Source organism: Palaemon carinicauda, unplaced genomic scaffold (genome assembly GCF_036898095.1).
Source record: "Palaemon carinicauda isolate YSFRI2023 unplaced genomic scaffold, ASM3689809v2 scaffold140, whole genome shotgun sequence".
Taxonomy (NCBI): domain Eukaryota; kingdom Metazoa; phylum Arthropoda; class Malacostraca; order Decapoda; family Palaemonidae; genus Palaemon; species Palaemon carinicauda.
The window spans coordinates 30,681-97,500 of record NW_027168927.1 but is presented as its reverse complement, the minus strand read 5'-3'; the positions used below and the strand labels follow the sequence as shown (position 1 = coordinate 97,500).

The following is a 66,820-nucleotide window of genomic DNA, read 5'->3' as shown; positions in this document are numbered from 1 at the left end:
GGGTTTGTCTATCACCATGATCAGCAAAGGAGTACTAGTCAAGGTCACTCATACTAGGTTGGTTTGCTTTAAAGGATCAGACAAAAGTCTCCCACATCACCAATTTGCAAATAAGTGTGGATAGAAACTGGCCAAACCCCAGACATGTCTGAGGCCTTTTTCCTGCAGTGGTTTTTAGAAAGGGCTGTAAAGTTGTTGTATTTATTTATGTGTGTGTGTGTATATTATATATCATCAAGTGTCACTAGTCCACTGCAGAACAAAGGCCTCAGATATGTTATTATCTCCTGAATTATTTTTCCCTCTGGAGCCCTTGGGTTTATAGCATTCTGCTTTTCCCTCTCTCTCTCTCTCTCTCTCTCTCTCTCTCTCTCTCTCTCTCTCTCTCTCTCTCTCTCTCTCTCTCTCTCTCTCTTAATTGTCTCGTCATCTGATCAATTAGGCTGTTTATTTATTCTTTTTAAAATGATCAATTACGTATTTTGTTGGGAATTATGGTATTCATGTCGTCTATAATTGGCGAGTCCATTATTAGTTTAGGGGAAAATTTAAGTCAGGATGACTTTAAAAGTCATGGATTTTATCATATCTATCATAATATGTAGATACAATAAAACCGAGATAGAAATAAAACATAATGGCAAGTAGTGAAGTTTTAAAAAGTGATCTCACGAGAAAAGGACAGAAAAGACAATTGTCTAAGACCCTTCCTCCCCTTCAGTTAGAAATCAATTTGTATAGATTCCTCCATTTTCAGTAATACCAGAACTTTGTTCCTGAATATACTTTAAACCTTTGAATAAGGTTCAAAATAATTCAGAATTTGTTTCTATTATTTGAAGAATTTCAACATAATATTAGAATGCTGATGCATATTTACCTATAGAATTTCTTTATTGTTTTTTGAGAGAAATATACCATAGTTTTTTCATTAAGTGACTTCTTATGTCCATCTAATCCATATATTCTTTCACACTCGAGAAATTGCTCTTATATAGTTTTTGAGAAAATAGCAACAATTGATCTTCATAATCATAAACATATCATTAGATTGTGAAATATACGTTGCATTGAATGGCCAACTTCAAAAGGAAAATACTACGTTCTAGATAGGAGATTTCTTACACATCAATATTCCCAACCTTAAAATGATAAGAAAAACGAAATGGTAACTCTTTCAATACTTTCAAATTGAACATAAAAATCTTAACTGAAGTATAATGTAAATTTATTAATGCTTATAACTACGATAATTTACAGCATAATTCCAGACACTAAAAATATTCTTGGCTATTCTGGTTCGTTTCCTTACGAATTTTACCCTTTTCGAATTGATATTCCAAACTTATTGGACTGCTAAATCATATGGAATCTAGGGAAAAGTAGATAAATGAAATACGGCATTGGGAGTAGGGCCAAAATTAATATCCTAATGATAATAATCCTTTCTGATATAGTGTCGTCTGGAGGTGGTTCCTTTTGGAATTTAGATTAAAGGATATGTGAAGAATTGTGTCTTGATTACTGCCTTTATCACTGTGCTGTCTTCATATGTACAAATAGAAAGTACCAGTAGTTAACTGATCGGACTATTTTGTTTGTAAATATTCTGTTGCTATATAAGTTAAACACTAAAAGAATCTAATTTTTATATCCTTGTCCACTCAGTGATAAGGGCTGCAAACCTTTCGACTTTGTAAGGAAAGCAATCAGGCTAAATATTTTATTCATGACCTCTTTAGCAGGACGATGATATTAAATTTGAAATATATATATTTTCCGCTTTCTATATTATCCAAGCGATTATTCACTTTCTCTAAATTAGAAATTTTATCCAATTAATTTGTTGGCAATTCTGGGCCCCTCCTGATGTGCTAAATAAATTTTGCCAAAACTGTATACGAGTATTTCTCTTTAAGATTATTTTATAAATGTCAAGATAATGTTTATCTAGACATTCTTATTGAATAAAATAATTTAATTTCATATCTTATTTATGCCTTATATGTAATGAATATTTTATATGTATTTTTAGATAAAAAATACGATAATTTTTCAGTTGATTTAGTGAACTTGCCATATTCCTGAAGGTCTCAACAGATGGCCTCAGTGAGGTCATTTTGGAAGTAAAATATTGTAAAGAAAATCCAGCCTTAAGGAACGAAATGGGAGTTACCCTCCAATGTCCTTAGCCAATAGAAACGCTCCATTCGGGCAATGGTAAGGAAATTAGCCAATAGGAACGCTCCTTTCGAGCAAAGGCAAAGAAACATAGTCTTTAGCCAATAGGAACACGCCATTCTGGCAAACAGTTAAGGAATAGTGGTTTGCTCTTTCAACTAGGTAAAAGAGCCAAACGCCAGTTCATGAACCATTGGAAAATTTCCATTTTTGTACTTTCTTTCGAATGAATATATAGAATAAAACCTTTAATATTATATATATCATATTATATTTCATTTATTGCACATATGGGTAATAAATCAGGCCCATATCATACTTATACCATACTTATATTTATACGGTACTCTTAATCAAAATCTCATCCTCTGGCTTAAAAATGCATTTTCCATATTGATCTAAAGTTTTGTTACCAGTTTTGTAAGAAAAGGCAAATCAACGTTATTTCTATATTGTCCTATTAATATATGATGCACTTTCAGTAGTGAATATGGTGATGAAATTCCTGTTTACTTTGATAGTTGATTAGGTAAATATTTCTAATAATTTCCCTGATCGAATTAATTTATTTTTAAAAATTGAAATCTTTCCTGAGAAATCAGTTACGTTGAAGGTATTTTTCACAGTTTATTTTTCAGATATTAGGAAAATAGGTACAGATACTAAAACATATCCTTTGCAATTGAGAGAGAGAGAGAGAGAGAGAGAGAGAGAGAGAGAGAGAGAGAGAGAGAGAGAGAGCATGTATATATCAATACAAATTAGTTCATTGTTAACCTTTGCTTCCCTGCATATATATATATATATATATATATATATATATATATATATATATATATATATATATATATATATATATATATATATATATATATATATATATATATATACTCGCAACGATAACAAGGGTAGCCATTTCTAATCCACTGCAGTACAAAGGCCTCAGACATGTCTTTATTCATGTTGGGTTTGGCCAGCTTTCATGGCCACGCTGGCCAATCTGGATTGGTGATGATGGGAACTTTCAATTGATCGCTTAGAGCAAACCAACCTAGTGCGGGTAGCCCTGGCAGATACAGCTTTGCTGATCATGGCGTTACACAAATGTGATATATATATATATATATATATATATATATATATATATATATATATATATATATATATATATATATATATATATATATATATGTGTGTGTGTGTGTGTGTGTGTGTGTGTGTGTAAATCAACGAAATAGTGGCTGCTTATATTTGCCTATATGCCTCCCTTCAGGTTCTCCTGATAAGAGATTTCATTGGGTCTTCTCTGAATTGCTGGGTCAGGGATGAACTGAAACCACAGTCATGGACGTCTTGGTTACTTGCTATGAATCAATTACATATGCAGTTATACATATTTCTCCTCTGCTTCAATGACATCTGCATCTGTCTGGATAAAGTCTTTTCCAGGTCCCTAAATGAAGGATATTTTTCAAGTTTCTAGAAGAAGGTTATTGTTAGCATACATTATTAGTTAATACCACCTGCAAAACATCATGTATGCATCATATTGGGCCCATTAGGTATAATTGGAGTTTTTTTAACTATTAGTAAGATGAGTAAGGGGAGATACCAAGGTTATAGGTGCAGTGGTATCCACTATGAATCCTGGCTCGTCCAATTACATGAATATGATCTGTCCTGTAGACTTCTACAGTTGTATGAAAATTCCTACACTTTGTTAATTCTTTTATTCAAATCCCAATTAATTGGTTATTACAAGCATCTATTTTTAGGTGATATTATCTACTTTGCTTGAGGTTGCTGATTTGAAAAACCATTGCCTGCCAATCTCTTGGACGAGAGTTCAAGATCCACTTGAGCTCAATAGCTTCTAGTAGTGTCTAACCTCACCATGCTTGTGAGGTAGGGATAAGGGATTCGGGGGCTAGCCTACAGGTCTACCTGCTGAGGCATCAGTAGCCTTTGCCTGGTCCTCCCTGCTCCTAGCTTAGTGGAGAGGTGACTTGGGGACTGATCTTAGAGTTCGTATTGAATCATTTAGGATGTTAAGGGAGGCAACATTGAGACTTGATCCGCCTCTTGCATCTTAGGTTGCACGGTCGCCCTTTTTAAAATATACTTAAACACTAAATAAATCTAATAAGTATTAATCTATACTTCGCCATATTTATAGCTTAGATAAGGTTTGCTATTAGAAAATACTTCTAAATGAATATTCCAGCATTCATGAGAAATGCACGAAGGAAAGAACATTGCAATGGGGAAGGTGGAGTTATTGTAAGCTTGGTGGGCTTCCAGAGTTGAGAGGAGACTTGACAGCTATGTAGAGTTGCAGCATTGCACGATACTGTTGAGGTGGTAGAAGGGATTCTCTCTCTCTCTCTCTCTCTCTCTCTCTCTCTCTCTCTCTCTCTCTCTCTAAAGAAGAGATTGGTGAGGTTATTAATTATCAAAATAATAATAATAATAATAATAATAATAATAATAATAATAATAATAATAACCATATGTATATATATATATATATATATATATATATATATATATATATATATATATATATATTATTATTATTATTATTATTAGTTAAGCTACAGCCGTAATTGTGAAAGCAGGATACTATAAACATAAGGGTGGCAACAGAGAAAATAGCCCAGTAAGGAAGGGAAATAAGAAAACAGATAGAATAATGTATCTGAATGTACCCTCAAGCATAATGAACAAAGTAATCACCATATGAATATTCCTTTTTGTTACAATATATACTCAATGGATTTTATGATTTCATAAACACATGTTTATTAAATCTTCAGTGAAATTAGCCTAAAATCCCCAAAATACTTTTCAAGTTCTTATTTAAAATACTGACCAACTTCTGCCTTTTCAAATACGCTGGGATGCATGCAATGGGATATCAACCTGGCATGTAATGTCAAAGGAGATAGGTGGAGTTTATTCATTATTATGTGGGTTTAATGTATGTTTCATGTAATTTTATTTTGCTGTAATTAAACTTATCAGTTTATATATATATATGTGTGTGTATATATATATATATATATATATATATATATATATATATATATATATATATATATATATATATATATATATATATATATATATATATATATATATGAATAAATAAATATATATTTCCTACCTACCCTATCATAACTATTGTTTCTTTTCCATACTTTATAGCAAACTAAGATGTATGAAAAAGAATATAAATATATATATATATAAAGGCAATTCCGAGTTACATATAAAAATCGAAATCACAATCCTACATTAAACTGAAATATCCAGATAGTTTTCATGATGATAGGAGACCTGCGTTAAGTTTATTAGAGAGAGAGAGAGAGAGAGAGAGAGAGAGAGAGAGAGAGAGAGAGAGAGAGAGAGAGAGAGAGAGAGAGAGAGAGAGAGAGTGATTATGACGCAGTTGGTTACAGACCTAGAACAGGGGGGGATAGAGGTGGGGGGAGTGTTAAGATAGCCTGGGTGGACTCGCAGGGGAGACGGTAGGGGACGGGGGAAGGGGGGAGTTGGTTGGTTGGCAGTTTCTAAAAATAGATTCTGAAAGACGGTGAAGGCAAAACCGAAACCCATCGAATAAACAGACTAAGGAAAGGGAATAAGATCCAGAGGAATAAGAGATATAATGGAATGAAAATGACTAGATGGTGTTAGTTATGATAAGAATAATTTAGATATTTGAAATAAGAGTGTCTGAGGAGGTATAGAGGGAATTCGTGATAAATATAGAGGAATGTCAAAGGATACAGTTAGTTTGCATTATAGGGTTTGTTAGTGGAAGTCAAATGAAGTGTGTGGATATGACAGGGGCCAGGAAATTGACATGAAGGTAAATGAAGTAAGGGAACGCATCAGAGAGAGAGGAAGAGAGAAAGGAGTTATTCTATGTTTATTAAATCTATTAAATAAATCTTAAGAGATTCTGTGTTTCTTTCAAATAGTTTTGTTCGTTGTCCTGTTATAAGGAAAATAGGAGAATGTGGTTAGAGGTTACGAAATATTGCAAATATTCACTTTATTATTATTATTATTATTATTATTATTATTATTATTATTATTATTATTATTATTATTATTATTATTAGCTAAACCACAACCCTAATTGGGAAAGCAGTATGCAGGAACAGTAAATTATTCGATCCAGTAGCAGGCATCTATTATTTGAGGAACTGCAGGTCATGGCAGAGAAAAACTTGTTATTCAAGTGAACTGAAAACCACATAGGAACACACCACAATATCTTGGAATTGTCCAGTTTAATGTTTAAAGTCCTCTCATGAATGGCAGAAGCAAGGAACGGTGGCATTGCCCTACCAAGCAGGACAGTGCCCTAGAGACAAACCATAATCATATGATCAGCGCCCAAGCCCCCTCACCTCCCAAGCTAGGGCCAGGGAGGAACAGGTAATGGCTGCTGATGACGCAGCAGATGGACCTATAAGCTCCCCCAAACCCTCCATCCTAAGCTCACAACGATGGTAAGGTTGCAGCGACCAAAGGAACTAACGAATCCCTGGTGAACACCAGGCAGAGACGTTACCAATAAGGTCACAACAACATAATCAAGTTTCACTGGATAATTCAAAAATGTTATATGTTTTGAGCATTGCTCTAAAATATTTCTTAATAATTTCAATCTGAAACACAAGATACTTTCTTCTTGGTTAGGGTAAAAGAGACTTGTTACTTATGGTAAACAGCTCTTCTAGAAAAGGACACTCCAAAATCAAACCATTGTTGTTTTGGGTAGTGCCATAGCCTCTGTCTTGGGTTCGAGTTCTCTTGCTTGAGGGTACACTCGGTCACACTGTCTTGTTTCTCTTCCTCTTGTTATTTTTTTTTTGAAGTTTTTTTATAGTTTATATATGACAGATCTAATTTATTGTTGTTACTGTTCTTAAATTGTTTTATTTTGATTGTTACTTTTCTTGTAGTTTCTTTATTTCCTTGTTTCACTTCCTCACTGGGCTATTTTTCCCTTGTAAAGCCCTTGGGCTTATAGCATCTTGCTTTTCAATTAGGGTTATAGCTTAGCTTGTAATTATAATTATGATAATACTAATGAAGTATTAATCCGATAATAACAATAGAAAACACCATTCCTCTGTCCAACCTTTCTCACAAGGAAATGGAAATAATTACAACTAATTCTAACAGACTGTGCCTTCTGCTAAAATATCCTAGGACTGTGCTTTCCAAACTGAATATAAATGCAAGGCAAATACAAAGAGGGTCACATAAATCAGGGCCCAAAGAAATCCCCAACGTAAGACATAAACACTAACAAACTCATAAATGTGAACTGGTTGGTCAAAAACCTTTCTTGAATGAAAAATCATGGTAAATTTTCTCTCTCTCTCTCTCTCTCTCTCTCTCTCTCTCTCTCTCTCTCTCTCTCTCTCTCTCTCTCTCTCCATGTTCCCTAGATTCACAAAAGCAGTGAATTACGTATCTGGTTGCATATAACAGAGAGAGAGAGAGAGAGAGAGAGAGAGAGAGAGAGAGAGAGGAGAGAGAGAGAGAGAGAGAGAGAGAGAGAGAGAGAGAGATACCCTAGATTCACAAAAGCAGTGAATTACGTATCTGGTTGCATATAACACACACACAGAGAGAGAGAGAGAGAGAGAGAGAGAGAGAGAGAGAGAGAGAGAGAGAGAGAGAGAGAGAGAGAGAGAGAGAGAGAGAGAGAGAGTTTGGTGTTTCTCAGCCGTTGCTAAACTAAAAACTTCAAAAGTCACACGCTTTGCTCTTTCCTCATTTCTATTCACCGTTATTCTAAAAGTTACAATTCTATAAAAAAAAAGGAAAAATAATATAATTTAATTGTTTTTATTGGCTGGTTTAGTCTCATTGTCCTGGTATCAGTTTCGGTCACTTTGCTGTTGGGGAAGACTTGAACATATTAAAGACTGTTTTTCTTTGTTTCCTTTCCTTTCCTCACTGGGCTATTTTGTTTTCCTGTTGGAGTCCCTGATTATATATTATTATTATTATTATTATTATTATAAATTGCTAAGCTATAACCCTGGTTGGAAAAGCAGGATGCTATAAGCCCAAGGGCTCCAATAGGGGAAAAATAGCCCATTGAGGAAATGAAAGAAGGAAATAAACAATATGAGAAAATATTAGCAATAAAACATTTTAAGAACAGTAACAACATCAAAACAGATATGTCATACATAAACTACAAGCAGACTTATGTCAGCCTGTATTTAGGCATTATGGTACTAGGGATGTTCTTTGAATCCTCCTTAACCTTCGCTTTTTTGGGGGGAATTTTTTTATCCTAGTACTATGATGACTTTTGCTTTTTCTTTATCGTTTATAATTTATGTTGTCTGTCCTCTTTGTTTTTTGCCAGTTAAGAGCTATACACTTCTATCGCTGACTGATGATCTTAAACCTTTTCTATTCTCTCTCTCTCTCTCTCTCTCTCTCTCTCTCTCTCTCTCTCTCTCTCTCTCTCTCTCTCTCTCTCTCTCTCTCTCTCTCTGCTTTGCTACTATGAATGGTCTTCCTGGGTCAAACGTTCAGCCTCATAAATCCTGTAGGATTCTGTTTGAAACTTGCTACCAACTGATTAGGTCAGTGATAGTTTTTCCATACTAAAATGCTCTTTCTCTATCTATCTTTATAATGGCTGTATCTGCTTGATCAAAACTTTTACATTAAATGGTTTTACTTTTTCTTATTCTCTTAGAATATTGAGGTGTATTGAAAATATCTACCTTAGTCTGGTTATTCGATAGGTGTTGTAGATATAACTTAAGAAACTATTTTTCGTCTACAATCGAATCTGTTTAGATACGCTGAAGAATGACAATCAGCTGTTTAGTAATCAGCTGTTTAGTACGCACCCACCTTGTTGCCACATGTACAGGATATTGTATCTTGGGTGAAGATTTAATGAATGAAATTAAGGAAAAGTGGCACTGGCGCATGCCATATGTACGATAATATTTGACCGTAGCCCAAATGCATTATACAATAGGCCTTGTTTGATGTAGATGCGTAAATTGTACTTTATAAATTCATAATACTTATTGTAGTCGACCGTGTTGAGTCCCAGGAAGAAAAGAAATTGAAATTATTCCGTCAAAACCGTAGGCTATCTGCATGATGGAAGGAAGTCGGCATTTTCGTTATATAAGCGGTAAGGCTGAATATTCCTTGTAATTATATTTTTGTTCCTATCTATAACTTTACCATATCATCAAATATGCTTTTTATAGAGGCAGAAATGTGTCAATTCAGGTTAAATACTTCAAATTGTTCTGTTTTGCTCCAGTTAATGGCGGTATCTAGCAACCCTAATGTACCGGGGATGGGGGGAGGATAGTGTGGCGGTAGGACATATCGCAGGTTTCGAAGTTTACCTTCGTTAATATGACAACGAAATGTCATTAGTTTAATGGTATGTATTTATTTACTTTTCTAGACCAATTTTATCAGTTTAGTTATCCGTACAGGTTGGCCTAATAGCCTTATATTTCATTATTCACACCAATATCAACCTAGCCAACTTACGATCGTTCTGGCCAGAGCAAAGAGCCGATCTATTCAACATTTCGGAAGAATATTTTAAGTTAAGTAAATACCTTTTCCTTAATGTTTACATTGTAAAATCAGTATATCAACAGCAGAAATTCATTTGAGTAGTCATAGTTACAAATCTTTCATCAGGCACATATTTTCTTGGCCAAATAACTAACCTAACCTAACATAACCCATGGGGTAACACTGAATAATAGGCCCAGACACTCATTGTAACACATTGCAGGTTTTACTTGTCAGAAAAAAACGTTTAAATATACAAGTGTATATCTATTTATATATATATATATATATATATATATATATATATATATATATACATACAGTGTACAGTATATATATATATATATATATATATATATATATATATATATATATATATATATATATATATATATATATATATATACATACACACACACATATATACATACACACAGTATACTGTATATATGTATATGTATATATATATATATATATATATATATATATATATATATATATATATATATATATATATATATATATATATATATATATATATATACACATACATACATATATACATAAACACAGTATATATATATATATATATATATATATATATATATATATATATAATGTTTACAGTATGTATATATGTGTTTGTAATAGAACACTGCAAGCTAAATAAAATGCAGAAGCTATTGTCAGAATTTGTGGAAAAAGGGGTTAGAGGAGGAACTATACCTTCAGGCTGAGAGAATACTATACAGTATGAGCATGAGAAACTCAAGGGAGTTCTGCTGGTCTACACATCTAACCATATTGTTAATTAGCCTCTTATGGACAGCAAAATCATGGGGTTCTAGGAGTTATAACCACCAAAAGGACTTTTATATCAGTCTTGGTCATTGCTGTGGCTTGACAGCTAAATGAAAATGTCATTTGAACCATTTATATAAGCTTGCTGGATGACTCCATATCTTGATAGTAGAATATTAAAGTCTGGCCACATTTCCTGTACAATTATGAGTAATGTCTTTATATTACCTAGATGTACTGTAGTTGTAGCACTAATCATGTTGCTCTTCATTTATACAACTTACCTAATTGATTCCTGCATTGTTTTAATGGGGGATTTACATTTGAAGGATGCCGAGAAACAAAATGACTTTTTTTCTTAAAAGAATTGTTCTTTTTTAAATTAAATTCATCACTTAATCTTTTAGATGATATTTAGCAACATATTACAGTAAAGAATCTTCTTTTGTACCTACGAACATAAAACCTATCATCCTTTAATTAGAGGGATTACTTTAGCTCGAACTGGTATTGGTGGTTGAACGGTGAGGGAGCACCCCATCACAGTTGGTTGTCTATTCAGTTTTGCTTCGACTTCTTTGCTGTTAGTATGTGTGTGTGTGGTATAACTCTAAAATTGTGGGTTCTTTTTTTGTTTTCGAGTTTGTGGGGGAAAGGTGAAGTGGGACATAGACCCACAGTCTGTGTTCTTCGTATCGGGCATGTCTATGCAGGCATCCCCTTGTGCCGGTGTGTTAATTGTGGCCTCCGGTGCAATGAAAGGCAAATGCTCTGAAGGGGAAGAAGTGCTCTAGGCCTTTGTTGGGGATGTCTTAGGGACCGCAAGTGTTTTTTGCTTCCCTGAGGAAGCTGAACAGATTGCTTTTGTGACTGTGCTTTGTTATTGACGGACTAACTTGGGTTTTTCTGTTAGGCCCTCTATGACTGCTTTGAGGGATTTGGATGGCAAGTCTGCCTCTCCCCCAGTAACCCCTGTGTAGCAGATGTGGAGGTTGTGGTGGTACCCATGGTTTTAGGGTATTCAGGGTCTGATAAGTCTGGTTAGGTAAAGGTAAAATTAAGTCCTAAGTTGAAATGTTTGACTCCCAGTCCCTGGTGTGACCCTAATCACTTTTCAAATACCAGCCCTCCCCTCTCCTCCCCATGTTCATTTCCCCCTCCCCATGTTCATTTCCCTAACCTTGTGCCAGGGGTTACAAGTCTATGTCCTCCCCCAGTGTGCCTTCCCCCTTCCCCATGTTCAGTGCACTCCAGTTTTGTGGTTCTTGCTGGAGCAATCCATGTAATTTGCAATCATGATTATTGACAATACTGGTGGTAGTATCTGCAAAACATAATGGTAGTTAAGAACTGACACTAGAGTAAATATGATTAATGATAGATTAATTTGACTTGATATTAGACAATGGTATACATAGGTCATGAGTAAGTATACATAAAGATAGGTTATAATTTTGATGTTATCCTTTGAATCATTAAGAGGATATAAAACATTGGTTCGCGGGCCTGAAATGTATACTGTACTGCGTGTGGATAACCGTACCCACGTGATATACACGCTCCGGTCATAAAATATGGAGAGCTGGATATATATATTAATGGATTTGGTATGATCCCTGATACCGTAATACTAATTTTACATAGTTCACTCTACCTGCCTAATGATTTAAGTGGGCAGTAGGTGAGAGATGAGCAGGAGTGAGGCTTGGCTTGGACTTCATGTAAACAATGCTTTCCCCACTCAGTCTTATCAGCTCCTTACCAATGCAGTGGTACCACATCATAACTCTTCATCTCCCCCAAAGCTTTTAATAGCAGTTACGAGCTTAGTTACTTCATTGACCCAGTCATCGCACACGTGCCAACATGGTTTCCTGGTTATGCAATGAGGCGTGAGGCAGGTGGTGGGCAGGGTAATGTAGGAATCCCATTGCACCCAGGTGACAAATCACTGGCTAAGGGTAGCACCAACGCATGGACCTTGATGGGGGTAGCTTCATTGGCATTTGGTTGGTTGATGGCATGCTCGAGGGTGATGTTTTACTTGTGAGGGGGTAATTAGAGGTGCGTTAACTGTAGTCCTTTATGTAGGGGTGGGCCCAGTTAAGTTTGCCATCCGCACATCCTGTGCATGAATATCTGGCCAGAACACAAAGCCCCATGCCCATTGTATAGCAGCGGTAAGTGCATATTCCATCTGGTCGCCAGTGCTTAAGGCATTTGTGTGGGCTGATGGCGAGGGAAGGCGGGATGTTGCGTCTGCAGCCAAATTTGATTTCCACGCTTAGTCATAATCCTGAAGTTTCATGGCAGTGTTCGTTGCTTCTGCCTAAAAAGTCTTGTGTTTGTGATTATGTCGAGGGTGCGGTCACAAAAAATCTTGACCACCCCACACATCTTTGACTAGAATAGAATGAAGCCTATCGTCACCCGCACATGGTGCCCAGCAGTGGGATTTCTATGGTAACCAACCATGGTGCAACAGACCCCAGTTTCTTATATTATTTTCTAGTCATAGAAAACAAAACTAGAAGTATAACCCTATTTAAATGACACTGGTTTGTATAGCTAGGAAAAATACAAATTGTTTGTGAAATATATAGTTTTGTATTTGTGTATCTAACTTCCATTAACCTTTCTTTCAATAATACTGTATTGTGCAGTTGTTTTTATGTGAATACAAACCTTCATAATTTGTTGGTTTACTCCTGATTTATTTAGTCATGACCAAAATTAAAAAGTTGTGGGATTCTGGTAAGATTGTATAGTAACCAACTATCCAACCCACACTGGAGAGGAGCGGCTGAGTTGGTGACAGAGCTTTACTTATATCCTGGCTGTCTGTGCGGGCAGACGTGTTTACTGTGCTTTATGCTTTTTTATTTTTCTCTGTGCGAGTGATCCATCCTTTTTGGAGTTTTCAGAGATGCCTGTGTCCAAAAATAAGTCGTGCTTTTTGAAGTACTGATGGGATTGATATTGCATTGCTTATGGGATACAGTGAACCAGAAATCACACACAGTGGTGCTCTATCCTCTGGCTTTGGCCGTTGTCCACCCAGATCATGAAACAGTGCAGGTATTCTTAGTTTCAGATTTTGACAATCTTAACAGATCCCTATCTCTTATGAGGGTGCTCAGTAAGGGAGGCCAGGTTTTTCTTTCGGATATTGTCAATCGGTGGGATTTTTAAGATTTACAGGTACTATCTCTGATGAGAATGTTCAAAATCTCGCCAAAGACACCACCTTGAACACTTATTCGAGTGGCAGTAGATAAACCTCTATCTTCAGTAACAGAATCAGCGTTGCTGAAGCGATTCTATTATTCGCCATTATGAGTTCGATTGATTGATTATGAGCTATCTGGCATCCTGACAATACGAGCTTGAATTGAGTCTGGCCTTACAGTATGGAAAAACACCAAATTAGAATCTTTTACTTAGAGAGAAACTAATATCATTCACATTGAATATCGTGTTGGCGTGATTTCGCTTTCGTGCTTATAGTTACTGTACTGTACTGTGTATCATTAAAGAAACCCTTATGTAGGTAAAAGACCTTTCTCATATATCATTTAATTCTTAAAATAAGTTTGCAACATAATACAATTAATATAATTGTTACTCCGGTCATGTAATCCTTTACTTGGGACTGACCTCTAGGCCTTGGCTATCTTACAAGTCGGTCTTAAGATGTAATTTTCTTTATCTGGGTTATGGGTTAAACGGACAAATGCCTGTTACAGGGGATTTTCTCTCACCTCAGGAAGACTCCCCATATAAATAGTGAGGGTTTGTATTTCATAGGAACATACCATAAATCTTCAAGATTTTTCCTGCCTATACAAACCCATGAATGGGAGGTAAATCAGTTGTTGTTTGCGGATGATACTGTACTGGTAGCAGACACAGAAGAGAAGCTTGACCGACTAGTGACAGAATTTGGAAGGGTGTGTGAGAGAAGGAAGTTGAGAGTTAATGTGGGTAAGAGTAAGGTTATGAGATGTACAAGAAGGGAAGGTGGTGCAAGGTTGAATGTCATGTTGAATGGAGAGTTACTTGAGGAGGTGGATCAGTTTAAGTACTTGGGGTCTGTTGTTGCAGCAAATGGTGGAGTGGAAGCAGATGTACGTCAGAGAGTGAATGAAGGTTGCAAAGTGTTGGGGGCAGTTAAGGGAGTAGTAAAAAATAGAGGGTTGGGGATGAATGTAAAGAGAGTTCTATATGAGAAAGTGATTGTACCAACTGTGATGTATGGATCGGAGTTGTGGGGAATGAAAGTGACGGAGAGACAGAAATTGAATGTGTTTGAGATGAAGTGTCTAAGGAGTATGGCTGGTGTATCTCGAGTAGATAGGGTTAGGAACGAAGTGGTGAGGGAGAGAACGGGTGTAAGAAATGAGTTAGCGGCTAGAGTGGATATGAATGTGTTGAGGTGGTTTGGCCATGTTGAGAGAATGGAAAATGGTTGTCTGCTAAAGAAGGTGATTAATGCAAGAGTTGATGGGAGAAGTACAAGAGGAAGGCCAAGGTTTGGGTGGATGGATGGTGTGAAGAAAGCTCTGGGTGATAGGAGGATAGATGTGAGAGAGGCAAGAGAGCGTGCTAGAAATAGGAATGAATGGAGAGCGATTGTGACGCAGTTCTAGTAGGCCCTGCTGCTTCCTCCGGTGCCTTAGATGACCGCGGAGGTAGCAGCAGTAGGGGACTCAGCATTATGAAGCTTCATCTGTGGTGGAAATGTGGGAGGTTGGGCTGTGGCACCCTAGCAGTACCAGCTGAACTCGGTTGAGTCCCTGGTTAGGCTGAAGGAACGTAGAGAGTAGAGGTCCCCTTTTTTGTTTTGTTTCATTGTTGGTGTCGGCTACCCCCCAAAATTGGGGGAAGTGCCTGGGTATATGTATGTATGTACAAACCCAAATCTATAATTTGATATCCCGCCTTATCCCTCCTGCAAGTCTTATTTCTCTTCCTCTTGTTATTTGAAATTTTTATAGTTTTTATGTGAAGGATCTAATTTAATGGTGTTACTGTTCTTGAAATATTTTATTTAGGTAGTTTATTCTTCTCTTGTAGATTGTTTATTTCCTGGTTTCCTCTCCTCACCGGGCCATTTTTCCCCGTTGGAGCCCTACGGCTTATAGCATCCTTCTTTCCCACCTAAGGTTATAGCCTAGCTTGTAATTATAATAGTAGTAATAAGTGAAGGTATGTTGTTCACTCGGTCGCTCCTCTCCAGCTTTGATGGGATAGTTGGTAACCATACAGTGTTAACCAGAATCCTTCAATGTTTTAATTCAGGTCGTAACTAAATATATCGGGTGTAAACCCATATAAATAATTCAGGTTTGTTTAGTTAGGAGATATACTTATTTGCAATTTACTTAAGGCTGAATTTTATAAGACTACTAATTTGTTTTCATTTTTCAGATTGAATGGAGAGAGAGGGAGAGAGAGACGTGACAAGCAAATTTGGTGGTGTTGAAGAGGCTGACATAAGTCTCTCTTCACATAACATATTTTATGTTTTAGCTTATAGCTTTCTGGTTTTCTAACTAGGTTTGTAGCTTAGTTAGTAATAGTAATAATGAATAATAATAATAATAATAATAATGATAATAATAGTAATAATAATAATAATAATGATGATAATGATAATAATAATATATATATGTATACAGTATACTGTATACATATGTGTGTATGATGATAATGAAAATAATAATAATAATGATAATAATAATAATAATAATGATATCATCATCATCCATATATATGTATATATCTATTTATCTCTTATATACTGTTTATATATATATATATATATATATATGATAATAATAATAGTAATAATAATAATACCATCCATATATATTTGTATATATATGGATTTAGCTTAGCTAAATGTATAAAAATGCTCATTTATTTACTTTTTCCAGATTTGTCATCCCATGAAGTTTAGAAGTCTTTAGAAAAAAAAAACCGGAAGACCCTTTAAGCTTCAATAATCACAGGTACGTCAGTAATTTATAATTTACTCCCTCAGGTTTTTTTAAACAATAAAACCAGGTCTTCTTTTCATTCTACCATTAACACCAGGTCAAATGGACCGCCACTTGCATTCTCTTTTATGCTCTCAGTCAACTCATCATTAGAAGAATTCCGCTTTCTTAATTGAAATATACAAATACTGTAAATAACTCTCGCTGTACATGAATATCCATTTTTCCACGTTAATCATTTGTTCTCTGACAGAATTTCAAAACATCCCACTCACGCTCTGAATTCCATATGCTCTTTCTATATGGCCTTGCCGATTATACTTGTCACTTTTCATAGGTCTTGCTTTTGTGCACTCATTAACACGATCCTCACCTTTCACTCCAAAACCAAAACAGGCGCCTGGTGACCACCTACATCCATTCTTCGAGTGACCCATTCTATTACATCTAAAACACTTTTCAGTATGACTTTCATTCTATCCTGTATCCCTCTTGAGACTTGCACTCCTCTTTCTCTTCATTCTAGAATTCCCTTTATATACTCATATATTATCTCATTCTCACTTTCTCATTCCCATAGTATTCGAGAAACTATGCTATAACGTCTCTTATCTAAGACACTTCCCTCATACTTCCTTTTAAACATACACACCACTTCCATTCCTTATATCTGCCCTATATTCAAACTCACAATTTTCCAGTATTTCAAATACATCATCCCATTTCAGTCTTGCACTTATCTATTGCATTTTCCATTTAGTTTATATATTCATGAGCTCACACACTCTTGTACAATGGCAAAGAACCTCACCAATACTGTACAGTCATTTATATGTTTATCCCCAAATTTACTTCGTGCTAAAGTCGCCAGCATCTGCTCATACGTCTTTACTGCCCCGTTTTCCCCCATCCTTGTCTCTTCAAACTCATTCTTGTTTCTATACCTTACACCAGCTTTAAGTCTTCTCATCTGATCAATGTACCTTTCTCAAACAGATTCATATCTTATCCTCAACACTCACGATTTTCCTATATAAACTATTCAAATTTCCTTTCAAAATAATGCAAAAATCTTTATGCTCAAAGCCTTTTTTTTCCCCATACAGCTCTTTAAATCATACACTTAAAAACTCAACCTTATCTCTCACTTCATTCAAACTATATTTTGTCATCCTTGGTACTTCCCTCATCAGGACACACTTATAAATTTACCTATACTCTTCTTCACTCTCTCAATCAAGCTATCTGCTTTTTTCCTCTTCATTCATTTGTTCACTATCACTCGAAGGGGAATATAGAGACTACTTAATTTTACTCAGTATTTTGGTTATCACGTTGCTCATTGGAAAATTTCGAAAGCTTCCCAAGTACCTGCACTCCTACCACTCGATCTAGGTTGGCCAGCCACCAGGCGAGATACTACCGCTAGAGTTATTGTGTCCTTTGAGTGGCCAGACAGTAGTACAGTGGATCCTTCTTTCTGGTCATGGCTCATTTTCCCCTTGCCTACACATACAATAAATAGTCTGGCCTATTCTTCACGTACTCGCCTCTGTCCTCATACTCCTGACAACATTGAACCTCATACTCCTGAGAACATTGAGATTACCTAACTATTCTTCTTTGCTCAAGGGGTTAACTACTGCAATGTAATTGTTCAGTAGCTACATTCCTCTTGATGAGGGTAGAAGAGAGACTCTAGCTATGGTGAGCAGCTCTTCTAGGAGAAGGACACTCCAAAATCAAACCATTGTTCTCTAGTCTTGGGTAGTGCCATGGCCTCTGTACCATGGTCTTCCACTGTCTTGGGTTGGAGTTCTCTTGCTTGAGGGTACACTCAGGCACACTTCTATATAGGAGGATTTCACCGGGCGACACAGGTTCCTCGCCCAGAAATAGATTTTTCCTTCGTCAAAATCCCTATTTGTATAAGTACAGTACTGTACCTTATTCACTGTCATCTGTTTTCTCCACTCTTTCTTAATATACAGATGTAATCAGAATCCTTTTCATTTCTTACTGCTGGCTTTACTCTTAATCTTAGACAGTTTTCTCTATTTTACTGTCACTTTCATCAAAATTCACCTTTATTTTCTTACCGGCAGCTTTATTTTGAAGTAATTGACGATGGCTTGTTAACATCACTGTCACTCTCATTAGATTTCCATTCTCTTCTAACTGCTAGTTTTATTATTACCCCGACAAAAGCTTATCTCTCTTGTCATTAACTTCTGAAATACCAGGGCAAAGACCACCAGGTCCCCACAAATTACCAGTATCTCAAAAAAAAAAAAAAAAAACACCAGGCAACTATCCTCCTTAATTCAATATTCCAGCAGAAGACAGAATTATGGGAAGGGGCAAATAAATAAAACATTAGATTGTACACTAACTAAAAATAAGAAAACAACATTAATGTTTCCATCAGTTATTATGAAATCAGGTTTTAGAAACTGCTGGTACAGTAGTGCAATCTTTTTCGTTATGCTGTCTGTACTTATAATTGTGAAACCAGTTTCTTTTTCAACTTGATTTTACCTTCAAATCTCAAAACTATTCTTCCTACCAATATTCTTTTTTGATGTAATGTTATCACAGATTTTGATAACCTTTACTGAAGAATTTTGCTTTTCCTCTCGCGGTATTCATTATTGAAGTTAATACTGAAAACACCATTTTATTCTCTCTCTTATTCTTTCAATGGTTTTCCCCGAATACTACAGATGTTTTCCCTCTTCCAAAACCTGGCCTCATCCTAGCACAACAGATTCACCCTTCTTCCTTTTTCTCATTTGCATATTATAATTGATTTCTGGCTTTGAATATATACTTAATCTGTAACACATTATGTTAGTTTATTGAGACAATGTCTAGAAACTTTTTAAACATGTTTTATTTATACGATGGTGACTGGTACAGCACTCGAACATATGCTACCGGGGTCTAAAGCTATGTCAGGCAGGGCAGCCGATTGCGACTACGGTCTACCCCAAAGCCAAAGCGCAAAGTCCTTCAAAAAGAAGGCAACCGTGCTTACCCCATGCAAAAAATGGGGGAAAAAAGCATGTTAATAGAAGAAGAAATATATGATATTTCCCATCTATTGTCTCCATTCTATGAGCATTTTTTTCTAAAGTTACATTATCTCTCGTCCTTGTTTTTTCAAACTATCTTTCTTGTGGTACCAAGCACCTTACTTGCTCAGTCACTCAAGATAATTTACAAATTTTACCTCTAAAATACACAATGCTACACGTTTTCCTCTTCTAGATGTACCATCTCATGATTTTTCATCATCCATACACATTTCTTCCTAACTTTTTCAAATTTGACACCATCTCATATCAATGTCTGTCTAACAGTTGTCAGTATGTGTTAAATTTAACGTAAATTATTTTGTTTTGATTAAGTCACTTTGGCAGTAATTATTTCTTTTGGAACATAATGACCCTGTTTCCTCCTCCCCGACATTTCTCACTTGTTGTATACAGTAGTTTTAATTACAATGAGCTTGTTTTATTTTCACGGGTAGTGTTGGAGGAGACTTGGGCGATGCGTGTCCAGGAGGAGACAGTCGTTTCTGGACCTTTAAGAAGGGGAGTGCTTGACTGACTGAGTCTGATAATCGATTTTATTCAACCTCGCCCTTGGTTCAGTGATTTAGCCAAGGAGACCTCTCTGCCAACTGGTAAGGTGTGATTTCTTGTCAGACGTCCGTGTCCGTTGATCGTCTCTCGACGCTAAAGTGATTGATTACCTGTCAGACGGCCGTGTCCATGGATTTACTCTTCAATCTGTTCCCTTGGCCCAGTTATTAAGCCAAGGGGACTTCTCTTACGTTTGGTAAGGTCTTAAGAATATATATGAATCCCCTCGACCCGTGATTTGAAAGCTGTGTTTGCCACTACCACTGTTTGAAGCTCACTTAAGGGAAGCAATTTATTTTTGTTGGTGTTTTAATGTGTAATAAGTTAGGTTATTCTGACTTTTCGAATTTCTATTACTTTCGGGGTCCTCTCTTTAAAGTATAATTGCATAGTCTTAATTTGGTGTAAGAGTGTTTGTTATTCGAAGTTTTCAGTGTGTGATTGGATTTTTTGTTTATTTAATGTATTTTGTAAGAGGCTCAGTGGTCATTTCTTTCTAAAAAGTTTGTATTAAATATTAAAGTTTTATTTTCAGTTTTTTTATATCCTCCTTGATTCCATCTCTGTACACTCTGTTGCGGCCATTCCTCCTATTTTGGACTTGGTCGTTAGTGACTTTATTTGTGTTTAAGAGACTTGTGTAAGTTTGATGGGTTTGGCCCATAACACAGCTCACCATTGAATCCATCCAATATTGCTGAGTTTAGGAAGGACTGCTTCCAAGATTTATCATGTGCTATCAAACTATAAGAACATGTTTTAATGTCCTAAACAGAGAGAAATGGAAGAATATTTTTTAGCTATTTTCTTTATACAAGACTACTATTATCTTTTTAATTATTCTCTTTCAATTTCTTGACACTTTCTTAAAGTACTGTATATGCCTTATTACTATACAGTGTATCTATATTCTTTTACCACTTATTTTCCTTTCCTTCTTTGCCAGTGTCAGTTTATGTAATCCAACAATCCAATGTGTTATTCACTCACCCTTTTTCTCTTCTCTCTGTTTCCTAACATTTTGTCTTGCTATAGTTTCACCCTATTTTGCCTATACTATATTCCAGTGATCTTCCATTATTTAGACCAAATTCTCACCTATAGTCCATTTCTTTTAGCGATGCATATTTGCACCGACTCGCAGCGGTGCCCTTTTAGCTCGGAAAAGTTTCCGGATCGCTGATTGGTTAGAATTATCTTGTCCAACCAATCAGCGATCCGGAAACTTTTCCGAGCTAAAAGGGCACCGCCGCGAGTCGGTGCAAATATGCATCGCTAAAAGAAATGGACTATAGTTTTACAAATTCCTACAAACCAGTGTCATCAGCAAGCACCACTCTCAAAGGGACCACATGATGACTCTTAATCACAAGGTATAGATTTGTGGATTAGCAATTAATCCTTAGTGCAGACCACCTCTTACTTTAAACTCTTCTGTACTTTTGCCAGAACTGTTTGTGTGGTGGCTTCTTCATCCATATATACTACTGTAACATGCAAAAATCCCATTCCAGTCTGCTTGGGATTTTATATAAATTTTACAAGAGGATGATATATCAGGCTGCTCAGTCTTCACTACTAATGAAATCAAGGTATGATCAGATGTCCCGACTGGAGAACCAACCTTACTAGTTATAACGGCAGGGGAGTCAGTGTACATGAGGTCCAAGCAATTACCAGACCTGTGGGTAGCTTCATTTATGATTTACTCACAGCCCGATTCAGAGGCAAAGTCTAAAGCTCTTAAGCCATGGCGATCGGCAGGAGAGAGAGAACTTAACCACTCCCTATGGTGAGCATTAAAATCACCAACATAGACAAAAAAAAGCCTTTCTATCATCTGCTTGTATCTTAGCCATAATGGTAAGAAGGCAATCGAAGATAGAATCATCCATGTCTGGATTCCGGTAGATCGAACACAAATAAAAGTTGCTATGCCTACCACAAACTTTTATTACCTGAATCTCATGACATCCACATTAATAGCAGGACTTATGAGATGCAGGGTACTCAGTTCTAACTTACACAGCCATTCCCCTGGCCCTAGGGATGGCATCACGTTTCAACGCGATTTTACATTACAGGAAGTCGGGGAAAAGGCTGACGAAGGATACGAGGTTAAAGGGTAAGTTGCCTGAAGCCTCCTCCAGGGGCAGAGTTAGGCTAACTCCTGCGGGCATCTTGAATTTCAGGAAGGTGGTAGTCCCTTTAGCAGTTAGTGTTTTTAATATCATCTACTGGATCATTATTCTGGCGAGGTAGATTTTATTTTAGCATTTTCATGGAGTGGAATCGTTCAAGTAAACGTAGTATTATACTCAGTAACCCAAAGAGAAGTTAAGTAGAATTCTAGTAAAGAATGCGATCCTCAGTGGGCAAAATTTGGCCAACTGTGGTTTTCATAGGACTTATGGCTTTAACCCTTAGTGTCAATAGAATGTCTCAATACATAATATACAATTATCATAACTTTAAACACTTGTTTCTTTAATAAAACGATACAATTACAAAAGTGAACTTCAATATCTGATCAAATTATCCTACAGCTCAACTGGTCTGCTGGTACAGTGCGAACTGAAAGGGTTTTAAAAACATGATCATCAAATTACTCATTCAGTAAGAACATTAAGTTGAGAGAGAGAGAGAGAGAGAGAGAGAGAGAGAGAGAGAGAGAGAGAGAGAGAGAGAGAGAGAGAGAGAGAGATTATTCCACCATATATAACTAAACTAATAGCTGACATTGTCTAAAAAATATCTGCCTTCTTACTGGTGTATATTAGAATTGATAACATTTCTGAACTCTGTAATTGGAAAATAAGATAGTCTCAAGACCAAATTAGAAAACATTTGCAAGTGTTTCATTATCTACCTTTAACACAGTTATGAAAACAAAAAACATTCAAGGTAAGTTTAGTGTCCCAGGAGAGGGAAATAATTTGGGAAATTCAACAATTCATATAAAAAAGAGAGATATATATGCAAATAGTAAAATAGAGGGGTAGGAGAGTGGCTAAGTGATCTTTGGAGATATGGCAACAGTGGGAGAATCATTTTCAAACTAGGTGTTCTCCCATATCAACCATTTCTCACTGCATTGAGTATACAGTAGGTGGAACTTCGTATTCCATGTTGCTTAACTGTTTAACGTTGCAGCTTAGCATTTAATGATAATAATAATAATAATGATAATAACAATAATAATAAATATTATTATTATTATTACTATCATTATCAGTCTAAGATGATTTACCTTTATATTTCCTTAGACTTTCAAATACATTATTCATTTTTCATGTAAGATGGTAAATCTTATCAAATTCGTCTTGGCTAGATTTGGAGGCACTCCAGGATCAAGAGGCTGGTCTATTTTAAGTTTTCTTTGGTATATTCACGGTAATGAACATTTAAAATCTTATATATATTTTCCTGTGACTTAGTTTATTTACCTTTGGCCTTATGCCAACAAGTTTTATTGCCAGAGAGTAACGATGTATTGATAACTCCCATTTGTTTTGAATCTTTGTCGATAAAGAGGAGGAAATTGAAACAAAAGTGAAGAAAGGACAAGTAAGTTTAGTTAAGGAATATAAGTATCTGGGTGAATGGTACACAGAGAAGGGAGACAAAGAATCAAAGAATTGAGTATCAGTAAAAAAAAAGCCAGAGGGTCACATATATGACCCAAGAAATAAGAAAATATGGGGATACGAGAAAAGTGGGAAAGGTGGCATTGGAAGTCAGAAAGAAAATATATGAAACTGTAGTAGCACCAACAATATTTGCCAACGTGGAGACCTGGAGTGTAATAAGTGACAAAGATATGAAAGATCTGGAAAACCTCCAATTTAAGATAATAAATATGTATGAACTACCTGCAAGTACTCCGTATTGAGGCATCTTGCAGAAACAGGAATATGGCCGGTGTCCTGCAGAATAGAATATAAGAAATTAATGCTCTTCCATAATATCATAAACTCTGAAGAAAAAAGATTAGTAAGAGATAATTGAGGATCAGTTGAAGAACCCGTATGGGAAGTGCTGGAGCAAGAGCGTAGAAGAAATCTGTTGTAAATATGGGATGGAAGTTGAAGAAATAAGAAGTTGGGGGAAAAGGACCCTGAAATCAAGAAAAGAATTATGGAAAAATAAACAGGAATATGGCTGGTGTCCTACAGAATAGAATATAAGAAATTAATGCTCTTCCATAATATCATAAACTCCGAGGAAAAAAGATTAGTAAGAGAGATAATTGAGGATCAGTTGAAGAACCCGTATGGGAAGTGCTGGAGTAAGAGCGTAGAAGAAATCTGTTGTAAATATGGGATGGAAGTTGAAGAAATAAAAAGTTGGGGGAAAAGGACCCTGAAAAAAAGAAATCAAGAAAAGAATTATGGAAAAAATAGAAGAAACTATTGAAGAAAAAAAGAAAGTAATGAACAAATTAAGATTTAGTAAAGGAAATGGCCCACTGCCTTATATTAGAGAAATGAATCTGGATAAGGCATCCCTTGTGATGAAAGCAAGATTAAATATGCTCAACTTGAAAGCAAATTTCAGGGGAAAATATGAAAATAATTTGTGTGACTTGTGCAAAGATGAAGAAGATACTACCGAACATTTATTTCTACGTCCAAAATTAGGACATCTAATGAATGTAGACATAAGTTTAGGTTCGCTGAAAAATCCTAGCAGGAATCTGGCTGCATTTATAGGTAGGGCAATGCATATAAAAGAAGAATTTAAGAAGTCCAAACTGATCACAATAGGTTGCCAAAACTGATGATAGCAAGGTGTTATCCTATCTAATTTCAAGGTAGAAGGGAATAAAAGCAAAGATTGAGAATCTCATTATGGTATTAATTTATTTAAGGCATAGATAGTATAAACTTAAAAACAGTAATAAGAATAAGCTTAGAAGCTTTGCACCTATCTATAAAGGGATAGAGTACCCGCAAAGTTTCTATGACGTCATGGGTATAGCTTTAATCCAGGTAAAATATCTTGATTAAATCGTCAAATTCAACTAATATCCCAAATAAATTCTACTAAAACGTATTAATTATAATAATAATTTATGTATATGATTTATATCTCATCTATTTATATTATTAAAGTAATATAATAAGATAAAACATTTCAAAGATGTATAGCTTATTTGTTTTGGTACGACGTCACCAAGAAGCCATCTTTAATTTATGACGTCATTACCCACAAGCAAATCAAAGAGCTTTAAATATGTGACGTCATGAATTGAATATTTTGTAATATCAAATACACGAAAAATAGTAATTTTTAAACTATTTTTGGTTAATAGAAAGACATTTAATTAAACTATTCTTACATTTATAATGTATACACCCTTCTCTTTTCTGTATTTAAGTAAATAGAGTGAATGTTTTGTATAATGACGTCATTATTCAAGAACCAATAACAGTTGCTATAGGTAATGACGTCATTGTTCAAGAACCAATAACGAGCTTGAAAGTTAATGACGTCATTATCAAAGCAACCAATCACAGCACATGAAATAATGCCAGTCAGAAATATAAAAATGGTAGTGTCCTTTATATGTGAATACTATAATATAGCATAAATTTATTAAAACATTATAATAAAATAATAATTGTAATAAGATATTATATTTATTGTATTAAAATGACTAGTTATATTATATTATGATTAATAAAGTAATGATAATATACTGTGAACTGAAGTACAATACACAAAATGGCCTTTGTTCAGTTGTCCCAAATACTACCAGCATATGTATTAATATTTCATATTCCCTATTGTATTTTAATATAAAGAAGCATAAAATAAATTAAAATAGACTGAAAATTTAAATATAAATCTTTTAAAAAGTATGGAAACTCTCATAAAGCATATATAAGTATTTAAAAAATAAATATAAATTTATAAATTGGAACCATTTTTACTTTTCTTCCCGGTATTGGATCCCGGCCAGGATGAATGTAAACAAAAATACAAAATTTCGTTTTTAGTGTATTTCTATGACTGTGCGCTCAATATATATGGGAATTTGGTAAGTAAGAGTGGTGTAAATATTTGTAAAACCCTATTAAAGTAATTTTTTTTCATACATATGAAGATTATAGACTTTAAATTCGTTGAATTATAGATGACATTTGCTCCTCCAAAATCCCGTCCATCTCACAAACTTTTGGGCCCAAAAAGGTGTTAATTTATTAATTATTAACATAATTTCTTGTGATTATAACCGTTTAATCTTATTTATATTAATATATAATTAATATTGAATGTTTAATCTTACTGTAGCAAAGCCACTAGTTCAGGCTTGATTGAAAATAGTCATAGGGTGGTGGGCTGGTTCTCAAATGTAGTTTAAGCTATATGATAATTATTTTGAGAAGTTAATATATGAATAATTCTTATCATATATCATATTTCGCTTTAATTATAGTTATATGCAAGTTATTGACCAATCTAGTATAATAAGGAACAGGCACAAGCATTATTTTCATGTTACTGGCTTATATTTACCTTTGCACCGGTAACCCAATCTAGGAAGGTAGCTATACTTTGGTACCCCCAATGACTTATTATCAGTTTGGTGACTCTGTTTCTACTCGCCAAACCATGAAGTGTCTTGGAACAGTGCACTGATAAGGGGTGTATGTATGAGAACGCCCACCTGTATGTATGAGGATGGCTTGCTAAGAATACGGCAGTACTGATAAGGGGTGTATTTATGAGAACGGCCACCTGTATGTATGAGGATGGCTTGCTAAGAATACGGCAGTACTTATACTGCCGTATTCTTAGCAAGCCATCCTCATACATACAGGTGGCCGTTCTCATACATACACCCCTTATCAGTGCACTGTTCCAAGACACTTCATGGTTTGGCGAGTAGAAACAGAGTCGCAGGGGCCGTTAACCCCCCCATTAGTTAAGTAGGTAAGGACACAGCCTGTAGGATAGGTTAGGGTGGGGGAGTTTAGGTTAGCTGGCGTCCAATTACTATGTACTCTGGAGGAACTGGCCGCTGATATACAAAGGCCCCTATGGTATAGTTAAGCCTAAGGATTTTCAAGGTAAACTACTGAGGCACAAATTAATGTGTGGTTTACTGTGTAGAATGTTGGGCAGTCCCTTTAAAATGTTGCATTTTTTCGTGGTTTTTGCAATATTGACATACGTTAATGGCCAACCTGGTAGTTGTTGTTCGGGGTATTACAACAGGTTTGATGGCCAAATACACAAAATACAATTATTGTGGGGTTTTGTGTGTACAATGATGGGACACCCACATACAAAATGTGCGTTTTCCTGTGTTTTTCCGATATTTTTTGCTGCATTTGCTTGAGTATTGTGTATTTTTAAATGGTTTTGTAGGAAAACATCATCAGTTTTGGGGTAATAACTACACAAGTTGGGTTTCCTGTGTACAATGATGGGACAGTCATGTACAAAATGTGCATTTCCCTCTGTTTTTCTGATATTAGATGCTGTTTAACCCTTTAACCCCCAGGCTATTTGGAAATTTCCAACCCTTAACCCCCAGGGGGTTATTTTTTTCCCCAGCACATTTTGCAGTATATTTTTTTTAAATTGCTCTAACAGCCTTAATTTTTGTCATAGAGAGGTCAGGTTGGTCTCATTCTCTTGGAAAATGCCTGAATTTTTCCAAAAAATTATCAAAAATATGAAAAAACAATTTTTATAGCATTTTTTTGCAAGGACGTACCGGTACGTCCTTTGGGGGTAAGAGGGTTAAGTTGAATTTTGTGTTTTTGGAGCAGTTTGAGTGGTGACCACCACAACTCATTTCGCCAGCTTTCGTCATTAGAAACGTAAGAAGCATCTAAGTTTGAACTTTAAAAGTTCAAACTTGTAGAAAATGTTTTTATGTTGAACAGGCTGACAAGAGTCTTTTTATAATTTATGTATGAAATATCTGTTTTAATGTTTTTAAGATATTTTATTTTAATTGTTCATTACTTATGTTGTTTATTTATTTCCTTATTTCCTTTCCTCACTGGGCTATTTTTTCCCTGTTGGAGCCCTTGGGCTTATAGTATCTTGCTTTTCCAACTAGGGTTGTAGCCTAGCTAGTAATAAGAATAATAGGCCAGTGAGGAAAGGAAATGAGGAAACAAATAAACGATATAAGAAGTAATGAACAATTAAAGTAAAATATTTTAAAAACAATAACAACATTAACCCTTTTACCCCCAAAGGACGTACTGGTACGTTTCACCAAAGCCATCCCTTTACCCCCATGGACGTACTGGTACTTCCTTGCAAAAAAATGGTATAAAAATTTTTTTTTTCATATTTTTGATTATTTTTTTTAGAAAATTCAGGCATTTTCCAAGAGAATGAGACCAACCTGACCTCTCTATGACAAAAAAAATAAGGCTGTTAGAGCAATTTAAAAAAAAATATACTGCAAAATGTGCTGGGAAAAAAATAACCCCTTGGGGGTTAAGGGCTGGAAATTTCCAAATAGCCTGGGGGTAAAAGGGTTAAAAAAGATATTTCAAATATAAACTATAAAAAGACTCATGTCAGTCTGTTCAACATAAAAACATTTGCTGCAAGTTTTAACTATAATTTTGGCGTATTCATGTCAATTCTGTGAAACAAGTGTTTTTAAAACATGGGACATTTTTTCGCACAAACCCACCAATAATAAATTGACTTTCTCTACGACAGCTCAACAGCTACTCCAACTCATCACGATTTTAAAGGGACAGAAGTCAGCATTGTTCATTCTTTTTTTTTTTTTTTAATCACAAAGGGGTTGCTTCTTGTCTTGTTTTGATCTCCATTGTTAATGAAGTTTTCAGGTCAATCTTGTGGAAAATATTTTGAAAGCTCGAATTCACAGTGGCCGAATGCAAATTTTTTCTTACGCTGATACAACCCCTCCTCTCAATACGAAAGAATCGGCTTGCGAAATTTTCCCTCTGCGAAACGAGATGCGAAGAATTTTACGACTCGCATTACGAAAAATGTTTCGGACAACGAAAGGAAGTACAGTGCTAGATCCCGACCGTGTCCGAGACGGATTTTAAAATTCGCTCGCCGCCAGCCCGTAAACTCGCTACTATCCTCCTTCGTTCCCCACTCTTATGCTAGTTACCACCATGAGATCCTGCTCTCCTATTGGTCAGCATCTACTGTACTGTATCCTATTGTGCCTCTACGCAATGGCGTTCCTATGTCTTTTGGTTTCGGCAGCGGTATCGTGCCCATTGACTTAGTGTTTGTGATTTCGCTCTTAATAATTGTACAGTACTGTATCGTGTGTGATATTACATCACATCATTAGCCATGGGTCCCAAGAAAGTTGCTGATGTCAAAGGAAAGAAGAGGGTGATGCTTTCCATGGAGGTGAAGATGGAAATAATCAAGAAATACTAGGCTGGCATGTGGTTAAGTGTGCTCGGGAAGGAATATGGCCGAAATCCGTTTACGATAAGAACGATCCTTAATTTGTTATTAAATGATCAAAATACAGTACTTTTCATACATTTAGTACTGTTTAGTGGTGTGTATCCTTATTATAGTCATATAATGTGGTGTTTTTTGTAGGGTCTGGAACAAATTAGGCTATTTACATGTAAAAGGTAACTCGCAACACAATAAAATGACTTAACGAAAGCCCTTACGGAACCAATTATTTTTGTGTTGTGAAGCATTACTGTATCTGTTTTGAACCCAAAGTCATCAACGAGGAGTCTGAAATTGCTGTTGCTTCAACAATATGTTCAATATGGATGGAAATTTCTTCTTTCGAACAGTGGATAAAGGAAAGAACCAAAATAACATGGAACATAAAAAAAATCAATTTGCCGTCTATATAGAATTTTCCTTCCTGATTCATTCCTCTTTACGCAAACAAAGCTTTTACCGGGTTTTGTCTGCCTGGTGAACAGTCCGGGTTTGCAAGAAGCTCGCATTTCGATAGTTCCGAGTAGTGACCACAACTTTACTTTCTTACAAAGCTGAGCAAATTTTTTTTGTGGAGAGGTAAGGTCATCAGAACAAATTTCGGTGCTATTATAGTATGCTATCTAACGTCGAATTTCTACTATAGTATGGTATCTACCACAAAGTATGTTATCTACCGTCAATGTTAATCCTCCTGTTTGATGAGGATTATCAAACTGATTACTTAACACCAATATGTTATCCTCATTGGACTTTAATGATAGTTTAATAATGTTTATTGGAAGGACAACATGGATGCATAATTATAAGCAGTTTGTAGGTTGGGTTAGGTTAAGTTGGGTTGAGTTAGGTAATGATAGGTTAGGTTATCAAGTCGGTATTGATCCTCCTTATTAGAGGCGGATTAGCAAGTAGACCGTATCCTTAGGGACTGATGGTGGGTATTATACTATAGTCAGAGAGGGGTGGTAGATAGCAAAATCGGCGGTAGATAGCATACTATAATAGCACCCAAATTTCCTTGTCTTCCCTAGTCTTACCATGGGCGGAGAATTGTCATGGTTAGTGGTCAAGTGTGCAGTATATGTATAATTAGGACATTACTATTGCAGTGATATTTCCGTTATCGCTGTTTCCCATGTTCCCATTTTGGCAGCACGGATGTCAAAAGCATTTAAATATGTTTTGTAATGCCATTATCATGACATTTATTTTTCTCCTAATAATAAGTGTTTGTATGTATGGACTAGAGCAAAGTATATGGAATAAGATTTTCTTTTATTCTAATGTTTACAATCTTTTTTTTCATTCTAATGTATTTACAAATTACCATCAACATTTAATCAGGAATATTTAATCATTCTTAACAGGAATATGATTTCTTAAGCTGAATGTGTCTGTTTTCTTCTGTGGCAACATTCTTATAACACATTTTAAACCATATTTTTCTTTGCAGGCCAATAAAAGCGAGAAAAATGCAACGCACCACAAAGATGATTTCCCGGGAGGAACCAAAAATGTGGACGTTGTGGTGGCCATCAGTGGAAAGTAACAGGGGTACTGGTGGCCTCCTTGCAGCATTGCATCTTAGTTCTTATTGCTCATTAGGTAAGTATACTGTATCATTATTGTTATTATTATTATTATTACTTGCCAAGCTACAACCCTAGCTGGAAAAGAAAGATGCTATAAGCCCAAGGGGCACCAACAGGAAAAATAGCCCTGTGAGGAAAGGAAACAAGGAAAAATAAAGTATTTTAAGAACAATAACAGTAAAATGTTAGGAAAAATACAAATTACTTAAAATTTTTGATTTTCTGCCTCATCCACCCCTTAAGTCCTAGTTGAAGGTAAAAGTGGCTAATATGTGAGCTGACAGCGGGTGGGAAGGGGCACTGACACCTCATTATGAATTTTAGTAGCCACGTTTTCAGCTTCACTGAAATCCTATGCCTATAAAAGGACTTCGGTTTGTACAGTTAGGAAAAATACAAATTAGTGTAGTGTTTAGTACCTGCAGTTTAGAACGATCCGTTTTTTTATTCCTCTCTTACAGAAGTACATTAGAAATTCTTATATTGACTTGAAGTGGCCCTCATGTAAGACAGAAAATGAAAAATTGTGTATAGTCCATTTCTTTTAGCGAATCATATTTGCACTGACTCGCAAAAGTGCCCTTTTAGCTCGGAAAAGTTTCCTGGTCGCTGATTGGTTAGTTACCTTGTCCAACCAATCAGCGATCAGGAAACTTTTCCGAGCTAAAAGGGCACCGCTGCGAGTCGGTGCAAATATGACATCAAACAAATGAAACAAAAAAGGGGATGTCTCCTCTCTATGTTCCTCCCACCCTGACAAGGGACTCAAGCGAGTTCGGCTGGTACTGCTAGGGTGCCGCGGCCACAGGGTGGCCGCGGGGGCATAAAAACAATTAAAATAGCGCCAACGTATCCCTGCGTGTCGTAAGAGGCGACTAAAAGGGACGGGACGAGGAGGCTGGGAATCCCCTCTCCTGTATTATAATCCTGTGAGACATCATTGTAATTCTTATATCAGAAAAATTATAGCCATGTTAGATGGTTGAAATATAAGGGCAATAACTCATAAGTTTTATAAAGCCAATTAGAATACAGTGATAAGAATCATGAAACTTGACATTGAGAAATGTACAGACTTGAAATAATAAGATCACAAAATGGCTGTGAAAATCACAATATGATATACAGTACACCCAGAGAAGGTATCTATATATATACTCATCCTAAAGTTTAATATGGCCTTGATATAAGAACTTTGTATAGAGTTGTAGACAAAATTGGGGTTACTGTATTATCCCTTGTACCCCCAATGGACGTACTGGTACGTTTCACAAAACTCATCCCTTAACCCCCCTGAACGTACTAGTACGTCCTTGCAAAAAACTGCTATTTGCATTTTTTTGCATGTTTTTGATAACTCTATGAGAAACTTCAGGCATTTTCCAAAATAATGAGACCAACCTGACCTCTCTATGACAAAAATTAAGGCTTTCAGCTCAATCTTAAAAAAAAATATAACAAAACATGCTTGAAAAAGAAAAACGCCTGGGGGTTAAGGGTTGGAAAGTTTCAAATAGCATTGGGAGTAAAAGGGTTAATGCAGTTATTAACTAGAGTGACACAGTCAAGACCAAATTTGAACACTTATGTTGTATACAGTACCGTAATGATTATCTGAAAATTTATCAACTGATTAGTGGTGGAGGGTAGGTTCTCAAATGTTAATAGATAAGTTAATCAATAAATATTCTTATCATATATCATATTTCGCTTTAATTATAGTTATATGCAAGTAAATGACCAACCTAGTTTAACAAAGGAACAGGCAAAAACATTATTTTCATGTAACTGGCTTATATTTACCCTTGCACCGGTAACCCAATCTAGGAAGGTAGCTATACTTTGGTATCTCCAATGACTTATTATCAGTTTGGTGACTCCATTCCTACTCGCCAAACCATGAAGTGTCTCAACAGTGCACTGATAAGGGGTGTATGTATGAGAACGGCCACCTGTATGTATGAGGATGGCTTGCTAAGAATACGGCAGTGTAAGGGGGTCGCAGGGGCCGTTAACCCCCCCATTAGTTAAGTAGGTAAGGACACAGCCTGTAGGATAGGTTAGAGTGGGGGAGTTTAGGTGGGCTGGTGTCCATTTACTATGCACTCGGGAGGAACTGGCCGCTGATATACAAAGGCCCCTATGGTATAGTTAAACTGTACTGTCAACATGACAATGCGAGCTAATATCCAAGAAAATAGCCTAGAAATTACGTGAATAATGGTTTCTTCTCTTTATGTGCTATTCTCATTAATAATTTTCACAAAGCAGTTTTTGCTTGCAGATATATGTAGTCCTAATAATTTTATTTTAATTTTTGTGCTCAAATCCCGTTTTGCTTGTACAGTGTTCAAAATCACTCCTAAAGCAAGGTACTTTACGGTACTGCCGATGATCCAACACAGCTGATTAGATTTCACTTAATCGATATACAGTGAACCCTCGCTACTTCGCGGTTCGACCATCGCGGATTTTTTTCATAACCCATATATATATACATATTGGTAATAACAAAATCAACATACTGTACTGAATAATCAATATAATCGATGCAAAAACTAACCTATACACAGATGTGTACAGTAAATGCGTTTGTTTCTTCATTATGATCAGAGAAACGTAAACAAAACATTGGTTGCCATTTTTTATCGTGCTTTTTGGCGTGTTTAGGAAACGCATGATATAAAATCGCCTTTAATATTTGTGCCTGTTTTAGTTTAGGGTACTGTAGTACATGCATTAAGTGTTCCGTACATTAAAGGGTAGTTTGTTAACAGTACTACGTACAAGGGAAGGTTTTAAAAGTCTGAATATACATGTTAAATAAATAGATAAATATGGTGTCACTACTTCGCGGATTTTCACCTATCGCGGCCGGGTCTGGAACCTATCTACCGCGATAAACGAGGGTTCACTGTAAGCTTCAAGGTGTAATTCACAAAATATTTTTTTTAATCCATTGGAAGATGCTTTAGGTTTAGAGAACTGCAGCATATCCAAAATCCTTAACCCTTTTACCCCCAACGCTGTTTGGAACTTTCCAACCCTTAACCCCCAAGCATTTTTTTTTGTCAAGCACATTTTGCAATATATTTTTTTTTTTTTTTTTAAATTGCTCTAACAGCCTTAATTTTTGTCATAGAGAGGTCAGGTTGGTCTCATTCTTTTGGAAAATGCCTGAAGTTTCTCATAAAGTTATCAAAATTATGCAAAATAATGTAAATAGCAGTTTTTTTGCAAGGACGTACCGGTGCGTCCATGGGGGTAAAGGGATGAGTTTTGTGAAACGTACCAGTACGTCCTTTGGGGGTAAAAAGGTTAATGCCCAGTTTGATTATAGTGCTGTCTTGTTACCTTCTCTAACTTTTTGGGAAGGTTATATTCTGATAGACGTGTATTTGTTTGTATGTCTGTTTGTGTGTTTGTGATTCGCATAACTCAAAAACTATTTTACCGAATCTCATAAAATTTTGTGAGACGATTGGCCTTAGTCCAAGGGCAATTTGATTAGAATTTGGAAGAGATTGGACCATAGGTCAAGGTGAAGATCATGAATTATAAAAAACACCTTCCAGCGCCTAATGGACATCATTCTGGGGGATCTACCTTTTTGCGCTGTATACGTTGACATCCTGGTATTTCCTAAGTCCCAGGACGAACATTTTCAGCACGTAAGAACAGTGTTGAAATGACCACAAGAAAACGGCCTCGTAGTGCGTTTTGACAAATGCACTTTCAGGGCCGAGAAGGTAGAATTCCTGGAACATAAATTGTCAAAGGTTTTTGATAGATTCACCAACATTTTCAGTCAGAAACTTTTCTCAAAATTTTGTTCTTAAACAAAATGTTGTAATTTTCATTTCTTTTGATATGGGCAAACAAATAATTTTTGACAAGGCAAACTTATAAGGGTGAGTGAGCTGGGTATATTCCTGGCATTCGATGCAACTTTTTCTCTGGTATATCTAGAAGTATTTATACCTTAGAAATGGTGCTATAAGATGCATTTCACGGAGCGACACAGGTCCCTCGCCCAGAAATAGATTTTTCCTTTATCAAAATCCCTTTTTTGCTACTTAAATAATATTCTCTTTTTGTATGGGAATGATGTTGACTGTTTTTCAGTTCAACTTAGATTAGAATTCCAATTTTAGATCTTGAATTATTGCTTTTTGTATGTGAATGATGTTGACTGTTTTTCAGTTCAACTTGGGTGCAGCATTTCCTTCAATTAATAGTACGCAGGTACTTATTGCCTTGTAATTCTTCCATACATACATATACCAAGGCACTTCCCCTAATTTTGGGGGTTAGCCGACATCAAATAAATGAAACAAAAAAGGGGACGTCTCCTCTCTATGTTCCTCCCAGCCTGACAAGGGACTCAACCGAGTTCAGCTGGTACTGCTAGGGTGCCACAGCCCCCTGTGGCCGCGGGGGCATAAAAACAATTAAAATAGCGCCAACGTATCCCTGCGTGTCGTAAGAGGCGACTAAAAGGGACGGGACGAGGGGGCTGGGAACCCCCTCTCCTGTATTATAATCCTGTGAGACATCATTGTAATTATTATATCAGAAAAATTATAGCGATGTTAGATGGTTGAAATATAAGGGCAATAACTCATAATTTTTATAAAGCCAATTAGAATACAGTAATAAGAATCATGAAACTTGACATGGAGAAATGTACAGACTTGAAATGATAAAATGACAAAATGGCTGTGAAAATCACAATATGATATACAGTACACCCAGAGAAGGTATCTATATATATACTCATCCTAAAGTTTAATATGGCCTTAATTTTGAACTTTGTTTAGGGTTGTAGACAAAATTGGGGTTACTGTATTATCCCTTGTACCCCCAATGGACGTATTGGTACGTTTCGCAAAACTCATCCCTTAACCCCCATGGACGTACTGGTACGTCCTTGCAAAAATCTGCTATTTGCATTTTTTTGCATGTTTTTGATAACTTTATGAGAAACTTCAGGCATTTTCCAAAATAATGAGACCAACCTGACCTCTTTATGATGAAAATTAAGGCTGTCAGCGCAATCTAAAAAAAAAAAATATTGCAAAACGTGCTTGAAAAAGAAAAACACCTTGGGGTTAAGGGTTGGAAAGTTCCAAATAGCATTGGGAGTAAAAGGGTTAATGCAGTTATTAACTAGAGTGACACCGTCAAGACCAAATTTGAACAATTATGTTGTGTACAGTACCGTAATGATTATCTGAAAATTTATCAACTGATTAGTGGTGGAGGGTAGGTTCTCAGATGTTAATAGATAAGTTAATAGATAAATATTCTTATCATATATCATATTTCGCTTTAATTATAGTTATATGCAAGGAAATGACCATTCTAGTATAACAAGGAACAGGCACAAGCATTGTTTTTATGTAACTGGCTTATATTTACCCTTGCACCGCTAAGCCAATCTAGGAAGGTAGCTATACTTTGGTACCCCCAATGACTCATTATCAATATGGTGACTCTGTTTCTACTCACCACACCATGAAGTGTCTCAACAGTGGACTGATAAGGGGTGTATGTATGAGAACGGCCACCTGTATGTATGAGGATGGCTTGCTAAGAATACGGCAGTGTAAGGAGGTTGCAGGGGGCATTAACCCCCCATTAGTTAAGTAGGTAAGGACATGGCCTGTAGGATAGGTTAGGGTGGGGGAGTTTAGGTGAGCTGGTGTCCATTTACTATGCACTCGGGAGGAACTGGCCGCTGATATACAAAGGCCCCTATGGTATAGTTAAACTGTACTGTACTGTCAACATGACAATGCAAGCTAATGTTAAGAAAATGGCCTAGAAATTACGTGAATAATGGTTTCTTCTCTTTATGTGCTATTCTCATTAATAATTTTCACAAAGCAGTTTTTGCTTGCAGATTTATGTAGTCCTAATAATTTGATTTTAATTTTTGTGCTCAAATCCCCTTTTGCTTGTACAGTGTTCAAAATTACTCCTAAAGTAAGGTACTATACAGTACTGCCGATGATCCAACACAGCTGATTAAATTTCACTTAATCGATATACAGTGAACCCTCGCTACTTCGCGGTTCGACCATCGCAGATTCACCACTTCGCGGATTTTTTTCATAACCCATATATATATACATATTGGTAATAACAAAATCAACATACTGTACTAAATAATCAATATAATCGATGCAAAAACTAACCTATACACAGATGTGTACAGTAAATGCGTTTGTTTCTTCATTATGATCAGAGAAACGTAAACAAAACATTGGTTGCCATTTTTTATCGTGCTTTTTGGCGTGTTTAGGAAACGCATGATATAAAATCGCCTTTAATATTTGTGCCTGTTTTAGTTTAGGGTACTGTAGTACATGCATTAAGTGTTCTGTACATTAAAGGGTAGTTTGTTAACAGTACTACGTACAAGGGAAGGTTTTAAAAGTCTGAATATACATGTTAAATAAATAGATAAATATGGTGTCACTACTTCGCGGATTTTCACCTATCGCGGCCGGGTCTGGAACCTATCTACCGCGATAAACGAGGGTTCACTGTAAGCTTCAAGGTGTAATTCACAAAATAATTTTTTTAATCCATTGGAAGATGCAATCTATTTTTTTTTTTTAAATTGCTCTAACAGCCTTAATTTTTGTCATAGAGAGGTCAGGTTGGTCTCATTCTTTTGGAAAATGCCTGAAGTTTCTCATAAAGTTATCAAAAATATGCAAAATAATGTAAATAGCAGTTTTTATGCAAGGACGTACCGGTACGTCCATGGTGGTAAAGGGATGAGTTTTGTGAAACGTACCAGTACGTCCATTGTGGGTAAAAGGGTTAATGTCCAGTTTGATTATAGTGCTGTCTTGTTACCTTCTCTAACTTTTTGGGAAGGTTATATTTTGATAGATGTGTATTTGTTTGTATGTCTGTTTGTGTGATTGTGATTCGCATAACTCAAAAACTATTTTACCGAATCTCATAAAATTTGGTGAGGTGATTGACCTTAATCCAAGGGTAATTTGATTAGAATTTGGAAGAGATTGGGCCATAGGTCAAGGTTAAGATCATGAATTATAAAAAATACCTTTTTGCTATATCGTGGTCAATTTTTATCTGATTTGCATGAAACTAGTGCTGAAATGTGCATAATTCAGTTGGCTATCTTGTGATATACAATATGATATAGGCAAAGGTATGCACTCTACTGGGTGTCCATTCTAGTTTATTTTTTATTTTGGTAAGCAAAATAAGCATTTTATTTTTCTTCTTGACAGAAAGCCTTGATGGTTTGAAGACTCATACGGAAGAATTGACAGCTAGTAAATCTCGCATACAGAAGAAATATGAAAAATTAAATACTGCTGTCGATGCTAAAGTCAATCAGCTAAAAGTAAGTTCTTTTGTACTTGCAAGATTTTATTGTATAGTTTTGAAAGCACTTCATATTTTCAATGGTACTGTATCTGCATTTTCATATATTTTGTTATATTTTCTTGAGAATGTGGATTTGAGCATCCTACTTGTCATTAAATTTCCAAAATTTTTCAAAGAAAAAACAAACACAATTGGCAGTTTTTACGAGTTATTTTGAAAAATTTTTGGGTTTAGTAAAATAAGGTAGGTTACGTTATTTGCATTAACGGAGCAGAAAAAGATTGAAGTAATTTTTTGGGTGTTTCCTAGAGGTGAAAAATAAGGGCCCATAAGCATTTGATATTCCATGTTTGTGTTTAAAGGATTTTTAGAAATATGCACTGTTGAATGATATAAGGTATAGTTTCTCTCATGTATAGATGCCTCTTGTTAACCGAGAAAAAGTGAAATAGAGAAGGAATTCATATTTGATTCAGTTTACCATTAATGAGAGCTTTCCAGGTTGCTGTGACCCAGCGAGAAGCAGAGCTGCAGCGGTTAAGACAACGGCTTCATCGGAGGTCTTGTTGCAATGCCAGCAGCTGTACAACCAGTTCAGGGGGATGTCTCTCAAGTGTATAGAACAGGTACAATACCATTTTTAATAGGAATGCATTTTTCCCATGAGGTATTGCTAGTTATCCAATTTATCCAATTATCCTTCTAATTTCAGTGTGGCTAGATGTAAGGCATTGTATTCGATTAGATGTAGACTGCAGGAGGTGATAACACAGGTGAAAAATTGAAAGTTGTTTAAATTTATTAATTCATTTGTAAAGGCTCCAGAGGTGAATGAAAATTGAACAATTTAGGGGATGAGATTTTACATAACTGAATCTGTCACATTGTTGGCAAAGGATTGATCGGGTAAGTGATTGCCAAAGAGGTTAACTCTCTTACCCCCAAAGGACGTACTGGTACGTTTGACAAAACTCGTCCCTTTACCCCCATGGACATACCGGTACGTCCTTGCAAATAACGGCTAATTACTTTTTTTGCATATTTTTGATAACTTTTTGAGAAACTTCAGGCATTTTCCAAAATAATGAGACCAACCTGACCTCCCTATGATGAAAATTAAGGCTGTCAGCGCAATCTAAAAAAGAAAATATTGCAAAACATGCTTGAAAAAGAAAAACGCCTTGGGGTTAAGGGTTGGAAAGTTCCAAATAGCTTGGGGGTAAAAGGGGTAATGCAGTTATTAACTAGAGTGACACAGCCTTGTTTATTTTAAGTTGGTAAGCAACATCTTTCTGGGAAACTTTGGATTGATGGAATCCAATCACCTGTATGGCAATTGTGGTTGGTGTGAGGTGTTTTCTTGCCTATGTTCCATCCTTTGAAAGTTCATGCCGATCAGCCGGTAATGTCTCTCAGTCGTCGGTCCTCCTCCTCATTTTATAAGGCCATGTCCATCAGCTTATTTTGAAGGCTGCTTACAATTGTTTGCTGATCTTTTTAGGAGTTTTTAAGCCACTGAACAACAGTTACTTTCAAGGATTATATTTTATGGTACAGTATATGTGCAGAGAGGAGAGGTCCCCTTTTTTGTTTCATTTGTTTGATGTCGGCTACCACCCAAAATTGAGGAAATGCCTTTGTATATGTATGTATATGTGCAGCTTGGTCACCCTAACAGATCATATGGGTGTAATTGGCTTTATTATAAATCAATTATCATCACACAGGCCTTTAGTGAGGTTGCCTAGGCAAGAGCTACGGTAACCAGTAGGTGCCATAACTGTCTAGTCCCTCTGTAGATGGAACCACCTCCCATAGTTGAAAGGAGATTAAGACACACACACAGTGGAGCCTTTGTAGCTTTTGTTCGGGCAGATTTAGGTACCGCATGTTAAGACACAAAATCCATTAATGACGACCGATTTAACTGCTTTTCTATTTCATCAATCAAGGAAGTAATTGATGATTCAGATAGTTTGTTATTATGTTCTGTAACGGCAGTCTGTCTTTCCTCAAAGAAGACTGCACCCTTTTGTCCAGGCATCCCTAACTTGTTTTTATGCACAGGTCAAAACAAGAAGGGAATAACTAAGAATACTATCTTATTCTGGCGCTGAGAAACAATAATGATATCCGTGGTATTGCTGCAACCTTGGCATTCTGCAAGAACCACTTGGAAACACAGGGACTCAGCTCAGGTGTATGAAAAGGTAGGCCACCTTCACTGTGTATCATTTGAAAGACTGCTCGTATAGGTCTCTGGATACTTTCTCCTTAGGTCCTGTGGTAGCCGCCCAACAGTTTATATAAAGACCCGTGCCCCTGCAGGACATCTCTCATTTTGTTGTATCATCAGTTACTTCATTGTTATTATGGTATGAGAGTAGAATGAAGGGCTTCCTCTTTCCTCTCTTGGGAGTACTTACATTGATGACTACGTATGCAGGTAAACTCTCCACTGTGGGCAAACATATTATCCAATAAATTTGATGACGCTCTTACTTAAGACCAAACTTGTTGGGTTGTGACTCCATCACTTACCTCTATTTCAATTGAGGGTATGAGTCCTGCTCCTTGCCTCTCATAGGAGCCAAGCATGAATGGATACTTTGGGTTAAGGATCAGATAGACGCTCTAAATTTTCTAGCCGAGGACTTTCTAAGGAAGATTCCCATATAAGTGACAAGCGTTTGTATTTGTGTAGGAACAGACTACTGTACAAATTTCAAAAGTAATTTGTAATTTTCCTAGCTATGCAAACCTGAATCATTACCTCTGCCAATGAAGTTGGAAGGAGGTTATGTTTACCCCTGTTTGAGTGTGTTTGTGTGTGAACAGCTTTCTGGCCATAATTTTAATTGTAGATTAATGAAACTTGCAGGCATTAACTGCTATGTAAAAAGCTGCAAATTATTAAATTTTGGAAGGTTACGGTCAAGGAAAATGTCCAATTCATGTAATCGGCCACAATTTCGTACATCGTTGTCACAGAGATTTCAAACTTGGTTCATATTTGAGTGTATGAAAATCAACGCACATTAATACATGTCAAGGTCAAAGGTCAAGGTTTAAGTGCAAGCTTCTGTGGTGAGGAATGCGCTCTACTAGGTGCCCCTCTAGTTTATTCATATTTCCCACCTCATTCACACTACAAGTCCTGACCAAGAACAGAGTGATAACAAAGGAGCTAGCTCCGACACCACGAGCTAGGTGGGGATAATGTGCAACCATACAATGTTGGTAGCCCCACGATATTTCATCAATTTTGTTGTAACAAAACAACAGAGGTAAGCCTTATGAAGAACTCAGGTTTGTATAGCTAGGAAAAACACAACTTTCTTTTAAAATTTGTAGTATTTTGGCCGTTAATAAACTTGTCCTTTAATCGTATATGTTCTGACCTAAAAACAAACCTCTTGTTCTTAAAACAGGAGAAACTTCATTACAAAATGATATTCCTTGATTTTTTTTATTTCCATCTACATACATCAATTCTACTTCCTTTTCCTCTATTCATTCGGCTTATTCTATCCATAAGTTCTAACATGCAGCGAATGTTTTTATGTTGAACAGGCTGACAGGAGTCTTTCCTCATTGTTTATTTAAGACCGATCTAAATCAATGTTGTTACTGGTCTAAAATTATCTTAATTCAAGTGTTTATTACTTCTCATATAGTTTAACTATTTCCTTACTTTCTTTTTAAACTGAATATTTACCCACTTGGAGCCTTTGGGCTTATATGTCATCCTGCTTTTCCAACAACAACTGTAGCTTAGTAAATCTGAGCTCCTGTAGATAAGGCAACAGTTCCTCATACCTGGGACTTGTCTGAGAATATCACAGCATTTATCGCAGTATTCAAAATATATATCATTTTACATACAGCCGCGGCCCGCTTTTCACGATACTAATGCGAGAGTTATTGGGTCCTTTACACTGGCCAGATAGTATTATGCTAGATCCCCTTCTGGTTACTGCTCATTTTCCCTTCGCCTACACATACACCGAATAGTCTGGCCTATTCTTTCCCAATTCTTCTCTGTCCTCATACACCTGACAACAGAGATCACCAAACAATTCTTTTTCGCTCAAGGGGTTAACTACTGCACTGTAATTGTTCCGTATAAACTTTCTATATGGTAAGGGTAGAAGAGACTCTTTAGCTATGGTAAGCACAAAATCAAACCATTTTTCTCTAGTCATGGGTAGTGCCATAACCTCTGTACCACACTATCTTGGGTTAGAGTTCTCTTGCTTGAAGGTACACTCAGTTGCACATCTTTTTCCTTAATTTCTTTCCTCATCAGACTATTTTCCTTATTGGAGCCCTTGGGCTTATAGCATCCTGCATTTTCAGTTAGGGTTGTAGCTTAGCTAGTAATAATAATAATAATATTTACATGTAATTTTAACAGGTATGGACATTTTCATAACCCTAAAATGATGTTCAGATTTTTTATTCTTGTGCCTCATATATTTGTTAATACTTTTATCGGTAAAGAGTCTTTTCTTATGTACTTGTTTACACTTGATAACAATCTTCAATCAATCTTGGTAAATCTGAATGATCCATCTTCTTTCAGGATGTCCGAGAAACTAATCGGCTCAACTGCGATGATTAGATGGTGTCTTGCACGGTCTACTCGATAATCCTGTTGCTCGGACACTTTCCAAACACAGAGCTTTTCCAGGTATGGCAATATACTGTTCCATGTAGTTAATTGGTTTCCAAAAGACCCGATGTAAGTTGATTTTCACTCTATAAAGGGCTCTTAATTTACAAACATCCAGATATACAAACGCAAATCCAACTGAAATTCTAAATGTCAGATATTGTATAAAAAGTTCAAAATGAAATACTGTAATTGGACAAAAGTATTTAATTTAATGCTGTAAGCAAGATAACATTTACAATATGAAATTGGACTATATGTTGACTTTTGCAGCGGAAAATCGTAGGCATGTGGGTTAGGTTAGGCTTACAAACGGCTTCTTGGAATCTATTAAGTTTTTAAGTTGAGAACTTTCATTACTTATCTGCTATCATTTTATATAATCCATATACAATATTAGGCTTCTGTGTGAAGTACAGTACTGTAAAGTACACATATGAAACTATTTAACTAAGATTTTATTTTTGTAGACTGACCTAAAGTTGGAACGGACATGCCAAGAGGGAATATTTTACCCCCAGGCATTTTCTTTTTCAAGCACATTTTGCAATATACATTTTTTAAATTGCTCTAACAGCCTCAATTTTCGTCATAGAGGTCAGGTTGGTCTCATTGTTTTGGAAAATGCCTGAAGTTTCTCATAAAGTTATCAAAAATATGCAAAAAAAAAAAAATGTAAATAGCAGTTTTTTGCAAGGGCTTACCAGTACGTCCATGGGGGTAAAGGGATGAGTTTTGTGAAACGTACCAGTACGTTCATTGGGGGTAAATGGGTTAATGCCCAGTTTGATTATAGTGCTGTCTTGTTACCTTCTCTCTAACTTTTTGGGAAGATTATATTTTGATAGACGTGTATTTGTTTGTATGTCTGTTTGTGTGTTTGTGATTCGCATAACTCAAAAACTATTTTACCGAATCTCATAAAATTTGGTGAGGTGATTGACCTTAATCCAAGGGCAATTTGATTAGAATTTGGAAGTGATTGAACCATAGGTCAAGGTTAAGATCATGAATTATAAAAAAAACATCTTTTTGCTATATCGTGTTCAATTTTTATCTGATTTGCATGAAACTAGTGCCGAAATGTGCATGATTCAGTTGCCTATCTTGTGATATACAATATGATACAGGCAAAGGTATGCACTCTACTGGGTGTCCATTCTAGTTTATTTTTTATTTTGGTAAGCAAAATAAGCCTTTTATTTTTCTTCTTGACAGAAAGCCTTGATGGTTTGAAGACCCATACGGAAGAATTGACAGCTAGTAAATCTCACATACAGAAGAAATATGATGAATTAATGCTGTCGGTGCTAAAGTCAATCAGCTAAAAGTAAGTTACTTTTTTGTACTTGCAAGATTTGATTGTCTAGTTTTGAAAGCACTTCATATTTTCAATGGTACAGTATCTGTATTTTCATATATTTTGTTATATTTTCTTGAGATTATTATGGTCATTATATTTCTGTCATTAAATTTCCATAATTTTTCAAAGAAAAAACAAACACAATTGTCAGTTTTCACAAGTTATTTTGAAAAATTTTTGGGTTTAGTAAAATAAGGTAGGTTACGGCATTTGCATTAACGGAGCTGAAAAAGATTGAAGTAATTTTTTGGGTGTTTCCTAGAGGTGAAAAATAAAGGCCCATATTATTATTATTATTGTTACTATCCAAGCTACAACCCTAGTTGGAAAAGCAAGATGCTATAAGCCCAGTGAGGAAAGGAAATAAGGAAATAAATAAATGAGCATTTGATATTCCATGTTTGTGTTTAAGGGATTTTTTAGAAATATGCACTGTTGAATGACATAAGGTATAGTTTCTCTCATGTATAGATACCAATTGTTAACCGAGAAAAAGGGAAATAGAGAAGGAAATCATATTTGATTCAGTTTACCATTAATGAGAACTTTCCAGGTTGCTATGACCCAGCGAGAAGCAGAGTTGCAGCGGTTAAGACAACAGCTTCATCGGAGGTCTTGTTGCAATGCCAGCAGCTGTACAACCAGTTCAGGGGTATCTCTCTCAGGTTATAGAACAGGTACAATACCATTTTTAATAGGAATGCATTTTTCCCATTAGGTATTGCTAGTTATCCAATTATCCTTCTAATTTCAGTGGGGCTGGATGTAAGGCATTGTATTCAATTTGATGTAGACTGCATGAGGTGATAACACAGGTGAAAAATTGAAAGTTGTTTAAATTTATTAATTCATTTGTTTTAGGGGATAATATTTTACTCAACTGAATCTGTCACATTGTTGACAAAGGATTAATCGGGTAAGTCATAGCCAAAGAGGTTAAACATGCCTTAAGGTGATAGAAAATGGTAAGCTCCAGGACCATCTGGAACAATTAAGTACACATTTTTAACACAATTACTTATTGATCACTCTTCGAGATGCAAGTCATTTCTTTAGAGAATACAATACAGTACTACTGTACATTAACAATTCATTTTCTCTCAAGGGGTTAACTACTGCACTGAAATTGTTCAGTGGCCACTTTCCTCTTGGTAAGGGTAGAAGAGACTCTTTAGCTATGGTAAGCAACTCTTCTAGGAGGACACTCCAAAATGAAACCATTGTTCTGTAGTCTTGGATAGTGCCATATCCTCTGTACCATGGTCTTCCACTGTCTTGGGTTAAAGTTCTCTTGCTTGAGGGTACACTCGGGCACACTATTCTATCCTATTTCTCTTCCTCTTGTTTTGTTAAAGTTTTTATAGTTTATATGGGAGATATTTATTTTTATGTTACTCTTCTTAAGATATTTTATTTTTCCTTGTTTCCTTTCCTCACTGGGCTATTTTCCCTGTTGGAGCCCCTGGGCTTATAGCATTCTGCTTTTCCAACTAGGATTGTAGCTTAGCAAAGAGTTTTTGATAGATTCACCAACATTTTCAGTTAGAAACTTTTCTCAAAATTTTGTTCTTAGACAAAATGTTGTAATTTTCATTTCTTTTGATATGAGCAAACAAATAATTTTTGACAAGTCAAACTTATAAGGGTGAGTGAGCTGGGTATATTCCTGGAATTCCATGCAACTTTTTCTCTGGTATATCTAGAAGTATTTATACCTTAGAAATGGTGCTATAAGGAGCATTTCATGGAGCGACACAGGTCCCTCGCCCAGAAATAGATTTTTCCTTTATCAAAATCCCTTTTTTACTACTTAAATAATATTCTCTTTTTGTATGGGAATGATGTTGACTATTTTTCAGTTCAACTTTGGTTAGAATTCCAATTTTAGATCTTGGATTATTGTTTTTTGTATGTGAATGATGTTGACTGTTTTTCAGTTCAACTTGGGTGCAGCATTTCCTTCAATTAATAGTACGCAGGTACTTATTGCCTTGTAATTCTTCCATACATACATATACCAAGGCACTTCCCCCAATTTTTGGGGGTAGCCGATATCAAACAAATGAAACAAAAAAGGGGACGTCTCCTCTCTATGTTCCTCCCAGCCTGACAAGGGACTCAACTGAGTTTGGCTGGTACTGCTAGGGTGCCACAGCCCCCTGTGGCCGCGGGGGCATAAAAACAATTAGAATAGCGCCAACGTATCCCTGCGTGTCGTAAGAGGCGACTAAAAGGGACGGGACGAGGAGGCTAGGAACCCCCTTTCCTGTATTATAATCCTGTGAGACATCATTGTAATTCTTATATCAGAAAAATTATAGCGATGTTAGATGGTTGAAATATAAGGGCAATAACTCATAAGTTTTATAAAGCCAATTAGAATACAGTAATAAGAATCATGAAACTTGACATTGAGAAATGTACAGACTTGAAATAATAAGATCACAAAATGGCTGTGAAAATCGCAATATGATATACAGTACACCCAGAGAAGGTATCTATATATATACTCATCCTAAAGTTTAATATGGCCTTAATTTTGAACTTTGTTTAGAGTTGTAGGCAAGATTGGGGTTACTGTATTATCCCTTGTACCCCCAATAGACGTATTGGTACGTTTCACAAAACTCATCCCTTAACCCCCCTGGACGTACTAGTACGTCCTTGCAAAAAACTGCTATTTGCACTTTTTTTGCATGTTTTTGATAACTTTATGAGAAACTAAAGGCATTTTCCAAAATAATGAGACCAACCTGACCTCTCTATGGTGGAAATTAAGGCTGTCAGCTCAATCTAGAAACAAAAATATTGCAAAACGTGCTTGAAAAAGAAAAACGCCTGGGGTTAAGGGTTGGAAAGTTCCAAATAGCATTGGGGGTAAAAGGGTTGGTACTATTATAGTATGCTATCTACCACCGATTTTGCTATCTACCACCCCTTTCTGACTATAGTATGATACCTACCATCAGTCTCTAAGGATACGGTCTACTTATTAATACGCCTCTAATAAGGAGGATCAATACCGACTTGATAACCAACCTAACCTAACCTAACTCAACCCAACCTAACCTAACCTAACTCAACCCAACCTAACCTAACTTACAAACTGCTTATAATTATGCACCCATGTCCTAACATAGTCTAACCCAACCTAACCTAACCTAACCTACAAACTGTTTATAATTAAGCATCCATGTTATCCTTCCAGTAAATATTATTAAACTATCATTAAAGTCCAATGAGGATAACATACTGGTGGTAAGTAATCTGTTTGATAATCCTCATCAAACAGGAGGATTAACATTGACGGTAGATAACATACTTTGTGGTAGATACCATACTATAGTAGAAATTCGACGGTAGATAGCATACTATAATAGCACCAAAGGGTTACTGCAGTTATTAACTAGAGTGACACAGTCAAGACCAAATTTGAACACTTATGTAGTGTAAAGTACCATAATGATGATCTGAAAATTTATCAACTGATTAGTGACCATATTGAGGAAGTCTAAATTTGAGTAATATTTATGATTAGGTTTCTTCTTTTGGAGGGGTATATTAATAATCTAGAATGCTTAACAGGAATTGATTGATTGATTGATTTGAAATTTTTCAGGCATCCTGACGTCTTAAGGTCATTGACGCCAATTACAGGAATTGAAAGAGAGAGGTTTGGAAATAGCTCGTCTTCAAGAGAAATTAACCGGAACATCCAGCGGGATTGAATCCAACGTCTTCAAAAGCAATTGGCTGGAGCATCCAGCGGGATTGAATCCAAGCTCAAGAAAAGTAAATTATAAGTCAAAATTATATTTATGCATCCAAGTATATTTTAAGAACTTTTATATAAAGTTCAGCTGTTGCTCGACATCTTACACTTGCTCTTCTAATATAGAATTTGGATTCATGTCTGTGTCTTTCAGCTATGTCAGCCATTAATATAATATTAGTAAATATTACACATTACATTTTGAAAAGGAAAAATATGAAAGAAATATTGTTTTCCTAGTTTTTCGAAGTGTCAATATGTTATTTTATTGATTTACTACCGTAGACCTATTCCTTAAAGAAATCCCCTGGGCTGCTACTTCATTAATAGATGTGCTTTTATTGAAGCCTAACTTTACATCGAGTAGTAGTTGCTATTCCATAATGATTTTAGTTCTATGTCTTAGATCTATCAACATAGTTATTTTAATCCTTTTACCCCTAGGCTATTTGGAAATTTCTAACCCTTAACCCCCAGCACATTTTGCAGTATATATTTTTTAAATTGCTCTAACAGCCTTAATTTTTGTCATAGAGAGGTCAGGTTGGTCTCATTCTCTTGGAAAATGCCCGAATTTTCTAAAAAAAATTATAAAAAATATGAAAAAAAAAATTCTATAGCATTTTTTGCAAGGACGTACCGGTACGTCCATGGGGGTAAAGGGATGGCTTTTGTGAAACGTACCAGTACGTCCTTTTTGGGGTAAAAGGGTTAAAGAAATCCCCTGGGCTGCTACTTCATTAATGGATGTGCTTTTATTGAAGGCCTAACTTTACATCGAGTAGTAGTTGCTATTCCATAATGATTTTAGTGCTATGTCTTAGATCTATCAACACAGTTATTTTTAAAGCCCATTATTTTCTGAAAAGCTTTCTAGTTGAATTTCCAATTGTCTAAGGAAGTAACTTGAAGGGCGAGAATGTGTTGATTTTGTTATGGGTTAAGGGTCAGACAGACGCCCTAAATTTTATAGCCGAGGACATTCTAAGGAAGATTCCCATATAAGCAACAAGCTTTTGTATTTGAGTAGGAACAAACTACTGTACTAATTTCAAAAGTAATTAGTAATTTTCCTAGCTATACAAATCTGAATCATTACCTCTGCCAACAAGATTGGAAGGAGGTTATGTTTTACCCCCTATTTGTGAATATCTTCCTGGCCATAATTTTAATCGTAGATTAATGAAACTTACAGGGATTAAACTGCTTTGTAAAAAGCTGCAAATTATTAAATTTTGGAAGGTTACGGTCAAGGAAAATGTCCAATTCATGTAATCAGCCACAATTTCATACATCGTTGTCACAGAGATTTCAAATTTTAGTTTATATTTGAGTGTATGAAAATCAACTCACATTAATACATGTCAAGGTCAAAGGTCAAGGTTTAAGTGCAAGCTTCTGTGGTGAGGAATGCGCTCTACTGGGTGCCCCTCTAGTTTATTTATATTTCCCACCTCATTCATGCGACAAGTCCTGACCAAGAACAGAGTGATAACAAAGGAGCTAGCTCCGACACCCTGAGCCAGTTGGGAATAATCTGCAACCGTACAATGTTGCTAACCCCTCGATATTTCATCAATTTTGTTGTAACAAAACAACAGAGGTAACCCATATAAAGATCTCAGGTTTGTGTAGCTAAGAAAAATACAACTTATTTTTAAAATTTGTAATATTTTAGTCGTAAATAATCTTGGCTTTTGATCATGTATGTTCTGACATGAAAACAAATCTCTTGTTCTTAAAACAGGAGAAACTTCATTACAAATGATATTCATTGATTTGTCTATTTCTACGTATATCAATTCTACTGCCATTTCCTCTTCATGCTGCTTATTCTGGCCATATTCTAAATGTTGAAATGCTACTGCTAGAGTTATTGGGTCCTTTAACAATGCAGCTAATGCTACTCTGTATGCCTCTGTGGTTACGGCTCATTTTTCCTTTCCCAACACATACACCGAATAGTCTGGCCTATTCTTTCCCTATTCTCCTCTGTCCTCATACACCTGACAACACTGAGATCACCAAACAATTCTTTTTTGCTCAAGGGGTTAACTGATGCACTGTAATTGTTCCGTATCTACTTTCTACATGGTAAGGGTAGAAGAGACTCTTTAGCTATAGTAAGCACCTCTTTAAGGAGAAGGATACTCCAAAATAAAATCATTGTTCTCTAGTCTTGGGTAGTGCCATAATTGTACCACTGTCTTGGGTTAGAGTTCTCTTGCTTGAAGATACACTCAGTCACACTTCTGTTTCCTTATTTTCTTAGCTTACTAGACTATTTTCCCTGTTGGAGCCCTTTGGGCTTATAGCATCCTGCATTTTCAATGAGGGTTGTAACTTAGCTAGTAATAATAATGATAATATTTATATGTAATTTCAACAGGTATGGACATTTTCATAACCCTAAAATGATGTTCAGAGATTTTATTCTTGTGCCTCTGATATTTGTTAATACTTTTATCAGTAAAGAGTCTTTTCTTATGTACTTGTTTACACTTGATAACAATCTTCAATCAATCTTGGTAAATCTGAATGATCCATCTTCTTTCAGGATGTCCGAGAAACTAATCGGCTCAACTGCAATGATTAGATGCCGTCTTGCACGATCTGCTCGTTAATCCTGTTGCTCGGACACTTTCCAAACACAGAGCTTTTCCAGGTATGGCAATATACTGTTCATTGTAGTTAATTGGTTTCCAAGAGACCCGATGTAAGTTGATTTTCACTCTATAAAGGGCTTTGAACTTACAAACATCCAGATATACAAACACATTTCCAACTGAAATTTTATATTTCAGATATTGTATAAAAAGTTCATAATGAAATACTGTAATTGGAGAAAATTATTTCATTTAATAAAGTAAGCAAGACAGCAATTACAATATGAAATTGAACTATATGTTGACTTTTGCAGCTGAAAATCGTAGGCCTGTGGGTTAGGTTAGGTCTACCCTAGGTCAAACTTTAGAAACATTTGACTTACAGACGGCTTCTTGGAATCTATTAATTTTTTTAAGTTGAGGACTTTCATTAACTATAATCTGCTATCATTTTATATAATCCATATACAGTATTAAGCTTCTGTGTGAAGTACAGTAGTGTAAAGTACACTTATAAAACTACTTAACTAAGATTTTATTTTTGTAGACTGACCTAAAGTTGGAACTGACATGCCAAGAGGGAGTATTAACCCTTTTACCCCCAAGCTATTTGGAACTTTCCAACTCTTAACCCCCAGGCATTTTCTTTTTCAAGCACATTTTGCAATATATTTTTTTTTTAATTCCTTTAACAGCCTTAATTTTTGTCATAGAGAGGTCAGGTTGGTCTCATTCTTTCGGAAAATGCCTGAAATTTCTCATAAAGTTATCAAAAATATGCACAAAAAAATGTAAATAGCATTTTTTTGCAAGGACATACGGGTACGTCCATGGGGGTAAAGGGATGAGTTTTGTGAAACGTACCAGTACGTCCATTGTGGATAAAGGGATGAGTTTTGTGAAACGTACCAGTACGTCCATTGTGGATAAAGGGATGAGTTTTGTGAAACGTACCAGTACGTCCATTGTGGATAAAGGGATGAGTTTTGTGAAACGTACCAGTACGTCCATTGTGGGTAAAGAGAAGAGTTTTGTGAAACGTACCAATACGTCCATTGTGGATAAAGGGATGAGTTTTGTGAAACGTACCACTACGTCCATTGGGGGTAAAAGGGTTACTGTAATGTCAAAAGGCTTATCAGTATAAAGGTCACTTTGTATCCATTTCATGTTATTTCATAATGATTTTCTTTCATGAAATGTTTAGCATATACTTTTTTTCATACAGTAATTTATGCCAAAGTTTATATATGATTTCTGGAGTAAAGAACTACATCATTATTTAGTAAAATTTGAGATATTTTTTATGTAATTTAACTGCAGACAGAATTGCTCCCCAGTTTCCATTTAGTGCAGTGTGCCCTTTTGAAAAGGATTGGTGCACTAGTTAAAATTTGGAGGAACTTGTAGTAATAATAGCTTTGCTTTTTAGGTATTTTTATGTATACCTCGATGTATTTATTCTTTTGGATATTAGAAATTACTCTAGGATTAGAGTAAAGTGTCTTTTGTAAGGATTGGTGAACCAGTTAAAATTTAGAGGGATTTTTAGCATTAATAGATTTGATTTTAAGGCATTTTTATACAACCCTGGAATTATTTTATGTTTAAAAGTATATTAGAAATATTTTAAAAAGATATGTAAATGCCACTATAAGAATTTCATACTCTCGTAAGCCTAAAATTGTCGAGAAAATAAAGTCATTTGAAAAAAACATAAGGTAAAGGGTAGTTGAAAAGAGGCAAATACGGTAAAAAAAGAAAAAAAAATTATAATTGTATTTAGCAGAATGGTCAGCCTGGTTGATGCTGAAGATATACACTGGTTTAGAGACTGAAAGATTCATTTCTATTTTCTTAATGCATTTTTATCTGTTTCACTAACATATTCAGTATAAATACTCTCTTTATCATTGGCTTTTTAGTAATGAAGCAAAATTTATCTTGAATGATGTACTATAGTGCATTTGTTTTATACACTTCATTTGACAACTCACTCTGTAACTTTATAACCAAAGTTTGAAACGATAGGTTGGTTTTGTAATGTATTCGTAAGCCGAAGGAATATTTGAGTTTTCAACACTTCCAGTTTAATGTATATAGTCATCCCCTGCTTATCGAGGATTTGCATATGAAACCTGACTATTTGTTGACTTTTCTAGTTGGAAATCAAAGTCATGGGTTCCAGGTTAGGCTTACCCTAGGTCAAAATCTAACTAAATTGGACTTACAAACAGCTTCTTGTAACCTATTATATATGTTTAAGAACCATCTGTACTGTTTATTTCTTCGTTTTGCAGATCTTGTGGAAGATGGGCTTCTCACGGCACCCCAGATGTGTGTCCAGCAGTTTCCAGTCTAATCGCAGCCTTGGGGCCTCATCTTGGTCCCCTCGTCACCAGAGAAAGATGCTGCTTAGTTTGATAGCTGGTAAGTAAAATAGAAATGACCTGGGGTTTTTCTAGAAGTTTTATCCAAAAATCTATTGCATTGACTTCTCTAATTAAAATGAAGTACTTATTTCTAACATTTAATGTCTGTCGTATAGATTCTGTTAACTTTTTTTCTTGCTTACACTCGATACATTTGTCCCTTTCACATATTTATGAAAAGGTGAGTGGTATTCATATTTTAGATCAAGTAAGTGGTGTTCTTAATTACCCTGAATTAGTTTAGATGGGTTGTGTCCTTACAGTCGAATATTATGATTATTATTATTACTAGCTAAATATAACCCTACTAGGGAAAGCAGGATACTATAAGCCCATTAGCTCTAACAAGGAAAATAGCTTAATGAGGAAAGGAAATAAGGAAACAGAATAGTGTGCTTGAGTGTACCCTGAAGCAAGAGAACTAAACTCTAACCCAAGACAGTGAAAGACCATGATACAGAGGCTGTGGCACTACCCAAAAGAATAATAGTTTGATTTTGGAGTGTCTATCTCCTAGATGACACTGGACACAACAACATCAACCTAGCTGATCATTCTGGTAGATGCAATTTTCATTTTCTTCACTTATGGTATTGATCTCTTGTTTACTAAAATCTTTTTTAAATTTAGACTTCATTAGTGAGTATCGACAATCACACAGTTTACAAAGCTAGATAGTTACGACAAAGAAAAAAACTACATTCTACACTTAGGAAAAAAATTTAATTTTAATCGGAAATTCTCCGTAGAAATATACTGTTCTCAGCCGTATTTCATCAAAATACAAGCGACCGTAATTTCTACCTTACTTTGTTATTATCTTTTACAGGTTAGTGACTGTATTATCACTCCTTTACGTCAATATATCCGTTTTTAAAACGGTAAATGCCTGGCAACATTTATTCCAAGTTTTTTTACTGTATTTTTACAGCAAATTTTAACGTGTCGTATATAAATAATTGAATCAGTAGAACTTCAAAAGTTCAAAGTTGGAGCAAATGTTTTTATGTTGACCAGGCTGACATGAGTCTTTTTATAGCTTATATATGACATATCTGTTTTGGACGTTGTTAATAGTTTATATAGGACATATCTGTTTTGACGTTGTTACTGTTTTTAGAATGATTTATTGTTAATTTGTTCAAATCATTTATTTATTTCCTTATTTCCTTTCCTCACTGGGGTATTTTTCCCTAGCATCTTGCTTTTCCAACTAGGGTTGTAGCTTGGCTAGTAATAATAATATTAGTGTCTGTAACTGATAAAACACTCCTGCCACTTTTCTTTCTCCTCAATGAGTGGCAATACCACCAAATTGTGAACAGATCTATTAATAACTGTCACCATATCTCTAATATTTTTCTGGTCTTTGTATTTTGTATCTAATTCTCACATCTCTTGCCTTACTATCGCTGCCTGTTTCTGTATCTACAACCTATCTCATTTGCCATTACCCTCATGCAATATTTTTTATTAGAACAATACCACTGTATGTTTCTCTTTTCCAAGTGCCACCATTGCCTTGCAATATGTGTAGGGAAATAATCTTCTTGGCACTTGCACCAAAAAGTGTCTACAACATTTTGTATAAAGTTTAAGCAGTAGGGGATTCAGCATTATGAAGCTTCATCTGTGGTGGATAATGTGGGAGGGTGGGCTGTGCCACCCTACCAGTACCAGCTGAACTCGGTTGAGTCCCTTATCAGGCTGGGAGGAACATAGAGAGGAGACGTCCCCTTTTTTGTTTCATTTGTTTGATGTTGGCTACCCCCCAAAATTGGGTTAAGTGCCTTGGTATATGTATGTATGTATGTTAAACACTTCTTGGTGTTACCTGAAGTAGATCGTGAACAAGATGGTACTCAGTTATTGCTGTACCCAAAAGTAAATAGTTTGGACACACAATGTTCCTAATTCCACATCCATACCAGCTTTCAATCCCATAGGCCTTCCATCCATCAAGTCTGGTATTTCTAAAGAAGTTCTGTAAATCACTAAATATTGAAATAGTAGCTCCTATAAGCCTTAACCCTTTTTTACCCCCAGGCTCTTTGGAAATTTCCAACCCTTAACTCCCAAGGGGTTATTTTTTCCCCAGCACATTTTGCAGTATATTTTTTTCAAATTGCTCTAACAGCCTTAATTTTTGTCAGAGAGAGGTCAGGTTGGTCTCATTCTCTTTGAAAATGCCTGAATTTTTTCAAAAAATTGTCAAAAATATGAAAAAAAAAATTTTATAGCAGTTTTTTGCAAGGACGTACCGGTACGTCCATGGGGGTAAAGGGATGAGTTTTGTGAAACGTATCAGTACATCCTTTGGGGGTAAAAGGGTTAATAAAAACCTTTATTAGTTAACTAATGCCTCACAACATTTGGCCATACAGCATTTGCAGAACGAATAAATTTCCATTTCAAGCCTTCTTTTGCTCCCAATTCAGTGACCTCATGCATGTCCCATTGTTGTTAATGGCACTCTTCAGGTCTTTATTTGCCAATACTATTCGTGAGCTTCAATCAGTGCACGGCATCAGGATAGCTATGAACAGTTGTGAATCTTCTGAAACACATTAAAAGACTTATATTCATCTACAACATTATTGTACACACCTCATGTGACAATATAATTGATTATATCCCCACAGGCCTTCCCAGTTGTTCTTTTCTTTACATTATCTTTGATTTGAAAAGGTCCAAATGTCCGAATGCGTATGAGTTGGGACCATCTTTTCTCATGAAACATACCAAGCTTACGCGTTAGTTTTGCCTTAACAGTTCCCCTCTGTTGTTTTGCCTTCTTTAGTGCCTCCAGTAACATCCCAGCAATGTCGTTCTCTCCAGTAGAGCTGCCCTTTTTACCTGTCATGTTGAATATTGCTGAAATGCTTGCTTGGATACCACATAAACTCAGGTTGTTTTGACAAAAACTTAATTTCGACCTGTAAGAATTACAGTTTAAGAAGTCAATAAAACATACCAACACCACAATTTACTTATCGCCACAGCAGAAACATGTGTAATCACCACATAACATAAACATATATAAACTCACACCAATAATTATCGAATATTCATTATCATGTCATTACACAATCGCCATTATTACCTAGTCGGTACATAAGTAACAATTAATTACATAAGAGTCACGACAATGCCCCATCTCTGCTCGCCATCAGAAATCTCTTGTAACAAACGTCAAGTAATTTCTCCCATCAGCTGTAGCATGAACGCACATTCTTAAAGAACACAAGTTACGTCAAAACCATTTTGGATTGCAAGAGGAGTGCACAGTTGCACTTCTCGCTAACAACACACGTAAACCTAGTAACGTTTACAACCCCCATTGGCTTCACAGTGGATCCGTTGACAGCCACACCACTACCAACCCAACACCACAATTATATGCACACACTTTACTAAACTTGAAAGTTATGACAAAGAAGAAAATATATTATTATTATTACCTGCTAAGCTACAACCCGAGTTGGAAAAGCAGGATGCTATAAGCCCAAAGGTTCCAACGGGTAATAATATCCCAGTGAGGAAAGGAAATAAATAAACTACAAGAGAAGTCATGAACGACTATAAAATATTTTAAGAATGGTAACAACATTGAAATAAATCTTTCATATAAAAACTATAAAATAAAAAAAAAATTACAAGATGAAGAGTTATATGATAGAATAGTGTGCCCAAGTGTACCTTCAAGTAGAGAACTCTACGCCAAGGCAGTGGAAGGCTATGGCACTACCTGAGAGGACAATGGTTTGTTTTCTCACTGTTTGTTCATGATTACGGAACTGATCTGAAAATTGCACATATGCCTGACTGGGCACACCGTAATCCTTACGAAAAACTCTTTACTACTTTGTTCAGAAATGGAGCTTTCAAACTGACTTGCTGATTCTGCAAACTATGATGAAGCTGTGGCCAGAATTTGGGTAGTGCTATAGCCTCTGTACCATGGTCTTCCACTGTCTTGGGTTAGTTCTCTTGCTTGACGGTACACTCGAGCACACTTCTATCTAGTTTCTCTTCCTCTTGTTTTGTTGAAGTTTTTATTGTTTATATAGGAAATATTTATTTTAATGTTATTACTATTCTTGAAATATTTTATTTTTCTGTGTTTCCTTTCCTCACTGGGCTATTTTCCCAGTTTGGGCCCCTGGGCTTATAGCATCCTGCTTTTCCAACTAGGATTGTATGTTAACATTTAATGATAATTATAATAATAATAAGAGAAGACAAGTGTGCACTGGAAGTTGCATATTTATGAAAAAGTAATGAGAAAATGAAGATAATTTTTGTAGATTCAAAGCTCTGAGACTAAAATAGCAATCTGGGGGGAGCAAGATATATCTAGGCCACTATGGAATCCTAACCTAAGAGCCCAGCTTCACGCTGAGATCCTCGTAATTGTGTCACGAACGGGGCGTTTCCCACAGTATTCATTGCGAGATTGATAAAACACAAGCTAACCAGTTGTAAAAATACACGGTTCATATATTGTTAACCCTTTTACCCCCAACGCTATTTGGAATTTTCCAACCCTTAACCCACAGGCATTTTTTTTTTCAAGCACATTTTGCAATATATATTTTTTAATTTCTCTAACATCCTTAATCTTTGTCATAGAGAGGTCAGGTTGGTCTCATTATTTTGGAAAATCCCTGAAGTTTCTCATAAAGTTATCAAAAATATGCAAAAAAATGTAAAGAACAGTTTTTTGCGAGGACGTACTGGTACGTCCTTGGGGGTAAAGGGATGAGTTTTGTGAAATGTACCAGTACGTTCATTGGGGGTAAAGGGATGAGTTTTGTGAAACGTACCAGTACGTTCATTGGGGGTAAAAGGGTTAATGATGGTGATAGTAATAATGTTATTTTGGACCAAACAAATATGACCAGCACATTGTAAAGCCTCTCTTTGTAGAATAAAGTACTTGCATTTGAAGAGGGTGATTCAAGGGAAAAGAAATCATTAAGTACAGTTCTGTGCGGTAACAATTAAAGGCACATATGAACAGCAGCTTGGAAACAAGTCCTCTGAATTATGGTGTAGAAACCTCACTCTACGAGTCAGTGTAGTAATATGGTGTAGATGTAAGAATGAAATTGTCTATCTCTTTAGGAAGATCATTCCACTATCAGGTTTTACAGTAACCGTACTTCAGATAATCTTTATTTTTCCATTTTGTTTTACAATAGATTTCAATTAATCATGACTTCTACTTGATGAAACCAACTCATGTTTAATTTGTTTTGAACACACATCTTAAGTCTCCTCACTTATTAAAACTACTGTACAGTGTTTGGTTGAATTTCTCATATTGTACAAATGAATTTAAAACAACCTTTTCTTGCGTTTCTTAAACAGCCCTGTTTCTCCGGCCAGCCTTGCAGCTGCTAAACAATCTTCTGTTATAGTCATCCAATATATTCTTTGTGTTATTAGGACCTGTTCAACAGTTTTTGAAATGTTTATGTCTTGACGAATTATAAGTGCTCTTAAATTTTTTTTCAGGTGCTGCCGACGTTAATAGAAGAACGTGACGAGGCCGTACGGTTGAAAGCCACGCAAGAAGGCGATACTAAAGATGACTTGCCGTCACCACCCAAGAAGCAACTGACATGAGAGAGGAAGAGAACGGATGGATCGTCACGGATTTTATTTCTTACAACGTTTCTCCAAAACTAAACTATTCTTGATAGTCCCTTAATTATGTAAAGGGTTGCTGAAACTTGCAACTGTTGCAGGCCTCAGCAGCTCAGAATGAGAGTTAGAGACGGGTCCTCTCTTAGTTTGTAAATCATCAAGATTATATAAAGTACTGATTTTCATTCATGGTCCTCTTAACCCTTTTACCCCCAGGCTATTTGGAAATTTCCAACCCTTAACCCCCAGGGGGTTATTTTTTTTCCAGCACATTTTGCAGAATATTTTTTTTTTTAAATTGCTCTAACAGCCTTAATTTTTGTCATAGAGAGGTCAGGTTGGTCTCATTCTCTTGGAAAATGCCTGAATTTTCTAAAAAATTATAAAAAATATATAAAAAAAAAATGTATAGCATTTTTTTGCAAGGACGTACCAGTACGACCATGTGGGTAAAGGGATGGCTTTTGTGAAACGTACCAGTACGTCCTTTGAGGGTAAAAGGGTTAAATTGCTTTTAAAATGTTTTGGGAACTTTTATGTCGGTCATATGCATATGCCAGGTAGCTAATTGATAGGTTTCTAAACTGTGCTCCAAGTTGTCTTTCATTTAGTGTTGGAATGCTTAGGGCAGTGGCGGCTCATTACTTAACCTAGATTGTTACTGTTTAAGCTTGATCCATTTATTTAAAAATTAAATCAAATTCTTTCTTATTTTTTAATTTTAATGAAAAGATCAATTATTTTCTTGATCTCTGGATGACAACTGAGGAATTTTTTCTCCATGGAAAGCCCTGCAAGTGCATTTAGTCTATCCGAATTCATAGTACTTAGAAAAGTTTTTATGGTTTTCATTGTTGAAAAACAGCATTCTGCCTCTGTTGTAGTCATGAGAATTGTCAAGAGAACTGAAAAAAAAATGAATCAAATAGACTAACTGGAAGTAGGATAATAAATGGATTTTGAAGCAAAGCAAAAAATCTATTTTTGGGTGAGATGGCCATGTCGTCTTGATGGAATCTTCCTATAGACAGCTTTCTAAGGGATATTTGGCTACAGTGATACTCCCAGAGAATTAACCATAGGTCTCCAGAATTCTAACTCCTGGCGCGAGTATCCTTAAAATTTTTCTTAAGCATATCGCATAATATCAGGGGATGTATATCTTTATACAACACACGGCAATCTTCACCCCGAATAGCGTTTTCGCTTTGAGGGGGAAGAGTGGCGTTATCAAGGTTACTCTTCCTCCCCTACTATTACAGGGCTCCAAGATGGCGCTCATTCCTATTTCAGTAGCGCTTTCGCACGGTCGTTCTCCCTGCTCATCTAGTGTTCTAGATCGCTATTTTTGAGGATTTATTATGTATTCTCCAGCATCTTCTGCCTCTGGAAAGGAGGGGCAGAAAATGAAGTGCAGTGTGATGTACTGTAACCGCAAGAGTTAGCTTAGCTTAGCTTATTGCTGCCCTTCGAATCGAAGACGACTTCTGCTTCGCTGTGATGGGGATGAAGTTAGATCTGTTGTCGTTGGTGCCATCTTGCATGGCTATTAAGACCAATTCTGGATCCACACACTCTGCCACACAACTGGCAAGTCAGGTCTGGGTTGACCGGGGGTATCCAATCTCGACGGTTTTGTCTTCTCTCCCTGCGCTGTTGTCTTGCCTGGTTCCAGGTGTCTTCAAGTTGATTGACTCCAGCTTTACAGAGTGAGCGCCATAGTGGTCTGTCAGAGGCGTTCATTTCTAGTTGCTCAGGTTGTATGTTGCACTTCTTGAGCGTAGCTTTGATGATGTCCTTGTACCTCTTTTTCTGACCCCTTGATTACGCCGAGCTTCAGGGAGCTGACTGTAGAGGACCTGGCTATGTTCTGGCATACGGATGACGTGGCCGATCCACCCGAGTTGTTTTTCTGCTAATGTGGATTCTATACTCAGCAGGTTTGAACGGTGGAGAATTTCAGAATGAGGTACTTTGTCTTGCCATGTGAGCCGTAATATATGCTGAAGACATCAAATATGGAATGCCTCAAGTTGTTAACCGCAAGAGTAGGAACTTTTGCGGTCACACCATGTGCAGGTCTCAGGCCGCCTGCGTTGTTACCACCGAAACCTTGCAGTGTTGTGACCCCAAAGACTGCAACATCTGCTCGGCCTTGGTGGCCGAGGGTTTCGGTGACTTCATCGATTGCCTTGACATCTATCATAGATTTTCTCACTTTTGCTGACATCCTTATTGCCACTCCTTGTTGATGGATACTGTCTGTCCCTCCTATATATATAATGGAGCATTTATCAATAATGAATTCTCCATATTCTGTCCATCTTGTTTCTTGCAGGATACCTAAATCCATTATGTGATTTTTTTAATTCCTAGATAGTAGTTTTACCATATCCAGCTCTGTACAAGCTTTTGACATTCCATGGTCAAGGTTTTATAGGAGTTTTTTAGGGTGTTTGTCCAATTCCTTACTGGTCATCATCAGATCCATCCAGTATACGTCTTTCTTGAGTTTCAGTAACCATAGATTTTTTCCCAGATAGGGTATTAACCCTTCACTCGACCCTCCCTATTTATTCGGGCTTATGACCGGCATGTTTTACCATGATACCTGTAGTGTTATGACAACAGTTATTGCAATGGGAGCCAACTGATTGACCAGCCCAAACTGTCTGATCAGGCATCGGGTAGTTCTTTATAGTAAGCGGCTTATCCTTTGAAGGCAGATATTTATTGCACCCAGCACAATAACCCAAAGAGTTCTCATCCCTTTAACGAAACTGAAATTCATTTGCTTAGAGTTACAATATCGAAACCTCCCCAAGAGGTTATGAAAGTCTGAAGCTTTCGACTTTCTTTTTCCAACTAATGGATGGAATCCTTGATAGTAGAGGGTCTTCAACTTACTAACGGAAATCTTAACTGTGGCATAGCCGATTCCTCATCCCCCTTGATGCTTGCCTCGTTCAACTGTCTTTGCTCCCCGTTTTGTGTGGGATATCTACATTCCTGTGCTGCCTCCTTGAACCTCTCATTTTGCCAAGATTGCATTAATTCAATTGTATTTCTTAGAGGTTTCTGAAGTATTCTCTTGTAGCTTTTGATTCAGTATGCCAATGCGTATTCACATAAATCCTCACTGCATTTTTAGTCATGCAAAAGCACACTTGAGAGCTTCCCGCTGTGACCTGTAGATTTATTCCTTTGTTGTTTCTCCTGTCTGACATCCTGGGAAGAAATTATCCCACACAACCGCTATTCTCAATTTGGAGAAATGTTCATCAGGCATCAAAGACATCCTCTACCCTCAAACCATTTCAAGTGGCTGAAGAGAATTTAGTGTCTATGCTCTTTGTCATTTGTCTTTCCAGAGTAGGCTGATATTCATGACTGCCTCGTCACAGAGGAACTTGCTGATTTTTATCCAATGCATAGATTGCTTACAGCATCTGAAATTACATTCGACTGTGAATGTGATGCATAGTTTTCCTAAAGTTTGATAACTATAATGAAAGAAAAAACTTGGATATAGTAAGTGAATGTATCTTTATGTGTGTAAAAGGGATTTTGACGTAGGAAAAATATATTTTTGGGCTCGAGCCATATCGCCCAGATGGAAGTTCCTTCTGGCAACTTCTACAGTATATTTCAGCGATTGATATTACAAGAGAATTACCGTCAGGTATCCCGGGGTTCCAACCCCCGGAAACGACTATCCAAAGGTATCGTGTATAATCAGGGACGTATCCTAAGAAAACCATAGATATCTGCAACCCAAACAGACCTTAGCCAGTCTAATCCACTAAGGGGAAGGATAAGTAATGAGCCGCTACGCCTATCACCTTCGAGTGCCCTTATACCTTCCTGCTCCCCATTCCTTCAAAAGCAGCTGATGGCTACACTAAAGTTGATATTTTGGAGCGCTTTTATCGCAAACTTTGATGATTAGTTTTGTGAATTGGTTTCCTCTTTTTCGCAAACGTTGAGTATCCGTCATATAACTACTTTGCCAGAGTTCCACTTGGCTTTGTAGGTCCTATTGCCTGGCTATTTAGCCCTAATTTCTTGAATCCATCTTTAGCATCAACAATTTTAGTCTTCTGTTATACCCTTTTTTGCTCATTATTCCTTCCCTGTTGTTCATATCTCAAGTTTTATTATCATTCTTATTAACATTACTAGCTAAGCTATAACCCTAGTTGGAAAAGCAAGATGCTTTAAGGCCAAGGGCTCCAATAGCAAAAAATTGCCCAGTGAGGAAATGAAATAAGTAAACTACAAGAGAAGTACTGAACTATTAAAATACCATTTTAAGAACAGTAGCAGCATTAAAATAGATCTTTCATAAATAAACTATGTAAAGACACTTGTGTCAGCCTGTTCTACATAAAATATCTGCTGCAAATTTGAAGTTTTGAAGTTTCACTTGATTAGGAAGATCATTCCAAAACTTGGTCACAACTGGAATGAAAACCTCTTAGAGTACTGTGTAGTATTGAGTCTTGATGGAGAAGGTCTGACTGTTAGAAATTCAATGAATTCAAAATGATTAAAGGGACAATCCCTATCTGGACTGATTCAGATATCTGTATCGTAGATTGTATTTTATGGTTAAGAGCTAAGGCTTGGATAGTCTAGACCAGTGTTTCTCAATCTTTTTCTGGTGGTGGCCCCCTTCAATCCAGTGCAAGTTCTTGTGGCCCCTCCATGCCAACTTTGAGTTCTAATGCACCCCCCAGCACCCGCCATCCGTCCATCACCTTAATACGCCTAGGGAAGTAGGTATATTAATGGTTCTAGCTTGAATAGTACCATGTACTCAAAACACTAATTTCAGGTATAAATCAAATAACAGTATTAATTAGAAAAATATTTTATTTGAATACTTATTTATTTACAAAAGGAATACAAAACAAGGAATACATGTAGGTACAATTGGCTTTATCTTGAAAGGTTTCAGTGGGATCCCTGTGACTGATGCAAGGCTCCCAACTTGTCAGTGTTTGGCTTGAAAGCTGTTAGAGCGAGACGTAAATTGCCTCTTTTTTTTTTTTTTTTCTATGTCAAGGCGAATTCGTGTCTTTGACAGCAGGCACATCACCCGATTGAAACCAGTCTCAACCAAGTAAGATGTGGGAAAGGCAAGTAAGAGCAACTTCACATCTTTCTAGAGTATTGGGTACTTCTTATACATATCTTGATTCATCCACAGCTTCTGGTGTCATCCATGCTTGAACCTTGCTTGAGCTGTTGTGTTATTCTGAAGTTCAGTGAGACATTCTTGTAGGGTGACATCAATTTCAGATACATCAACAATGAAGGGATCCACAAACCAGTGTGGCACAGTCATTTGCAGTAGGTCAGAGAAGTGAGTTTCCATATCATTATGCAACTGCTTCAGATGGTCAACATACACTGCTAGGTCATCATCAAGCAGTTTGGTGGATATAACTCATAAGGAAGGAAACTGTGCAAACTCTCGTCTTCCAAGGTTCAATCAGAACAGCTTGAGTTTCCCTTTAAATGCAGTAATTGCCTCCTAGCAGGAAAACAGGGGGGAGTTATTTCTTTGAAGCTCTTTGTTCAGAACATTTAGCTTTTCAAATATGTCTGACAGGTATAAGATGTCACTCTTTGCATCAACAAGTTTCTGTCCAAGTTCTGTCCCACTAAAGAAAGAGATATATAACACTCCCAAAGTGCAATAAAACGGTTCAGGCAATTACCTTTAGAAAGCCACCTGACTTCAGTGTGCAACGCATTTTCAAATTCTTCATTGTTCTTTTCACATAATTGCTGAAAGAGGCGATCTTTCTGTGCACTATTTTTTATCAAGTTGACAGCCTTGATAACATGCCCAAGTGCTTCATGCAGATGTTCTGCTAGGTTTTTGGCAACCAGGTGCTGCCGGTGAACAACACAGTGCACACAAACGACATTAGGAACAGCTTTTTTTAAGTGAGCACTGAATCCCCGATACCTTCCAATCATAACAGCAGTGCCATCTGTTGCACAAGCCACAATGTTCTTGAGTGGAATGTTGTTACCCTCAAAATAGACCTCAAGTTTTTTGAAGATGGATTCACCTTTAGTGTCATTCGTTAATTTCAATGCGAAAAGCATTTCTTGACATATTTCATGAACATCAAGAAACCTGACAAATACCACCAGAAGAGCGAAATTATCAGGTAAAGTTGATTCGTCGAGATGAAGCGAGAATTCATTCACCTGCAGTTTTGAGACTAATTGGCTTTCAACATCAGCTGCCATCTCATCAATACGGCGTGATACTGAGGAGTTGTTTAGAGGAATAACACTAGTTACCTCTTGTGGACTCTGATTCATGACTGTTGAAAGCACTACAGCCACAGTTGGCATGATCAGAGATTCATCGATAGTATGAGGCTTACCTGCTTTTGCAATCAAATTTGCTATCTTGTAAGAAGCCAACATCCCTCTATCTACTTTTGCCACTTTTTGGGTAAACATATGATTCACTGTCATCCTTCCTTGGAGCTCATCAAGTAATTTCTTGAAGAAATCTAGCGGCTTGTCTTTATGTGCAGTCTCCAGATGCTTTTTCAGTTTGCTGGGACGCATACTTTCATTTGAGAGTGAGGTCATACATAGCAGGCACATATTTCACTGTCTGCAAAAATTACCTGGTACTGTATATTGAATCGAATGATGTTTAAAAAGTCAAGCATGATAAACAGAATATTTGAAGCATAATAATGATTTATTTCAAAATATTACACATTTATATATTTTGTGGGTCCTAAATTTTCTATGGCCCCCCATTTTTCCAATTTTGCCTTGTGGCCCCTGAAAAATTCTCATGGCCCCCAAGGGGGCCATATGGCCCACGTTGAGAAACACTGGTCTAGACTGGTACCATCACAAACTGAAGAAAGGTCAATGTTGCAGTGCTTTTGTTACCAAATTATAATAGTTTCAATATTATTATTACTTTCTAAGCTACAACTATAGTTGGAAAAGCAGGTTACTATGAGCCCAAGGGCTCCAACAGGGAAAATAGACCAGTGAGGAAAGCAAAAAGAAAATTTAATATTTCAAGAGTAACAACATTTAAATAAATAAATATCTCCTATATATACTATAAAAACTTCAACCAAACAAGAGAAAGAAAAAAATAGAATAGTGTGCCCGAATGTACCCTCAAGCAAGAGAACTAACCCAAGACTGTGTAAGACCATGGTACACAGGCTATGGCACTACCTAAGATTAGAGAACAATGGTTTGATTTTGGAGTGTCCTTCTATAAGAGCTGCTAACCATAGCTAAAGAGGCTCTTAAATCCTAACCAAGAAGAAAGTGGCCACCGAACAATTACAGTGCTGTAGTTAATCGCCTTGAGTGAAGAAGAATTGTTTGGTAATCTCAGTGTTGTCAGGTGTATGAGGAAAGAGAAGAATGTGTAAAGAATAGGCAAGAATGTTCAGTGTGTGTGTGTGTGTGTGTGTGTAGGCAAAGGGAAAGTGAACCGTTAACAGAGAAGGATCCAATGTAGGACTGTGGCCAGTCAAAGGACCCCATAACTCTCTAGCAGTAGTATCTCAACTGGCTTTAATCTGCAATGTAGATACCATCACTACTGCTACTCACAGTATTGAAGACCTATTTTAAAATCATTACTAGTATGGAGGTAAGTACTCT

General features: G+C 36.2%; 1 long non-coding RNA gene across 4 annotated transcripts; it reads left to right on the top strand.

Annotated features, from left to right (window-relative positions):
- The first annotated feature begins 26,126 nt into the window (after nucleotides 1–26,126).
- On the top strand, nucleotides 26,127–60,053 carry LOC137635557 (uncharacterized). Of its 4 annotated transcripts, XR_011042712.1 has the most exons (8): nucleotides 26,127–26,276; nucleotides 38,544–38,659; nucleotides 44,537–44,648; nucleotides 45,235–45,358; nucleotides 48,301–48,473; nucleotides 51,011–51,118; nucleotides 53,360–53,489; nucleotides 59,012–60,053. It is a non-coding gene; the product is annotated as an uncharacterized lncRNA (long non-coding RNA). The 4 variants fall into 4 exon arrangements; XR_011042713.1 differs by lacking the exon at nucleotides 44,537–44,648; XR_011042714.1 differs by lacking the exon at nucleotides 38,544–38,659 and having other exon boundaries at nucleotides 26,149–26,276.
- Nucleotides 60,054–66,820: the final 6,767 nt, after the last annotated feature.